The 72,089-nt window shown below is 36.1% G+C and overlaps 1 protein-coding gene and 1 non-coding gene across 3 annotated transcripts; both read left to right on the plus strand.

The window, feature by feature from the left end:
• Window positions 1-606: 606 nt before the first annotated feature.
• On the plus strand, window positions 607-57,376 carry KPNA4 (karyopherin subunit alpha 4). 2 transcript variants are annotated; one of them, XM_032407317.1, is made up of 18 exons: window positions 875-949; window positions 1,498-1,619; window positions 24,332-24,376; window positions 25,263-25,352; window positions 25,464-25,493; window positions 25,578-25,630; window positions 27,666-27,761; window positions 28,712-28,797; window positions 33,817-33,903; window positions 34,852-35,021; window positions 35,108-35,152; window positions 38,351-38,482; window positions 43,594-43,722; window positions 45,092-45,196; window positions 48,620-48,691; window positions 49,833-49,995; window positions 52,474-52,568; window positions 55,394-57,376. In XM_032407317.1, exons 2-18 carry the CDS (start codon window positions 1,608-1,610, stop codon window positions 55,490-55,492), a joined length of 1,509 nt encoding a protein of 502 aa, XP_032263208.1. In that variant the 5' UTR covers window positions 875-949; window positions 1,498-1,607; the 3' UTR covers window positions 55,493-57,376. The 2 variants fall into 2 exon arrangements, with proteins under 2 accessions (XP_032263207.1, XP_032263208.1); XM_032407316.1 differs by lacking the exon at window positions 1,498-1,619 and having other exon boundaries at window positions 607-949.
• LOC116634204 lies at window positions 43,938-44,269 on the plus strand. The gene has a single exon (XR_004299906.1).
• Window positions 57,377-72,089: the final 14,713 nt, after the last annotated feature.

Raw genomic sequence — 72,089 nt, forward strand, 5'->3', positions numbered from 1 at the left:
TGCTGCGACTCCCGAACGCACGTCACCCCTGCGGGTCCAAACCCCACGGCCCGGCCCTCAAACGGCGGGAACCCCCAGCCTGGGAATGGACCTTGGAGGGTGAGGGGGCGGGCGTGCCCGGACCCGGACTGAGCCAAGGTGCAGCTCCTACTTCCTGTAAAGCCAACGGAGCGCGCAAGCAATGCCCTAGAAGAGAAGGCGCGCTGGAGAAAAAAAAATACTTTAACTCCGCTTCCATCCTGGAACACAGAGGTCTGGGGCGGCGCGGCAACAAGAGCAAACCAACTCGTTCCCGGGCCTCTCCTTCCCCTTCCCCGCCTCCCCTCAAGTTGTCCAATTCTCTTTCGCTTCCTCCCGGTCGCTCGGCAGGCACGTGGTCGCTCCCCGCCCTGCCCCCGCCGCGCCCCTCCCAGCCTTCCAGTCCTCCGGCCCTTCCTCCCAACGCTGCTCTCTTCCCCTTTCCGTTTTCTCTTCCGCCCCCGCTCTCCATCGTCCTTTTTGATTGGTCGAGCGCACCGGAGCCTGGTTGGCCAATCGGAGAACTGGGCTGGCGGTGATGGGCGTGGTCGCGGCTCCGGGGCCCTCAGATCGAGGCTGCCTCCCCCTTCTCAGCCGGCAGCACATTCCGCCGCCGTTGCCGCCGCCCGGCCCCGCAGTTGTCTTCGCCCGAGCTGCGGTCGCGCTGGGGTTAGGGCGGGGGGGGCGGGCGGGGAGAGGAGGAGTAGGCCGCGGCGGAGGCAGGTGAGAGGAGGAAGGAAGCGGCGGCGCGGCGGGCATTGCAGCTCAGGCGGCGGCCCGGTTCCTGGGAGTGTCGGTGCGGCGTGGTGGTTGGGGCGGATCCCGCGGGGCCCGGGCGGGGGAAGGAGTCACCGGCCCGGCCATGGCGGACAACGAGAAACTGGACAACCAACGGCTCAAGAATTTCAAGAACAAAGGCCGCGACTTGGAGGTAAACTCGGGGGCGCCGGAGGGGTGGGGGCTGTGGGCCTCGGGCCGATCTCCGCCGGGACTCCCGAGTGTGGGGAGTAGGGGCGGGTGCCGCCGCCGGGCCGCGGGGGAATGGCGCTGGGGGCCGGCCCGTCCGTGACGCCTCTGCGAACGCGCCGGGAAGTTTGTGTCGGGCCTGGTCCACCTCCGCCCGGGAGCGAGGTACTGGGGTACGGCCGACGCGGCCTAGGCCTGCCCCGGGGAGCCGGCCCGGCGCGGGGGCGAGGGGCTGGGCCGCGCGGCGGGGAGGCCGGGCGCGGCGAGTGCGGAGGAGGCGTGCGTGTGCCGCGCTGCCCCGGCCGGGCTTCGGCGGCGATTCCGGCTTTCCACCGGGCCGCGACGTCTGGCGCCTCGAGGAGGGCGGTGGGAGGTGCGGGGACGAGTGTGTGGCGACCGAGTGGGGCTCGGAACTTCCCCTGCGGGGTCCGAGTCGTCTCCACTTAAAGGCATTTTTTCTGGTCTTCCCGACTCCCGCTTTACCCCTGCCTCCCCCCGATATCCAAACTACAGGAGTCAACTTCTCCGTTGAAAAAAACACCCCCGGCGTGAGAGGCCATCCTGGTGATGCTAACAGTGCCTTCCAGCGGCCTGTGTTTTACTCTGGATATAGCTGATTCAAGATGTGGCTCACGGTGTGCCCTCTTCCAGGCAAAGAATACCCCTTATTTCAGCTTGCACACAAATCTCTTTATCCCCTCCTGAGAGACCACCAGCTGCATTCTTATATATAAAGTCCACAGGGTTATACAAAGCTGTCATCCTCTAGTCTACAGTATCCTTTCCCTCCACCTGCTGGTGGTGGTAGTGGGGGATGGGGTGGGCTATGGAATGGCACCATCACGTTTTATTATTTTAAAAGGGTGAAAAAAAAAACCTTCAGTATCTTCGATACAGCTTTTCCCGAGGTTGTTAGGCTACATGAGGTGTGTGGGTAAAACACATACACACAAATCACAGAATTTTGATAGAAGACTTCTTCCTTTTAGTTTTAAGAGTCTAGGTAAATCGGGTTTGTTTGTTTGTTTTTTAAGTACTTGGATCCTGTATCTGAATCAGGAGTTTAGCTTTTAAAAGAGTAGTGGTCAAGTAGTATTTTTTATATTGTCCCTCTATCCTTTTTTATCCTAAAATCTTGAAATTCCCATCACCTGTTTCTGAACTTTGAGCATTTGCTTGACTGAGATAGTAACTATTTTTTGGGCTTTTCACAAAGCCATTCAATCTCTAAGGTAATTTGTGTTGTTTTTAGTGGGCTTCATAGTTTGAGGATCTATTAAATATCTGGGGCTGTGGTTCTTAATTCTGTGATTGTTTTAAGGTTAATGTGAAACATTACCCTGTGATCCTTTTTTTAATGAAAAAATTTTAACATTTTTACTGAGGTGATTCACATGCCATATTTCAAATCAAACAATGTTAGATCACTTTAAATGTACAATTTATGATTTTTTCATTAAATTTACCTAGTTGTGTAATGATGTGATGAAGAAAATTTTTTACTAATATCAATATTTAGAATGAAAAGAATTACAAAATTTAAAAACATAAATACCACAAATTACAAAATCCCCCAAAATAGCAGTTAGATGCTTGGAAAGTTCAAATCCTTTCCCCCCACCTACATTTCTGGCTGTATTTTTTTTTTTAAGACAGCTTCATTGAACTGTAATTCATATACCATACAATTCACTTATTTAAAGTGGCTTTTGGTGTTTTCACATAATTGTGCAACCATTAGCACAATCAATCTCGGAAAATTTTTTATCACTCCAAAAAGAAATCCTAACTCATGAGCAATCTCTGTTCCCCATTACTCTCTGTCTAGATTTGCCTACTCTGGATATTTCCTATAAATGGAGTTATACAATGTGTGATCTTTTTTGACTGACTGCTTTTAGGTAGCATAATGCTTTCAAGGTTCACACACGTAACAAAAATATAACAGTGCCTCATTCCTTTTTGTGGCTGAAAAATATGCTGAATAATATTCCAGCCTATGGATATACCACATTTTGTTTATCCATTTATCAGTTGATGGACATTTGCATTGTTTCCGCTCTTTAGCTATTATGCGTAATGCTTCTATGAACATTTATGTACACATTTTTGTGTGGACCTGTTTTCATTTCTCTTTGGTTATATACTGTGGAGTGGAATTCGTGGGTCATATGGTAACTTTATGTGTAACATTTTCTGGGACTGCCAAACTGTTCTAAAGGGGTCCCCCCCCCTTTTTTTTTTTTTTGGTAAATTGGTGTTTCCTCTTAGTGTGAATTTCTTATTAGTTTACTCAAGATTGTGATGACCCCATTAGAACAATATAATAAATGATTTTAAAAAATAACTATAAATACACATTAACCAGATTTTTTTTGAGACATTTATAGTGCCTATGGGCATCCTTTATGACTTTGGTAACCCTGGTGTACAAAAGGAATAGGGATATTTTCATTTAAGGAAATAACATGACTCTAATGGAAATTGTACTTTCTCCTCACTTATTCAAAGTCACATATACCTGTAATGAGATAGCAACTTCTTTCATCATCCTTGGAGAACACTAGAATGGCCTATTTTGTGTATTTATTAATTTCATATATGGCTGTGCCCCTCAGAATACTTAATATGCCCATAACCGTCCCCTCCAAATATGGTTACTATGTTTTGCTACAACAGAATCTAAGAAAATACTGCTTTTGGTTTAGGTCTTAATGATGACATCTGTTTCATTGGGAGGTTTTTGTAAAGAAGTATGGACCTGGGGCGCCTGGGTGGCTCAGTCGGTTTAGCGTCTGCCTTCAGCTCAGGTCATGATCCCAGGGTCCTGGGATGGAGCCCCGTGTCAGGCTCTCTGCTCAGTGGGGAGCCGCCTTCTCCCTCTCCTCCCCACAAGTTCTCTCTGTTGCTGTCTCTCTCTCTCAAATAAATAAATAAAATCTTTAAAAAAAAGGATGGACCATTGCTGTCCAGTGAATTTTATTTAATCCAGTACATCCAAAATACCAATATAACATCAGCAATGTAAAAAAAATTGGGTTATTTTATATTCTTTTCATATTAAGTCTTCAAAATCCAGTTTGTATTTTATGTTTAAAGCATATCTCAGTTTGGACTAGCTACGTTTCAGCTGCTTAATAGCCACATGAAGCTATTGGCTCTCTTATTGGACAGCACAGATAGAGAACAACATATAGAATGAGGTAATTGTACCATTTTTCAGTTTGATCTAACATTGTTTGATTTGAAATAGAGTACAAAGTCCTAGAGTTTAGTGTAATCTGGTGATCTCTAACTTTGTGACCTTGAGAGAGTCCCTCAGTCTTAACAATTCTTTAATCTGTTAAAGTAGAGGTACTTGACATCTGCTTCATGAGTGTTGTGAAAATTAATGGGTTAATGTTAGGAAGATGCCTAGCAGTTCTCTGAGCATTTTATCACTTTTAGCTTTTCTACTTGGGGGTTAGGGTCATTTAATAGGATTCATTGTAATTGATTCTTTTACTCCCTTGTTTGCAATTGGCTCTTTGTTTTTTCTCTGTGTCCATACAGAGCTTAAGTTACATTTAACTTATAATTGAAGGGGAAAGTTTTTAACGTAGAGCTCTGTAATTGCTCATTGAAGAGCAGTTTGACCACAGGGAACTGTTGACCCTTCTAAAGTCATAATTTCTAAGTGTTAGAAGTTGAAACTGATTCAGAGCTTTCAAAATGATAATCATTCTTACCTATCAGTCTGCCATTCTGGCTCTTCCAAAATGTGGTCATGCTAAGTTCTTGAAACACAAAAGCATTAAAGAAGGCATATGTCAGTATCCATTTAAAATAATTTATGGGAATTCTCAGATGATATTCAAGGCTTCGCTGCTTTCTTGCAGTGTGGTAGAGGATCATCATTATTACTTTGAGAAAAGTAACCATAGAAAGGGTACACTGAACGCAACACGGGAAATGGGTAGTGACCAAACTTCAAATAAAATATTTGTCAGAATAGAGCAAATAAAGCTCATCTAGTTTATGTTTTAAAAGTAAAGGGGGGATTCTTTTGTAGACTTTCCAATAATCTGTGTGATTTTTATAGAAGTTCTGAGAGTATCCAAGTTCTAATAGAGCATAAATTGTTGGAAAATAATTAGATGATATAAAAACACAACTTTAAGAAAAAGACTTACTCTAAAAATAAAAGAATAATAAAATATTAAATGACTGGAAACTTGTGATTGTCCACACAACATAAAAGTATGCAGTGAGCTTGAACTTTAGGAAAAAAACAGTTGCTTGGTTGGCAAGAGTTTGATAAATTGATCAGCTAATTTGTTGTTCTTAAATGGCTTTGGTAGTTTGTAACTATACAGAGTGAAAAGCATTGTTAAGCTATTAAGTCTTGTTAACTTTTAGACACTGACCTCTCTCATCACAAATCTTGGAACATATTTACTATACTTAAAATAACTACAGTCTAATTTTTCATATAATAGTCCAAGCATGTGACAATATGAAATACCTGATAGAAGTATAGTTAGGAATTAAATAATTGTTTTTGTGCTTTCCTGCCAGCTTTCTTGGTTTTACAAGGCAGTCAATTTCAGAATTGCTTCATTGATAATTTTCTTTGAGCTATCAAAATGTCTCCGTTTTTCATAGTCTCTAGTATGTCAAATGAATATATATACAAGATTGGGAAGAGTTGTAGGAGTGATTTAACTTTAAAAGAATGAAAGTACTTTAGAAAAATGTGTAGGTAGTTTTTAAGTATTGATCTCTAATATCTGATAGTTACTGTGGGTCCTCAAAATATTTTCAGATGTTTTCTGGAGCAGCATTCATCTACTTAAGGACTGTAATGCTGAAATGAGAGTTTGTTGTCCAGTCTAGTCTTGAATGATGATTTTGGTACTTGCTGGTTTAGTTTTGGACAAGAGAACTATCACTGAAACACATACTGTATGTGCTTTTAATTGAATTCTCATTTCTCTCAGTCTAATAATAGGAATTATTCATTTTATAGAAGAAAAATCCCTAGAGTTAAGTAACTTAATAGCATCACACTTAACGGAATGATTTTAATTCAGGTACGTGTCCAAAGTAAAGTCTGTATATTTATACCATACCATATTGCTTGTTTTTAACTTCTTTCAGCCTTGATACACAGGTCTCAAGTTGCTTAAAAGTTTATAGTGAAAGCATAGTCCATGGGGTATAATAGGTATTCAGTAAGTGTTTCCTTTTTCTCCCAGAGAAATTTTTGGAAACTGTGTATCTTTTGTGGACTTTAAACTCTAGAGAAACATTTATAGGCTTTCCATTTAGATTTAGTAAAAGACAGGGTTAGGGGAGACTCCCTTTTTTTTTTACAGTTAATGTGAGAACAATTTTTATATGGCACCTACTGAATAAGAACAATATATATGTGCTTCTAATGGCCTTAGTTCAGAAGTTTTCAAAGCTTTGGGGGCTGAAGACCTGTTTATGCTATTAAAAATTAGGGGCCCTCAAAGAGCATTGTTTGTGGGTTTCTATTAATATTTATCATTTCAGGGGTGCTTGGGTGGCTCAGTCATTAAGCTTCTGCCTTCGGCTCAGGTCATGATCCCAGGGTCCTGGGATGGAGCCCCACATCGGGCTCCCTGCTTGGTGGGAAGCCTGCTTCTCCAGAACTCCCCCACGCCCCCTGCTTGTGTTCCCTCTCTGGCTGTCTCTCTCTGTCAAATAAATAAAATCTTCTAAAAAAAGAATTTATCATTTCAAAAAAAAATTTATTTCAGAAATTAAAACTAAGAATTTAAAAAATATTAACTCAAAAAATAATAATGAAGCCATTTTATATAAACATAAATTTCTAATGAAAAATAAATTATTTTCTAAAACCCAAAAAACTTGGTGAAAAGAATGGCCGTGTTTAACATTTTTTTGAGGTCTCTTTTATGTTTGGCCAGAAAAGATAGTTGGATTGTCCTATCTATTTCTGAATTCAATCTTTTATGGTAATGCTGTTTTGGTTGAAGTATATGAAGAATATCCAACTTCACACAGGCAGTTGGAGAGGGAGGGTGTTAAATAGCCTCTTCAGATAAATATGGAAATTTTTGTTTGATACTATATCATAACTCCACAAAATAATAGTTTCTTAAAGTTTGGTTGTAATATGAACTCTTAAGCCACATCAGTGAGCCTTTCATACTCTGTTATGTTAAAATTTATAGGTCTGTCTTGCACTTGGAATATATCTTTTGCCATTGCCTGATTTTGTAACAGCATGTATTGGTCATTTGGAAAATATTAGTTCACAGAGTAATGCAGATCTTGCAAATGCTGACACATTTTTTTATACAGTGAAAATTCACAATTATTGGCAATTAGTGTCACCAAATAGTTCATCAGAAAAATCTTAAATATTGGAAATTTGTGAAGCTCACAGTGGTAAAAACAGGTTTTCCAAAATTCTTATTTTCACTTGAAAGCTTAAATTTTATCATTAGCAAGAAACACCGTAAGTTGTTTCCCTTGAAGCCATAAGCTCACTTTGCTCATTTTTTGAAAACATATGCCAGACACTGTCTGAATAGCCATAATTTGTCTGTCAGTCATTCTTTCAAGTAAAAATGGTGTTCCATGAAAAAATGGTATCTCAATTTGCAACTCAATCATAAGAAACTTTTTCCTTGAGACAGTCATCGTACTGCAGAAGTGGATATGCTGCAGAAGTAGTTTATATGTAATCCCCATTTTATCACAAAATTTTAGAAAGAAAAGGCAGGTTTTTAATAAAGGTAATTTTTTACTATTTCATCAAGTACATTAAGTGGAATGAACTGGCCTTTTGTTGTTGTTTTTTTTTTACCTGAAATACAGTGAGTACTCATACAGCCTGATGACATTGCTTTAATTCATGCTAAAGCACCAGTAGTTTACCCACTGCATTTCATTGCTGTACAAATATTAGCACCATAATAAATATTAGTAGTAATATGACAATAGTTTTGATCTGCAAACCCTCTGAAAAGGTTTCAGTATCCCCACAGGGATCTATTGATCACGCTTTGAGAACCACTGTCTTTGTTTATTAGTGTTTCTTCTGTAAGAGGTGACCGTCGCTTTGATAAAAGCTCTTTAAAGGCTTTATAGTATCACAGTTAAAAAACATGGACTGTTGAGTCACTTACACCTGGATTTGAACCCTGGTTCCTCCATTTAATAGTTATGGAAGTTAACTTAATCTCTCTAAACCATTTATTTTCTATTTTTATTTTTTAAATCTCTCTAAACCATTTAAATGTTTAATAGTGCCTGGCATATAGTATATACAGAGTGAATGGAGGCTCTTTTTATTTCTTCCAGCTTGCTTCATCGTTCACTATATCCAAATAACCCCTTGTGTTCCCTGTCAGAATAACATTTTGTTTGCTGTTCCTTTTGTACCACTGTGTACCATAATTCAGATCACATCACATGAATTGGGGAAGGCTTCCTTTTCCGTTCATTAGCACTCAAGTAAAAGCCTTTCTCCTATGTGCTTCAACCAAATTGTGGCAAAATTACTAGTTTCTGACTTCATTTCTGTAATTCTGGTTGTAAGTATTTTGTAACTGTTTTTCCACAAGATTGTAAATTTAACCAGAAAGTAGTTTTGATTCACACTGTTTAGTACCTGTGTTGAAAAATGAGTTAAGGTCATAGACATGCTGGTAATACAAGAGTGGCTTAACTACTTAAAACCTAAGCTTTTTCTATTACTGTTTATTTACTGTTAGACCAAAATTTGATTAGCTGTCACTTTTGCCCTAAATTTAATTTACATTAAACCTAACATATATGACATTTTCAATAATGTGTTCTGAAAAACCTGGAATTTTACTACATTTTTATTAACAAAAGTCAGAATCCTAAGATTTTGTGGGATTTCATAATTTGGTGGTAGACATATTTTTTAATATTAAAAAGCAAGTCATATTCTATCTCAGTTTCCTATTTTATAAAAACTTCAGTTGCTCAGTATCCACTCTTAATATTTGTTTTAGTTTTTATAGCATGTCTTTGTGATTCCTTAATGTAGGTATTACATAAATTTGTTTAGTTAATGGTAGTTGTATCCTGATAGCTTCTACAAGTAGCGTCTACTTGGTTGTATTAAATGACCCTGTCCTCTTTGCCACCCATCCTGCCTCTGTATGGTGGTCCTCTGTGGTCACTTTCAGCTGTTGCTGGTCCAGAAAAGCAAGCAAATACAGTCTTAATATTTTCAAATAATTGTTACATTATTCTTGGTTCTTTAGTAACTATGAAACCCAGTATGTTTTGGCTCTCTTTAGAACAGTGGCTTTAAGTATACCCTAAACTCTTCCTTCATCATGTTGATTATTAGTATTAAAAGTTAAGTCTGGGGCGCCTGGGTGGCTCAGTCGTTAAGCGTCTGCCTTCGGCTCAGGTCATGATCCCAGGGTCCTGGGATCAAGCCCCACATCGGGCTCCCTGCTCCGCGGGAAGCCTGCTTCTCCCTCTCCCACTCCCCCTGCTTGTGTTCCTGCTCTCGCTATCTCTCTCTCTGTCAAATAAAAAAAAAAAAGTTAAGTCTGATAACTTTAGGCTGAAAAAGCTGAATTTTATACTATGTAGTTATGTTTCAGGGAACAGAAACCCACCTCACATTAGTTTAAGCATTAGCTTTCATAACCCAGTAAGTCCAGGGCTACAACTGGTATTAATTGTGGTGAGAGTTCTCGTGAAAGTCTAGGGAAGATTGATCAAGATTTGATTGCATACTTACGCCTGAATTAATCACTTTGGGCAGAGGAATATGGTTCTGTGATTGGCCAGCACAAGCTGTGTGTGTGTTAGATAGAGAGGGATGTTGGTATTTTCACTTAACCCCCAGATTTGCCACAAGAATGAGGGGTATGACAGAGTAAGAAAAAAGGAAGAAAAAATTTACTAAAGACAAAATTATAAAGCAGCACCCTTCGCTATAGATGTGCAATGGTTCCTTACTTTGCCTTTGAATATTATGTGGGGAAGTTCATTATATTACAAGTATAGCTAGAATTGAGTTCACTGTTGATCAGCTGTTTACTCCAACTTCTTAGAGTGTTCACATTTTTTCTGTTAATGTTTTAAATAATTTTTCCCAATTTCCTTTTGTTCTCCAGCTTTAAAACAGTAACAGTATTATCCCCAAATGATGAAAAAGCTTAATTAGGACCAATAAATAAAAAATATCACCAACATTATTACTCATTAGGGAAATGCATATCAAAACCATAATGAGATACCACTTGAACCTAGTAGGATAGGTTTTTTAGTAATATGAAAACAAACGTAAGTAAACAAAAAGATAGTAACAAATGTTGGTGAGGATGTAGAGAAAGTGCAACCCTCCTACATGGCTGATGGGAATATAAAGTGGTGCATTCCATCTTGGATTGTAGTTTGGCAGTTCTCGAAGTTAGACAGAACATGTGACCCAGCAATCCCACCCCTAGGTATAAACCCAAGAGAATTAAAAATAAGGGTCTGCACAGAAGCTTGTACATGAACGTTTATAGTATTATCCATAATAGCCAAGCCAGACAACCCAAATGTCCATCAACTGATGATGGATAAACAAAATGTTGGCTATGCATACAATGGAATACTATTCTGCCATAAAAAGGAATGAAGTACTGCTGCATGCTACAACATGATGAACATTGAAAGTATTTTGCTGCCTGAAAGAAGCCAGTCAGAAGAGATCACATATTCTGTAATTTCAATTATGTGAAATATCCGGTATAGGCAAATTCATAGAGACAGAAAGTAGATTAGTAGTTGCCCAGGTCTTGGGGAATGACTGCTAATGGGTATGGACTTTTTATGGTGAAGACAATGATCTGGAATTAGATGGTGGTGATTTATGTGCAACTTTATACTAAAACCCACTGAATTGTATACTTCAAGTGGGTGAATTGTATGGTGTGTGAATTATATCTCAATAAAGCTTTATTTTTTTTAAAGAAGTTTAAGAGAAATAGGGACCGTGACAACTTTTCATTACCTAAGGTAATCGGTCACCTCTTGTTATCTCTTTTTTACTGACTTCTCCGTCTACCCTTCCCTTTATTGGATTCATTTGTTCAGCAAATACTCATTTTGTATGTCTGAGGTTCGGTTGTAAGCAGTGAGGATAGAACAATAAATAACACAGGCTGAATTCTCATGGAGTTTACATTCTAGCAAGTCCAGATCTCTCAGATCCCTGCTCTAAACTGACCCTGTGGGGATATTCAACCACTGTGAGCTAGTGTTGTGGTAGATTTCTTACCTTTCTTTTCTAAACTCAAATCTACAATGAATAATATACCTCAAACATGAAGGGAAAGGACATCCTAAATGTTTACTGTCCAGTAACTCTTCCTTTGAGATTCGTGGAAAAGCCTGATTTTTTAGAGTGGGAGCACCTAGGATTACATTTCATTTTTTTTTTTTTTAAGATTTTTATTTATTTATTTGACAGAGACCAAGCAAGAGAAGGAACACAAGCAGGGGGAGTGGGAGAGGGAGAAGCAGGCTTCCTGCTGAGCAGGGAACCTGATGTGGGGCTCGATCCCAGGACCCCGGGATCAGGACCTTAGCCAAAGGCAGACGCTTAACAACTGAGCCACCCAGGCACCCCTAGGATTACATTTCATTAGATATATGCCATTAGAAAAGCTTAATAATTTTTTGTAACCTCAATTTCTGTAAAATTAAAATCCTACCTAATGGGTACTTGCTTTGATTAAGCTTTTAAGAATGCAAGGAAAGAGAAGTTTCTTTTAGACAAGGTTGTAAGTATGACATTATTTAGTTAATGTCACTCCATTCTTTCTTTTCTGTTAACTTTCTACTCACTATTAAAATATGAGGCACATCATTATTACCCCATTATTAATCTCCATAGTGATTACCTTATTTCTGCTATTGCTCTTCTCCAATTCATAAAACAACTAGCATGGTTCTTTTAAAAAATGAAGTCATGCCCCTTCTCTGCTTTAGTAGCTTCCCACCACACTTAGCTTCCAAACTCTTTACTGAGACCTTCAAGGCCTTGCCAGCTCTGGTCCCTATCTATTTCTCCTGCCTCTGTCACTTTATTATCTCCCTTACTTATATTCTCATCTTCTTTTAATTGTTCTAACTCTTAACACTTCAGTAGCTCTCTTTTTAGGCCCTTCATATATGCTGTTCTGTCTGAATGCTTTCTCCACCCTCTTTTTTTTACCTTCATCCCTTTTCCTTCACTGCTTGGTTATTTCTCATCCTTTGAGTCCTCAATGTTACTTATTTAGAGATGCCATCCTCCCACCCCACCCCCCTTGTTGTTTTCATTAAGAACACCGCATAATTTGTTAGCGTATTTACTCAGTGTTAATTTCTCCCATCAGACTAGAAGCTCCCTGAGAATACAGACCTGGATCTATTTTGTATACCAGTCTTAATTCTCCTTACCGAGCCTGGCATATCAGTGGCAGGGGATTAAATGAAACTTTAAAAAATGTGTGTGTGCACTCTGATTAGAATTAGTGACTAAGGGGCACCTGGTGGCTCAGTCAGTTGGGCATCTGCCTTTGGCTTGGGTCATGATCTCGGGGTCCTGGGATCAGGCCCCACATCCAGCTCTGCTCGGCAGCAAGTCTGCTTCTCCCTCTCCCTCTGTGATCTTTCTCGCTTTTGCTCTTTCTCAAATAAATAAAATCCTTTTTTTTTTTTAAAGATTTTATTTATTTATTTGAGAGAGAGAATGAGATAGAGAGAGCATGAGAGGGGGGAGGGTCAGAGGGAGAAGCAGACTCCCTGCTGAGCAGGGAGCCCGATGTGGGACTCGATCCCGGGACTCCAGGATCATGACCTGAGCCGAAGGCAGTCGCTTAACTAACTGAGCCACCCAGACGCCCTAAATAAAATCTTTTAAAAAAATAGAATTAGTGACTAAATCAAATTTTTTAAATCAAGGTAATTTTTGTCCTTGAAATGGTAAGGGCATGGTAGTTGTAGAAATTTTTTAGAAAAATGGGAAAATAAAGTAATCCTCTATAATCATACTGCTATTAAATTTTTTAGAATGTTTACTTTTTCTTGTGTACTTTTTTCCAAATATATTTGAACTTAATTTGGGTTCTTAGGAGAATAACTCATAGTAGAATACAGCCAACTTTCTCCACCTTGACACTTTTGATACTGTGAGCCAGATAATTTTTTGTTGCGGGGAACCATCCTGTACATTGTAGAATGTTTTAGCAGCATCCCTTGTCTCTGCCATAAGATGCCAGTAGCAGGCTCCCTCCCAGTTGTAAAAGCCAAAATTGTCTCCAGAAATTGCCAAATGTTCCGAGTGGCAAAAATCACCCCAGACTGAGAACCATTGGAATTTAGTTCAGTAAACTTCCCAGAACACCATTATGTCAGTGGATTCCTGTTGTGTATAAAGTCAGTCAAAATTTTGGTATTTCAGGCTGTCAGTTGAGTTTAGCAGATATTTGAATGTTTGCTGTATAAATGCTAGGGAACAGGGGAACACTAAATATTGACCACATTAATTCTTACCTTTTTAGTTTATTCCCCTTTCTCTATAACTTCATCTTAGACTCCTCCCACTTCAGGCAGGTAAATCCACCTTAACTTTAACACTCAGTTTTGCTTTTCTTTCTTTGTTTTTATGGGTCCCTATTGGAAGCACCTTCTCGTCTTCCCTTTATCTTGCCATTTCTATTTCCAGGTTGAACTGAAGCCTCAGTTGAATTGGAGGCTTCAGTTCAATATGGACCTTATCTATTTTGTACACTATTCTTAATTCTCATCACAGAGCCTGGCATTCGAATTTTCCCTCATCAACAGTTTGTATCAATCATTCCTTTATTGAACTCTTAGAGTTGTTATTTATGTACCCATATTTTAGTGTTTCCTCATGTAAGATAAATGTTTTTACTTGTCATGTGTTTTGTAGAAAAGAGTATTGCAAAAGGATATGTATACACAAACAAATTGGATAACCTAGATGAAATGGATAAATTCCTAGAAACACACAACCTACCAAGACTGAATCCTGAAGAAACAAAATCTAAACAGATCTATAACTAGTAAAGAGACTGAATCAGTAATCAAAAATCTCCCAACAAAGAAAAGCTCAGGACCAGATGGCTTCACTGGTGAATTCTACCAAACATTTAAAGAATTCCCTTTAAACTCTTCTAGAAAACTGAAGACAAGGTCACATCCATTCTGTAAGGCTAGCATTACTCTGGTACCAAAGCCAAAGACACTACAAGAAAACTGCAGACCAATATCCTTGATGAACAATGTTGTAGAGATTTTCAAAATACTAGCAAACTGAATTCAACAGCATCTTAAAAGGAATATATACCCTGACCAAGTGGGATTTAATCCTGGAATGTAAGGAATGGTTCAATATATGAAAATCAGTGTACTGTACTAAATTAATGGAATGAAGCGCAAAACTACACACTGATGTCCATGGATGCAGAAAAAGCATTTGACAAAATTCAATGCCCTTTCATGATAAAAACACTCAACAAACTAAGAATAGAAGGAAACAACCTCAATATAATAAAGACCAAATATGAAGCCCCAGCAGATGACACTCAATGGTGAAAGATTGAAAGCTTTTCGTATAAGAGTAAGAAGAAAGAGAAGGATGTCCACTTTGACCAGTACTATTCAACATGGTACTAAAAGTCCTAGCCAGAGCAGTTAGGCAAGAAAAAGAAGTAAAAGGCATTCACATTGGAAAGGAGGAAGTAAAATTCTCTGTAGACGGTTTGATCTTATATGTAGAAAACCCTAATGATCCTCCTAAAAAAAAAAAATTAGAAGTAATAAATGATTTGGCAGAGTTATAGGATGTAAAATCAGCATTTGCTCATAAGGAACAATTTGAAAAGGAAATTAAGAAACATTGAGTTACAATATCATCAGAAGGTATAAAATACTTAGGAATAAACCTAACTAATGAGGTAAAAGACTTTCACACTGAAAACTGCAAAATGTTGCTAAAAGAAAGAGAGCAAAAATAAATGGAAAGGTATCCCATGTTCATGAGTTGGAAGACCTATTATTAAATGTTAGTACTACCTAAAGTGATCTACAGATTTAATGGGAAAGTCCATATGGAATCTCAGGGGACCCTGAATAACCAAAACAATCCTGAAAAAGAAGAGAAAGTTGGAGGTCTCACACTTCCTAATTTAAAACTTGAAAGTTACAGTAATCAAAGCAGTGTGGTATTGACATAAGCCAAACATTGACCTACAGAATAGAATAGGGAGTCTAGAAATAAACTCTTGCATATATGGTCAAAGATTTTTGACAAGAGTGCCAAGACCATTCAGTGGTAAAGGACAGTCTTTTCAAAAAATGGGGCTGGGAAAATTTGATGGCCACAAGCAAAAGAATGAAATTGGACCCTTACTTAACACCATATACTAAAAATTAACTCAAAATGGATCAAGGACCTAAATGTAAGACCTAAAACAAAACTCTTAGGAGAAGGAATAGGACAGAAACTTCATGACATTAGATTGGGCAGTGATTTCTTGGATATGACACTGAAGATGTGTGTGTATGTATATATATATGCACATACACATCTTGTACAAGACAGACAAATATAAAAAACTGGAAATTGAACTTTTTCTGTTCTTACATTTATTTTCTAACTTTTCCAAAGAGATATGTATAACTTCTGAATTTAATACATTTCTCTGTTGTTCAAATATTTGGTAGTGAAACTCCACTGTAATCCCATTCCTTGGAGTTAACAACTGTTTTTTTTTGCCTTAAGGTTTTATTTATTTATTTGAGAGAGAGAGCGTGCACACAGCAGGTGGAGGGGCAGAGGGAGAGGGAGAAGCAAACTCCCTACTGAGCAGGGGAGCCTGATGCAGGGCTCGATCCCAGGACCCTGAGATCATGACCTTAGCCAAAGGCGGACACAACCAACTGAACCACCCAGGTGCCCCTGGAGTTGACAGTTGTTAGCGATTTCTTATATTTTTTGTGATTTTTAAATTATATTTATGTACTAATTGTTTCAGTGCTTATAATTTAGATGAGGATCATTTTAAAGTGGTGTTTAGTAGAATTATTTTGAACTGTTCAGTAACTTGCCACGGTTGAATTTGGCCTCCTCCTGTTTAATTTACTTTCAGACTTACCTTATACTCTATCTTGAGTAATCTTTTTACTTGTGAGAGGTAAGAATTTGATTCTGCTTATGAAGACTTGCCCATCACTAGTAGTGCATATGGAACTTTACTACTACTATTAATAAATACCATCTTGAGAAATCATCAGTTTGAGTAAGCATTTAACATTAAGCATTTAAAATTTCCCTTTTATTGTCATAAATGGGAAATGTCATAAACAAAGTTGGAATTTATTTGCTAATCGCATACAGTTTGCCAGCATACATGTATTTGGCAAACACATGAATAAGCACTGTGATGGCTGCTTCAAGTGGAAATGAAAGGAGGGAAAAGTGGAAAGGAATGGGAAAACAGGCTTTTTTTTTTTTTTAAAGATTATTTACTTGAGAGAGAGAGTGAGCAAGCGTGCAAGTGGGGGGAGGGACAGAAGGAGAGGGAGAGAGAGAATCTCAAGCAGACTCCCCACGGGCACGGAGCCTGGACTCGGGGCTCAATTCCACGACCCTGAGATCGTGATCTGAGCCACCCAGACGCCCTAAAACAGACTTTTGTAGTTACACACTTTTAGCGTTTTTATTGGTTTACCATGTTTATTGGCTTGAACAATTATTGTACCTACCAGGTATGTTTAAAATGTGATGATCATTTGGGTTGAAAAACACCAGTAACTCAACTTTTCTCTGAACTGTTCTGTAGATTAGCTTTATATGATTGATTATGATCTGATTGATTGATATGGCTCCTTGCCTACCTTTCTATTCCTTCTGACCTTCAACGGATCCTGCATGCACCATCTTTTATAATCCCCTCTTTTTGTATATGCTACATTTTCTACTTGGAGTGCCTGTTTCTAGATGAGTTTTCATTTATTCTTAAAGATCCAGCTTATATTTCATTTTTACTTTAATCTTTCTACCGTCAAGAGGAGTATATACATGTTATAACACATTAGATGAGTAAAATCAAGTAATGTGTTATAAATGGTGTTTGGCACCAAATGTTTGCTAAATGTTAGGCTTTATTACTATCTTATTATATTTCTCTGTCATAAATACTACCTCCTCAAAGCCACGGATATGCTATGTCTGGTCCACCTTTGTATTTCTAGTGTTTGACAAATAGGTGATTAATATTTGATTGAGTAAATGCTTCCCAGCCAGCTCTAAATAACAATACAGTAGTAAACCATGTTGTGGGGAGGGGAAGGTTATGTATGTTTCTGTATATATATAACTGTTTAAAAATTATTTTCTTGAGATACAATTTATCTTGCATAAAACCCTCTTAAAGTGTACAATTCAATGATTTTTAGTAAATTTTCAGAGTTTGCAACCATTGCCACAATCCAGTTTTAGAATATATCCCATCATCCCACAGAATATCTCATGCCTGATTAGTCTTTTAAAGTTTTTTTTCTTTTTTCTTTTTCCTTTTTTTTTTTTTTGGTGCTGTTACCTAAATATTAACATTCCTAGGGGATGGAGATAGGCTGTATGAAATAAAATCAAAGTATTACATTCCTTATCTTCTGTATGACTAACTTTTGAAATTTTCTCTAGTGAGATTGAGTCAGCCAAACCCTCATATTTTACTCAAAAAATTTTTAAATATTTAAATTTCATACAGTATGTTATTACATCATCATAACTTAAACTAGTAGTTTTTAGAGTTATAGAGAAAAGCTATACATTGGTAAAAAGTGATTTAGAAATTAAGTAGCCACTAGTTAGAAAATAAGTGGCCATAAATTGGAAAAGGAAGGACTGAACCCTGTCCTCAGTAAAGAGTTTAATCCCTAGAATTTAGGATAGTGATAGACACAGTAATTATTTGTTAAATTAAAAAACTGTATTGTGTTCTCTAAGATTCACTTGTTTGAGTTTTTTGATAATTTCTTGTCCCCTTTTGGCTGAATTTAGGATTTTGTATCTGTATTTATTATAAGCAAAGAAATAGAAAAATACTGGATGATCTGCCTAAACTCTACCCCTTACTCAGTCTCTTTCTCTGCCTCTCTCCCCATCCCCCCATTTACAGCCTTTGTCCTTTAGATAGCTCTTTGGCCTATAAATAAGTCTTTGGCCAGTTTGGCAGCCTTTTGGAATTCTAATTGACAGCTCACTGCATCAGTGTAAGTCATGTGAATTCACAACTATTATATTTGCATGTAGTATATAAAAACTCTGCTCTTTAAGATGAGTAAAAACTTAGAAAAATAAGCCTTATATACCCCTTTCATGGGTCCCCAGAGAAATAAAAGTCCTCTATTTGAGTTGGACTTGTGACTTGGTAAATGTCTAAATATCTAATACCACTTTTAAGACTTGCTTTTTTGCAATAAAAAACATGGGTAAATGCTGCCAGGCTGGTGCAGAGGATGTCTTTCTGCTAGTTCATTCAGTCTTCTCTTTACCTTGAAGGTAATAGCTTTTCCTCAAGAGAAGAAAATTCTTTACTTGCTTTCTTGCTCTGTAATTAAGAGATTGTCAAATCTCTTACTTTGCAAATAAATTTCTGTGGGTAGGAATAGCCCAAGGCTTATGTTACTACTACAATGTTAAATTGGTTTGGTAAATCCTTTATTAATAGTTCCAGATTATCAGAAACTCCAATACTGTAATGGGAAAAAATTCTTTGGGTGTAAATAAAATATTTATGTAAATGTACATATTTAATATTTAATATTTTATTTATGTAACATTTTACTTTATTTAAAAGAAGTTAAAACCCATTATAACTTAATTCCGCTTCTTTAGGTGGAATAGTTACTAATAAAAACTTTTTTTTGACTACAGATACCTGTCCCTGAGAAGTCTACCTTTTATTGAACAATCTTTTAAGTAGTACATTTTACAAGTTGTATTTTCTGTGTGTGAGACATAGGACCCAGTTTTTTGTTGTTGGCTACTAAAGTTGTTTAGTGTTTTTGTATTGTGATACAGTGCAAAACCCACTGTCTTGATAATAGTACTTTTTCTTTAGTATGAACCATAGGCTATAAGATTGGCTTGAACTTTTAAGACTTGGGGGAGATAATATGGCTTACTGGTTAATTGGCTTTGTAGACCATCTGAATTCTGATCCTCGCTCTCCCACTTCTAGCACTGTGGTCTTGGCCAGATAATTTAACTTCTCTAGTCCTCAGTTTCCTTATTTATAAAAAAAAGAAACTTTTTTTTTTAACCTTTTAAGGCTATAATAGTTAAAGGATAGTGAATGTTGAAACTTTTATTATAGTACTTGGCTAAGTATTTTTATTCATTTTGCAGCCTGTCTTATTTGTATTTTTTTATTGAGTCTTCTTTTTTTTTTAAGGGCAAAAGATTCAAAAAGACTTTATGAAAGAAAATGTAAGAGAAAAATACATGAGGGGCATCTGGGTGGCTCAGTAGGTTGAGTGCCCAACTCTTGATCTTGGCTTGGGTTTTGATCTCAGGGTTGTGGGTTCAAGCCCTGCGTTTGGCTCCATGCCCAAGCCTACTTAAAATAAATAAATAATGAAAAAAACACATGAAAAGTTGTTCAATATCATTAATCATTAGAGAAATGAAAAATCACTACATATCTATTAAAATGGCTACATGAAAAAGATTGACCATTTCAAATGTTGATAAGAATGTGAAGGACTAGAACTCTCGTGTACTGTTATTGGGATGGACAATTATACAACCAATTTGGAAAACAGTTTGCAGGGGTTTTGGGTTTTGTTTATTTTTTTTATTCAGATACAATTAACATACAATGTTTTATTAGCTTCAAGTGTACAATATAATGATTCAACAATTCTATACACTTTTCAGTGCTCATCATGGTAAGTGTACTCTTAACCCCTTCACCTGTTTTGCCCATCCCTCACCCAACTCCCTCTGGCCGCCAACAGTTCGTTTTCTATATTTTTTTGTTTGTCTCTTTGTTCTTTTGTTTCTTAAATTCCACATATGCGTGAAATCATGGTATTTGTCTTTCTCTGACTTACTTCATTTAGCATTATACTCTCTAGCTTCATCCATGTCATTGCAAATAGCAAGATTTCATTCTTTTTTTATGGCCTAATAATATTTCATTGTGTGTTGTGTGTGTACGTATGTATATATACATATATGTATATACACACACCACATCTTCTTTATTCATTTACTGATGGGCGCTTGGGAAGTTTTCATAATTTGGCTGTTGGAAAGTAATGCTCCAGTAAACATAGGGGTGCCTGGATCCCTTTGAATTAGTGTTTTGTATTTTGGGGGGTAATTATCCAGTAGTGGAATTCCTGGGTTGTATGATATTGCCATCTTTAGGTTTTCGAGGAACCTCCATACTGTTTTCCGCAGTGGCTGCACCAGTTTGCATGTCTACCAACAGTACACATGGGTCCCCTTCTTCCACATCCTCACCAACACTTCTTATTTCTTGTGGTTTCAATTTTAGCCATTCTGACAGGTGTAAAGTGATATCTCATTGTGGTTTTAATTTTCATTTCCTTGATGATTAGTGATGTTGAGCATCTTTTTGTGTGTCTGTTGGCCATCTGGATGTCTTTGGAAAAATGTTCTTCAGTTCCCCTGCCCATTTTTTAATTGGATTATTTGTTCTTTTTTGGTGTGGAGTTGTAGATTATGTTTTTTATATATTTTGGATATTAACCCCTTATTGGATATGTCATTTTATCTTCTCCTGTTCAGTAGGTTGCCTTTTTGTTTTGTTGATGATTGCCTTTGCTGCAAAAACTTTTTATTTTGGTGTAGTCCCAATAGTTTAATTTTGCTTTTGCTTCCCATGCCTGAGGGGACACATCTAGTAAAATGTTTCTATGGTTGATGTCAAAGAAATTACTGCCTATGTTTTCTTTCTGGAGTTTTATGGTTTCAGATCTCACATTTAGGTCTTTAACCCATTTTGAGTTTATTTTTGTTTATGGTGTAAGAAAGTGAGCCAGTTTCATTCTTTGGGTATTTTTAAAATATATATCTACCAAAACTCAAATGATCATCAAAAGTTCACTTAAACAGAGATTGAATAAATTGGTTTGGTCAAAAATTGAGGTAAAGACATATGGACATTCTGGACATATGAGATTACCCAGTACGTTTTAGTTTTAAGAAGGAATAATATTTATTATGTTATTCCTTATATATTGAATATATGTTCTAGTGGGGAGAGGGTAACAATAAAGTTTTATATAGCATATTAGCATGTGATAAGTGGTATGGAGAAAAATAAGGCAGAGAAGAGGAGTAGAGCGTACCCTGTGGGAGAGTTTCTAGATGGTTAGGAAGGAAAAGACCTTACCATGGAGATGACATTTGAAAGATGAGAGTGAGCACTGCAGATAGTGAGGGAAGAGCATTACAACCTGAGGAATTAGCAGTAGCAGTAATAATAATAGCTAACACATATACTGTTATGTGCCAGGAGCTATTTAACTCCTTTACATATATTAACTTACTTAATCTTTATAGTATCCTACGAAATAGGTATTTTTACTGTCCTCATTTTATAGATGACAAAACTGAGGCATTGAGAGCTAGTAAGTAGTATGCCTGAAAATTGAACCCAAGCAGTTTGGCTCTGGAGTCCGTCCTTAGGAGTTGCTGTATAGTGTATTAGTGAAGGCCTTGAAGAGAGAGAATTTCCAGTGTGTTAGAGGAATAGCAAAGTTAGTGCAGATACAGCAGAGTGAATCGAGAATGATAGGAGCTGAGGTCTGAACCGTGGTAATTGGAGAAGGGATAACGTAGGAAGATTTGAGTGGACTTAAACCACTTTAATGACTGGGCTTTACTCCAAAGTGGAGAGCCTTTGATGGTTTTGAACAGGCGAGTAACATGATCTGACGGACTTCTTAAAAAGGGGTTCTTTACTGAGTCCTTCCTCAGAGTCTGGGTAGAATTCAAGAGGACCTGGAGAATTAGAAAAAAATTACATCTTTATTTTCACTAACTTCTAACAGTGTTTCCTTCATTTAATAATGTAGCCAATAAACTTCAGTAGTTATTAAAGTTACCTGTGACTTTTTGTCACCACCAGTAGAACATTATTGTTGCAGGATATCTTGAAATATCATTTAAGGTCAACATTACTTTGAAATTATGGTAGTTATTAGACTCACTCACTGTTAGATCCCACTTAATGTGATAATGAAGCACATATATTATAGTTTGTTTTTTCATATATATATATTTTTGACAACTATAGATCAGTGTAATTGTTTTTCTTTGTAATCTTAATGTATTTCTTATCTCTATTTAAAAACTATATGGGGGCGCCTGGGTGGCTCAGTTGGTTTAAGCGACTGACTCTTGATTTCAGATATGTTGTGGGATTGAGCCCTCTGTTGGGCTCTGCGCTCAGCGTGGAGTCTTCTGGAGATTCTTTCTCTCCCTCCGCCCCTCCTTCTATTCATGCTCTCTCTCAATAAATAAATAAATTTAAAAAAAAATAAAAACACTATGTGGAAGGTGTTCATTGATTTCACCAGATTGCCAAAAGAGACTATAGCACTCAAAAAATAAGATTCCCTGTGAGGATTGCTTTGGTTATTGTGATAAGAACGAACTACAGAGAAGGAGGGCAAGAGCAGAAAGAGGGGCAAGTTTAAGAGCCTTTTGCAGTAATCTAGGTGAGAGTTAACGGTGAGTTGGACCAGAGTAGTGACAGAGAAGGTAGTGATATGTAGTTGGATTTCAGATAAGTTTTGAAGGTTGAACCAGAAGGAGGATTTGGTACGATCGAATGTGTAAGGTGAGAGAAAAAGAAGAATCAAGGATGGCTCTAAAGTTTTTGGTCTGTGCCTAGGATAGAGCTGCCATTTGCTGAAAATCCCTTTGAAATTATCAGTAGATCTATAATGCTGGATATGTCATAAATTTTTTGTGTGTGTTTTTTTTAAAGATTTATTTACTGGGGTGCCTGGGTGGCTCAGTCGTTAAGCATCCTGCCTTCGGCTCAGGTCATGATCCCAGGGTCCTGGGATCGAGCCCCGCATCGGGCTCCCTGCTCGGCGGGAAGCCTGCTTCTCCCTCTCCCTCTCCCCCTGCTTGTGTTCCCTCCCTCGCTGTCTCTCTCTCTCTGTCAAATAAATAAAAAAAAAAATCTTTAAAAAAAATAAAGATTTATTTATTTAAGAGAGCACACGAGCTGGGGGAGAGGGAGAGAATCTCAAGTAGACTCCCCACTGAGTGCAGAGCCTATCACAGGGCTTGATCTCATGACCTTGAGATCAAGAGTCCAGACACTTAACTGACTAAGCCACCCAAGTGCCCATCATAAATTTTTTAAACAGTAACATAAGGCTTATAAAAATAAAGATACAAAGAATAAAAGAACTCCTGGTCTCACCTCCCATAGGAATCATGCGAGATGAGATAGAGTTATGTATGTTTGTTAAAAATTAAAAGTTTGGTTTTGGATATAAGTTTGAGATCTTTAGTTAGACATATGAGTATTACTTTGTGACTTGCTATTTCTACATATGCCCAGGCATATGCAGTCACTAGAAAGAATGAGGTGAACTTACACATAGAGCTTAAACTTGTATTGTTTCTGAAATTTTGAATGTTTTACAGTAAGCATGTATCCATGTGTTAGGTAAGTTTAAAATGAGAAAAACACATGTTAAAAAATAAGAGAATGGTTACAGGATGTGATAGGAAAATTTTGTGGTCATTAGAAATAATGAAAAAGATCTACTGTATTATACCACCATGGAAGGGCTTTAAAAATCTATAAAGTAAGTAAACAAAAATAAGGTAAAGACAGAATAAGTAGATAACTGTGTCAGAAACACAGTAAAATCTAACAGTGTGTATTTAGAGAAAGAGACTGGATGGATAGGATGAATGGATGGGAAGACACCTTCCCCTCCTTTTAAGCAGTTGAATTTACTAGCCTTGTACATGTATTCGTTAAGTGTCAAGATTCATATGGGAGGTGAGCTTATGAGTTGGTTCTTTTATTCTTTGTATTTTGTATTCTTATAAATGTTACAGTTTTAAAAATTTTATCTAATGTAGAAAATCATGTCTATAATATGATCTTTATTATGAGTAAAATATGACTATTTACATATGACTAGAAGAAAAGATTATGGGATATACATTAAAATGTTAATAGTCGTTTTCTTGGGTGTTGGAAATTGAGGTGATTTTTTAAAAATATTTTTCTTTAATTTCTTGTAGACTATGAGAAGACAACGAAATGAAGTTGTAGTTGAATTAAGGAAGGTGAGTCTGCGTAATATTGAGTACTTGCAAGCATAATTCTAACAGCATTACAGCATATATAGAAGATACTAAATGTATATTAATCCCAAGTGCCTACCATTTCTTTTTCTTTTGAAAACTGAAGGTTTTTGACTAAACTTAAGCGGGCTATTGAAGTTGGCAAGATACAACTTGACCACTCTCCAGAAATGGAGATAAATGAGTTATATGGTGTTTTTCTTCTTTAATAATTTATATAAAGTGAAAGTCTTCTCTATACAGTTATACTAAATAGTTCTGCTATTTACAGGTGTAGTTATACCCTGAAAAGAACTTGTTCTACTTATAAATTTCATCAACTTTTCAAGTATTAAAATTGGTTATCTTTCATGTGTGTAAAAAAAAATAAAGTTATAGTTGGGATTATATCTTTAAATTTGTTCCATACATTTTAAGTGAAATTTAAGTGACCATTGATTTTTGTAAGGCATTGTTGATTTTTGTCTGATTTTGAATTGCCCAACTTCTGCTTTGACTTTGTTTTTAGGTGATAAAGAGAAGCTCCCAGATGATGTATAAAATGGTTTAGTACTTTTAAACAAATATATATGTTTGGTTCTGGCTTAAACTGTACACTGTCTTTTTTAATCAAAAAAATTTTTTTTTTTTTAGTTTGCTTTTACATAGTTCACGGTTCATTAAAAATGTAATATTTGGGGCTTGGGGCTCAAATTAGTGTTGCTTAAGTGTTTGAATCACAATTTGGTTTAATTTTCTGCATTTGCATTTTACTTTTAAAAGGCACTTCCCATTTCAGTTTGTAGGCACAGGATTGCCTATCCTTTGTATGAAAGTATTTAGCTTTTTTTAACTAAAGTTCTTTTTTTGATATATATATTTTTTTAAGAATAAAAGAGATGAGCATCTCTTAAAGAGAAGGAATGTACCACATGAAGATATCTGTGAAGATTCTGATATAGATGGCGATTATAGAGTGGTAAGTTATTGTTATTCTTTTAACTTAAAAACTACCAGTGAAAAATTTTACATAAATATAGAATTTTAAAGTGACTTTTTAACTTAGTTTTCTCTTTAATTTTTTTCACAGCAAAATACCTCTCTAGAAGCTATTGTTCAAGTAAGTTGAGTTCTTTTGCCCCCTCTTCATTTGTATTTCTAATTATTATGTATCTATATCAAAAATTGTTTTAATTTTTTATAGAATGCTTCAAGTGATAACCAAGGAATTCAATTAAGTGCAGTTCAAGCTGCTAGGTAAGTTAAATTTTGAGGACATATTTAAATTTTATAACTTACCCAGGAGTTCTGTTTGAGTTTTCACTGTATAGTAGTACTGTCACTCATATTAACTTTGATGACAAACAATAAAGAACAGTCCATAGACCATCTACGTTTACTTCAAAATTTTTTCTCTGATCTAGAGTATTAAAATTGGTAGCAGTTTTCTAAACTCACAAATAAATAAACTCAAGTTTCAGCTTGCATAGCACGTACAGATGCTAGGGAAGAGTTGTTTTGACAGGTTATTGCTATCAACTAATAGAAAAACATTATTTATAAAACTTCACTTTTTATTAACAGGTTTAATTTTATAAAAAGATTTTTTTATCTCCTTCCCAGGTAGCTAATTCTTTTCACAATCTCTATTTTAATTAAATCATAAATTGATTTATAAGCTTACTGTCACGGTGTACAGGCAAGTAGACATTAAGATTTAGGGCTATAAAGTTTCCCAGTGTACTTTCAGGTAGGAATATTAAGTTATTTTGCATATTTCTGCTGTGAAATCTATGTTCTCAAGGTGTATGCTCCTATATTTTAAGGGGGGAACCAGAGAAACTTCTGAGACCTTTGTATTAAGGCATGGTTGTCTCATAGTATAATACAGTCTTTGCTTTCTATATTTATAAATATAAGAATAATGCTCTGTGTTATTAGTAGGACAGAGACACTTAAGTAATTGATCCTATTCATAGAATTTCATAGTGGGAGAAGATTACACTGGTCCATCCAATATCTTAGCTAGTATACGAATCTTTTATAAAAAAAATGTATTAGAGTTTTCCTACTTTCTGTATTCATTTTAAGTAACCTAGAACAGATAGGAAAATTACAGAATTAGCAGTGTTGCCTACTATAGGTAAAAGAACTTCTTAGAGAGGACTTGGTTATGTAGAAAGAAAATCACAGAAGTATTCATATCTTAAAATGGCAAATTAATGTTTATAGATAGAATGATTAAGAAATTGATACATTATGCTCACCATTTTCAGAGTTGATTATTTGAGTTTTGGAGCAGCTTTTCTCAACAGTTCTAAATAAAGCCTTAAGGCCCCTAAGGCCGATATTCTCGAATTACGGTCTTTGGATCTCTAGGAGATCCTGAGACAACTTTATGGGTGTACAAGATCAAACCCATTTTCACAATAATACCAAGACTTTGTTTGCCTTTTTCTAATGTGTTAACAATTTACACTGATGTTGGAAAAGCAACTGTGACTAAAACTTGATGGTACCTTAGCGCAAATCAGTTAGACAGTGGCACCAAACTGGTTCTATATTATATTTTGTAGATATATGCACCATTGTGCACTCAGAAGAAAGGAGGCCATTTCTAAATCTTTAAGAATGTCCTCAATGTAGTAGAAAAAAGTTCTTTTATTAAGTCTGGAACCTAGATTAAGAAAGACTGGGCTGTTTCCTACTTTGTGCTAAGAATTGTGGCATGTGCTATGGAAAATACTGTGAAAAAGTATGTGGTATAATTCTTGCTATGTAAGAACTTTAGAACCTAATTGAGAAGGCAAAGGTATATTAAAAATAGGGTGATAACAGCAAATGTAAGCATATGCTGTGGAAATGTTCTTGGAATTCAGAGAGGATATTGTGAAAATTTACAAACTGAAATGGACTTTGAATAGATAGAGCTTGAATAGACAGAAAACAGGGTATTCCAAGTGTGGGGAATAGGATGTGAAGAGCCTGGAAATGAGATTGAAATGGTAAGACAGACAACTGATCTATTGTTGAATTACAGAGAGTAAGATTAGTTAGTTAGGTAAGATGGAGCCAACCTGTGGAGAACAAGGAGGTTACGTTCATTGGGTAGTAAATATGCAGCCATTCCTTGGTTTATATAGGGGAATGATCTGATTAAGCTTTCATAAACATTGCTGTGCAGGGTATTCAAATGGGTGAGGACTTGTGTAAGCTGTATGTCAAATACGAATTTGAATTTAATTATAATATATATCATTAAATTTCACAAGAATATGTATATCTCTTATAGGAAGCTTTTGTCCAGTGATCGAAATCCACCAATTGATGACTTAATAAAATCTGGAATATTGCCTATTTTAGTTCACTGTCTTGAAAGAGATGACAAGTAAGTACATTATTTTAAGAGGTAATTTAGAATGTATCCTTTGCAGAAGACAAGATTTTGTAGTAGTTTGGTCTTTAAAGAAAAAAGGAAAGGGCTATAAGATAGAGTTGAAAAGCCAGTGATAAACATTGCAGGGTGTGTTTACACCAAGAGGTGAACATAAAGGCCAAACAGGAACTTGAGAATGATACATTGAACTTTTTTTTAAAAGATTTTATTTATTTATTTGACAGAGAGAGACACAGCCAGAGAGGGAACACAAGCAGGGGGAGTGGGAGAGGGATAAGCAGGCTTCCCGCTGAGCAGGGAGCCCAATGTGGGGCTCGATCCCAGGACCCTGGGATCATGACCTGAGCCGAAGGCAGACGCTTAATGACTGAGCCACCCACGCACCCCAAGAATGATACATTGAACTTTGAAGCTTTGAAAATTGGCAAAAACTAGTTTGGCTGATAAGTACTTGAGAAAACTATTTGGGTAGTCATATGCAGGTATCTAAATAAAGAGTTTTTGGGGCGCCTGGATGGCTCAGTTGGTTAAGCGTCTGCCTTCAGCTCAGGTCATGATCCCTGGGTCCTGGGATCAAGCTCCCTGCTTAGCAGGGAGCCTACTTCTCCCTCTCCTTCTGCCCCTCCTCCTCACCCCCGTCCTGTTCATGTTCTTGTGCGCGCGCTCTCTATCTCTCAGATGAAGAAATAAAATCTTAATTAAAAAAAAAAAAGTTTTTACTAAAAATAGGTGGGACACCTGAGGAAATTGTATGCTTTTTATACTGAGGATCTGTAAATAGTCACTGGAGGTTTAAAAAAAGTGCTGGATGCATAGATAGATACCTTTGAAACAAAATATTTAATACTTTAAAAAATGCTTGAGGGGAGAAATGGTTGGTAGATAATAGATTTGGGCCAATGTAAAAATCCTTACTGTTTAACATTATTTGTTCTCTGTAGTCCTTCTTTACAGTTTGAAGCTGCATGGGCTCTGACAAACATTGCATCTGGAACCTCGGAACAGACTCAAGCAGTAGTTCAGTCCAGTAAGTTGGTGATTTAACAGATAAAAAAAGTTAGTAAAAAAAAAAAAAAAATAGTGATTCTCTTAAAAGAATAAAGCTATTTATATTATAAAATAATAGCTACCCAATTACAGGGTAGTTGAAATAGGCCAACTTAAGTATGTTATTTTGATCATGTTGTTCCAATGACTGACATTTTCTATTTTCAAAAATTCATTTGATGCTAAATCTGAGAACATTTCCTAATTATAGTAGCAGATTACTTTATTGTAGTTACACTTTATTTATAGGATATCATAGAAATAAAGGTGTTTTTGCCATTGCCATACTACTTCCTGGCTTCTCTTAATGAGATTTTCATCATACGCTTTAGAGAAATCTTTTATAAAGTAGTCCTGTTGAAAAATGGCTTGAAATTTTTTCATTGTTGTTATAATAGGATTGTTTTTCTTTTATGTTTGAAGAGATGTAAGTGAGAAATTATTATTGGAAGTAATAACCTGTGTATTGTTTTCATGAATACTGTTTAATTCTTCTATCAAAGAAATTAATAATTTTAAAGAAGGTACTTTTAAAGTGCTCTTCACACACGTATAAGCAGTATACTTGTGTAAGCTTGTTAAAATCTTAAGCATTAATTTCTATATGATTTTAAAGGGGAACAAAGGTGTTATCCAAGTAAACATTTAATTATGTAGACATTTCTGTTGTAATATTACATAGAATATTAATGCTACCTTAAGTCATGATAAAACTGGCTTAATTTGGGGTTTAAATGGGTTTTGTTTTTGGCTTTTTGATTTTATTTTGTATAATTGATTATTTAGTAAATTTTATAATCTCAAGACAATGTTTTAAGGTCTCACTCTTTTTCCTTTCTGTTTTATGTGGCTTTTTCAAGAGTAGAAGGAGCCTTAGAATTTGTTTTAACACTGCCAATCTGTCTTGTTTTTGAGTAAAGCATGATTGATCTACATGTACTTAAATAGCATTTTTCAAAGTAATATCAGAAGAAAGAAAAAATAGAAGAATCATTTGTTCAGTGTAGTAGTATTCTGTTCAGATATGGACCTTTCTCTGTGTTTCCCATCCTTGTTATAAAGCAAGGGTGTTTTAAAGCAACAGAACCACTTTCTGATTTCACTGGCCTGACTAACGACCCATGTGATGTTAAATTTTTTTAATTGAGGTGTAACTGACATATATAGCATTAAATTAGTTTTAGACATATGACATAATGACTTGAAGTGTATACACCAAGACATGATCACAGTAAGTCTAGTTTCTCCTATCATCATATCAAATTACATAATATGCAGTACAGTATTACTGACTACAGTCACCATGCTATACATTTCATTCCCATGACTTGTTTTATGATTGGATGTTTGTACATCATGACCCCCTTCTATTTCACCCACCTCGCAAAAGCCCTCCCATCTGTCAACCATGAATCTGTTCTCTGCATCTATGAATTTTTGTTTTGTTTGTTCATTTGTTTTGTTTTTTAGATTCCACTTATTAGTGAAATCATACATTATTTGTCTTTCTCTTTTCTGACTTATTTCACTTAGTACCTCAAGGTCCATTGATGTCCTAATTACAAGTATTTCATTTTTTGGTAATGAATGAGAAGTATTCCATTGTGTCTGTGTACGTATGTACACCCATCCATCCATCCATCATTGGACACTTTGGTTGTTTCTATATATTGGCTATTGTTAATAATCTGGTAATGAACATAGGGGTGCATATATCTTCAAAGGTTCTAAGTGGTTTCACCATAAGCATATTTGCTGAAAGCATTTTTCCTCACATAACTAATTGGCCATAAGGCAATTTTGCCATAAAAGTTATAAGAATAACTGGTTGACAGTTTGATTTGATGGTTTCTTGGTTTCATCAGCTAGCTGACAGTTTGCTTTCATGTCTGCATTGACACAGTACTCCCATTTTTATATTAAATAAATCTTAGCCCTTGTAATAGTCTGTACAGTGGCATAGAGTTTTGAACCCACATTTCTCATAGAACTTTGGAACATCTGTCAATAGACATGTGGTAATATGCTGAGAACAGAGAACAGTGTAGAAGACTTTCACAGTGCAATACAAAGCTGTTACAAATATGCATCCTTGTATTTAGAAACTGATAATCTCTCTTAAAGAAGAAAGAAATTTTAGCAAAAAATGAAAACATGTGATGCCAGATGAAGAGATGAATCAACAAGCAAAAAATTATATATATATAATGTTATAAAAGGAAAACTTTGAGGACAAGTGCTTAGGTACAGTCTGCAAAATAAAAATCAATTATTTGCATAGAATTGCATGAATCTACATACATTTTAAATGTATTCAGATGTTTTATATTTTGCAGTAGTCTTGTTAATTTTGTTAATGCATTTTTCATGTTTCATTATGTCCTTTTTAATGGATGTCTCTCTTTTATTTTTGTGATTTTATCTTTTATGGCATAATTGCCATACGGCAAATTAGGTATAGGGTGAAAATGTTTGTGGCAAAGATGCTTATGGTGAAAATACTGGGAACTATTCTTAAATTTGTTTTCATTTGCTTCAGATAAATACCCAGAAGTGGAATTGCTGGATCCTATATTTTTAGTTTCTGTATTAGTTTCTTCTATTTTTAGTTTTTTTTATTAGCCTCTATACTATTTTCCATAGTGCCTGCACCAATTTATATGTCCACTGGCGGTGCACGAGGGTACCCTTTTTTCCACATCCTGTCCAACACTTGTTATTTCTTGTCTTTTTGATTCTAGCCATCCTGACTGGTGTGAGGTGGTATCTCATTATGGTTTTGATTTGCATTTCCCTGATGATTAGTGATGTTGAGCATCTTTTCATATGTCTGTTGGTCATCTGTATGCCAGTGCTTTCAGCACTTTGAATATATCATACCATTCCTTTCTGGCCTGCAAACTTTATTCTGAAAAATCTCTGATAGTCTTATGGGGCTTTTCTTGTACGCAACAAGTTGTTGTTCTATTGCCACTTTTAAGATACTCTCTTTATCTTTAACTCTTGAAATTTTAATTACAATATGTCTTGGTGTGGCTCTTTTTGGGTTCATTGTATTTGGAACTTTCCTGGCTTCCCAGATCTGGGTATCTCTTTCCTTCCCCAAGTTGAGATAGTTTTTAGCCATTATTTCTTCAGACAAGTTTTCTGTATCTTTCTCTAGACTCTCTTCTCCTTCTGGGACCCCATTATGGGAACGTTGTTCCACTTGATGTTGTCCTGGAGATCCCTTAAGCTATCTTCACTTTTTAAAATTCTTCTTTGTTTTGCTGCTCTGTTTAGGTGAGTTCCACTGCCCTGTCTTCCAGGTCACTGATCCTTTCTTCTGCTTTATCCTTATCTGTTGTTGAATGCCTCTACTGTATCTTTCAGTTCAGTTATTGTGTTCTTCAGCTCTGTGACTTTTGTTTGGTACTTTCTTATATTTTCTATCTGTTGAAATTTTTTCTGTGTTCATCCATTTTCTCCCGAGATTGGGGAGCATCTTTATGACCATTTTTTTGAACTCCTTATCAGGTAAATTAGCTCCATTTCAGTAAAGTTTTTTTCTGGGGTTTTATTTTGTTCTGTTCTTCAGTTTACTTATTTAACTTGACTTTCTGTGTTTGTTTTTATGTATTAGGTGAAACAGCTACCTCTCCCAGTCTTGAAGGAATGATCACAGGAAGACAGCATGTGTTTCAGTCAGCTGTCTGTGCTATACTTTGGGGGTGGTAGCCTGCCACAGATTGTTTCACTCCTATGGAGCCCAGAAATGCAAAAGACCCCCCTGCCCCCAGCTACCAGTGCCAAGCATTCAAGGGGTGTCCTTTATGTGGACTTTGTGCTCCTGCCAGTTTTGGCAGGACCACAGGGGCCTGCCAGGCCAGGATGAGCCATCCCACTGGGTTTGGTGGGGTGGAGCTGTAGCAGTGCTCTGCACTGGAGAGTGCAGGGGTGGTACAAGTATCGTTAGCAAGGTAGAGTGTGTAAAAAATGGCACCTGCCAGCACCTCCATCCCTGGAGAAAGTTCCAGCAGACCCTCATCCCTTAGGCAGTTGCTTTAAACTTAGCCAGTGAACCTCCTTTGCATATGCTCTAGGCACTTTTCAGCCCACTGCTTTTGTGCTGAATCCTGGGGCATGTGGGCAAGTAATCTCATAAGAGCGTAGTCCTGGTTTCCTACAGCCCTTTGGGTCTCTTGGATATTAGCCCTGTTGGTTTTCAAAGCCAGACATTTGGGGAGTTTGTCTCTGGTGTAGGTCCCAAGGGTTCAGGTGCCTGATTTGGGGCTCTAACCCCTTGCTCTTCAGGGATATGCTCCATATTTATGAAATCCCTCCTGCTTGTGGGTCACTGCTAGGTTATAGGGCATGGCTTTGTTAGGACCATAGTCTCTGCCTCTCCTGTCCATCTCAGTGTGACCTTTTTATTCTTTGTTGTGGAGGAGCTGTTCAGCTAGTTCTATAGGAAGCATTATTGTATATGTAGCTATAGATTTGGTGTGTCCATGGTAGAAGGTGAGGTCAGGCACCATCTTGAACTGCACCCTCCTGTTATTTTAAATTTCTGTATTCAAAACTTACTTCAATAGTTGGGAGTCCCTTTTTTTTTTCTAAGTTTGAGAATAATGCTTGAATCTATAAGGAATGAATTATTTATTTTTAAGAATTGATTTTTAATTTGGAATTTTATTCAGGTTTAATTATGAATGAAAATTTACTAGCTCAATTTGGTATTTATATGTTAAAACTGAGATTTTGATGCTGAATAAGTGGCTTGCTGATCACAAATTTTCCACTACTGTTACTGTATTGAAAATCATTTAATAAATATATATTTTAAATGTATTTTTGATAGGGTCCTTTCTTCTTAGATTTCAGCCAAAAAAAAGATTGATTTTTGGTTTAGAGTATAATATCTTCAATCCTTTTTTTTTTTTTTCAATATTATTGAGATGTAATTGGCCTCTAAGACTGTCTTTAAACTTAAATGTTAATTTATGTTTTCATCCTTCAGATGCCGTGCCACTTTTCCTGAGGCTTCTACATTCACCTCATCAAAACGTCTGTGAGCAAGCAGTGTGGGCTCTGGGAAATATTATAGGTTTGTATAAAACTTGTAATACTAGTTCTACAATTGTTGTTGTCATATACTGTGTAATAAAAATGACTACTAGTAGTCGAAAAAGAAAAACAGTTTGTCTTTTTCAGGACTGGATCTTGTGAAATAATTTATAGAAATTATAGCTGTTTTAAGTATAAACCTATAATAAAGAGGATGAACGTTTTTGTTGCTTATCTTTTTGTATATAGTCCACTCTTTTTTTTAGTATATAGTCAACTCTTAATTATTTGAATAATTAGGAAATATGTATGTGATAATAGATCTCCTCTCCCTCCTTTATTATGTTGATGGATTCATTTTATTCCCTAACTTCCCACAGAAGTTGTTTAACAGATCTGGATAGGGCCAAAAATTACTGTGGGAACCACTGCTCTAGGGATATTGGTTCATCCCCTCCCTTTTTTGACATGGTTTTTTATTTTTTAATTTTATTTTGGACATAGTTTTTTAAATGTGTAGAGTAATTTATAGTTAATACTTTTGGTACTCTGATATTGGATCATAAGTGTAAATTCTACAAATATTTTTTTCTAGTATTATTTTGATATATATACATATATATATTTTTTTAATTACATGAAAGTTTGTTAGTACCATTGAGAGAGAAAATAAAAGCAGCAGTTCTCTGCTCACAAAGTACTCTAAAGGATCCTTAGGCTTCTAATTTTGAATGGCATAAAAACATAGGTGAACAATTTATAAACCAGAATATGTGAATAACATGCAAAAAATATCTTAACTACTTTATGTTGCTTCTCTTGGCTCAGAGACCTAAAATGAGAACTTGGTTATTGTCTAAAACTTCTATATAAAACTAAATAGTGTATCTACTTAAAATACAGAAAGCAGCATATTGAACCAGTGTTTTATGTTTTCTGAATTGCTTATTGTCAGTGTATTTTATTGAATTAATCACTCCTCCTACAGGTGATGGGCCACAGTGTAGAGATTATGTCATAAGTCTTGGAGTTGTGAAACCTTTACTTTCCTTCATAAGTCCATCTATTCCTATAACATTCTTAAGAAATGTTACTTGGGTAATGGTCAACTTATGTCGCCACAAAGATCCACCACCCCCAATGGAAACCATTCAGGAGGTAAACAAGTGTTTTGTTTTTTGTTGTTCAACTAAACTAGATACCATTATGTATATGTTTTTAAGTCTATATATTTCTCTCTTCAGATTCTTCCAGCTCTTTGTGTCTTAATTCATCACACAGACGTAAATGTGAGTATTTTTCATGTGTATAATATGTATGTCTAGGGTTGCCCTTCTGACATAGAGAAGAAAATGTTATACTGGACATAATGTTCGTGTACTCGATTAGATTTTTCCATTTCAAGAGTTGTAATAGCATAGCTTGCTATTATTATATTTACTTTGTGTTTACCTATATCACAAAATATAATTTACAGTGAAGAAATCAAGCCTAACTATATTTTGGTATGGGCAATAGCATATGTGGAGAGTTGGGGGGAGTAAAAACTCGTTTTGGAAGTTCTTAAAAGTTGCCAGTTAGTGATCTCTCTCACTAAAATTATATCTTTTGATTGGTCAAGAGCTTTTTATGGAAGCTCATTTTGACGGCCTAGCCAGTGTTTGAGAGAATACATAGGCCTAATAGTATTTCATTTTTTGAAAGATAAAAAAGAGAAATATTTGTGCCTTTATGCATGGGTTTGTATTCATATGCAGACACCAATCCAAGAACATCAGTTGCTCTTTATTTTTACTATATTTTTCCATCTACAATGACTTTGATAGTAGTTTCACATGTTAAAGAGAGAACTCGTAAAATACCCAAACGAGAAAAAAAATAGTGCAGACTAGATTTTAAGCATAATAAATATACCTTATTCATTCTCACCAACACAGATGGCAAAGGAAAAAGTGCCTCAGGAAGTATAAATGAGGTGGGAAACTGACTGCTTATAAAACCAGCTTCGCCATCGGGTTAGAAAAGCTAGGAGTATGACGGGTAAAGGAAATCACAGGAATACAGTGCATAACAACATTCAGGAACTTTGGTTCCTTAAAAACAGCTTGGTGTGATGACCAGTGTTTGATAAGCTGCTTCATTACTTTTCAGTTTCTAGGGTAATACCATTTTTCCAGGATCTCTCTAAAGCATATGGAACAAATTAAAGTTAGAATTATACTACATCAAGCAGTGACATGATGTATAAAATTCATTAGATGAACATGATCCTTGCTCTAAAGATACTTTTTTTTAGATCCTGATAATCTAGAATCCTTAAAATATATATATGTATATATATAAGCCATTTTGGGGTTTGGCTCCTTAGTGCCAAGTGTTTTTATTAAATTACAAATTTCAATATTTTACTTTTAATTAAGTTCCAAGGAAGATTAATCTCAAACTTTATACCTCTACCAAAAAACCAGACATCTTGGTTGACCTTATTCAGAGATTGTATTGTGTTCTTTCCACCTGTTTACCCCAATCCAGTTGAGATTGTACCTCGATTTTCTTGCTTTTAATGTATCTTGAATTTTTCAAGCCAGTCTCATTGTTTTTTAGTAGCACGTTTACTAAGTAGTTTACTATATAATAATGTTTACTAAAAATACAGTCTTCTTAGGTAAACGCTTAGCAGCAAATTCTTAAACCAGACCATAAAAGAAGTAAAAAATAAATAAAACTGCTTCCACAAATCATAGTGAAACACTGAAATTACACTGTGGTAGTTATAATTAGTAAATTTACCATAGAATATTAACTTTGATACAAGAAGTGTATGTGAGGTCAAGTCTGTTTAAATTGTGATTTTGATGTGAGCATATTCATGATGTTTAGTGTTAGGCCTTTAAAAAATTGTATCTGGATTTTATGTACAGTCATGGAGAAGTATCTTGAAATATATTGCCTATATCAACAAATTTTGGCTATGTTGGGACTCTGGAAAAAAGATTTACATTTGTAAATAGAAATTTAGTTCTTTCACATATTTTGATACCACTTTATGTGTGTGAATTCTTTCATTTGGTGTCTTCTTTTTAGATTAAAAATAGCCGAAGAACTTTCTTGAGTTTTTGAAAGGAAAAATGGCACAGTGTTGTTTTCTCCTTCTAGGAGATTCTCAGATGTTTTAAACATAACATTGGTTTAGAATTTAAAAGGTTTCAAACCTTTCTGACTTGTCTTTTGATACGTAATTCATATTCCAGAAAGGCTCCAGAAGTAAAGTCAGGCACAATTATTATTCCTGTGTCTTTGTCAATAACTGTGCTATTTATGCAACAGTTTAACAGTTGTCATACTTCCTCTTGGATATAACTTCTAATTATGATTTAATGCAAAAGAAAGATGAAACACAGTGGCCTGCTGAACTTCACAATAAGGTTCATTAAAAATTATAACATTTCGGGGCACCTGGGTGGCTCAGTCGTCAAGCATCTGCCTTCGGCTCAGGTCATGATCCCAAGGTCCTGGGATCGAGCCCCGCATTGGGCTCCCTGCTTGGCGGGAAACCTTCTCCCTCTCCCACTCCCCCTGCTTGTGTTCCATCTCTCACTGTCTCTCTCTCTCTCTGTCAAATAAATAAATAAAATCTTTTTAAAAATTATAATATTTCATTTGATGTTAATAAAAATTATAACATTTAAAGTGATAGTTTAATTTTTAGTATAATTTAATTGCAGAGGGGTTTTTTTATAAATAGTTTTGACAGATGCTGTAAATTATGCATTTTGGTTTTTTTACTAGAACGTTTTTTATTATGGATCATACAGATTGACCCATGGTTGCTTTTAATGTCTTGATCTGCAGCTGTGGGATGCTTCCACTATGAGAAGTTGCCTCCAGTTTTATAAGGCAAAGCAAACTGGTTGGAAAAGATGAAACTACTATACTTCTAATACTGAAATATTGGCTTTAGACATACCTACATGATACCAGTGATACTAGAAAACAACTTGAATGTATACATCTAGCCCCAATGTTTTGAATCACTGTGTATGTTGAATACATTCAGTATTTACAACTATATGTACTTACTACATGTCTTTGGACCTATTACGCCTCAGTGTGAGCATTTGAGAAAGGCAATGTCTTTTTCTCCTATTTCATGTACAGTGTAGTGTATATCTTAGTGAATTAAGACTGGATACTAAAAAAAAAAAAAGACTGGATACTAACCTGTGGTTGGGATCATAATTAACTGAAGCATCCTAAATATGGCTAAAAGATGCACATACTTGATACAGACATTCAGAGAGAGATGATGATGTTTAGTACTATAGAGCAGATTAAGATTTCAGTGAATTGAGGTGAGACAAGAAAGGAAGAAAGAAGGTCGTGAAACAATCTTAGATTAGTTAACTATAACTAAGTTAACTATAGTTAAGAATTATTAAAGTGACAAAATATTCAAAGGCTGTTTGAATTTTCATTTTATCCATTAGATATTGGTAGATACAGTCTGGGCCCTCTCTTACCTTACTGATGCTGGCAATGAACAGATACAGATGGTAATAGACTCTGGAATAGTCCCTCACTTGGTTCCTCTGCTCAGCCACCAGGAAGTTAAAGTTCAGGTGAGTTTGTTGTTGATAATGATATAAGGTGTTTTGTTTACCACTAATTTGCTTTAAGCATGGCATTCAAAAATAGACCATTTCATTAGTTCAAAGTATATTTCTAGCCTAATAACACATCTTTTTTTAAATCTTTTCTTCTTTATTGAAGTATAGTTGACACACAATGTTACATTAGTTTCAGGTATAGAACATAGTGATCCAGCTTCTCTATAAGTTATGCTGTGCTCATCACAAGTGTAGCTACCATCTGTCACAATATAATGCTGTTACAATACCACTGACTGTATTCCCTATGCTATACTGTGATCCCTTGACTTAATCATCAAATTACTGGAAGCCTCTATCTCCCAGTCACCTTCACCCATTTTGCCTATCCCCCCACCTCCCTCCTGTCTGGCAAACATCAATTTGTTCTCTGTATTTATGGGTCTGTTTCTGCTTTTTGTTTGTTCATTTTGTTTTTTAGATTCCACATATAAGTGAAATCATATGGTATTTTTCTTTCTCTGATTTACTTAGCATAATACTCTATAGGTCCATCCATGTGGTTGTACATGGTAAGGTCTCATTCTCTTTATGGTTAATATTCCATTGGTGTGTGTGTATGTATATATATACACACACACACACGCACACATACCACGTTTTTATCCATTCATTTATCGATGGATACTGGGTTGCTTTCATATCTTGGCTATTGTAAGTAATGCCACAGTAAACATAGGGGTGCATATATCTTTTTGAAATAAAATAAGAACATATTTTTGAAAAGAGTGAGGTATTAAATCCACATTTTAAAGATGGAGAAAATGAGGTAAGATTAACAAGAACCTTCCCCCCTCCCCTTCCCTTTCCCTACACCCCACCAAAAACCCCACCCCAGGGCATCTCCTTTATAGATTACTGATTTCTAACGTAGACCTAGGAAATTCGTATGTTAACTTGGGTGGCATTTGAAACAAGTACTGATACTTTTTTTTTTTCTATTTTTAATTTTTCTTCATTTTTCCTACTCTTTTCCTTTTCTCCCCTCTTTTTTTTAACTCTCCATACTGTACTGGGCAAGCTTGGTTAATGCCTAGTTTCATTGGCACTGTGATAAAGGCTTTATACTGAAATATGCTGCTTAGGGGCTTCCTAAATTGTTTCCTTTTAGTTACTTAAAATCTTTTTTTAACAGGGCACCTGGGTGGCTCAGTTGGTTAAGCATCTGACTTCATCTCAGGTCATGATCTCTGGGTGCTGGGTCCTGGACCAAACCGCCAGGCAGTTCTTTGCTCAGTGGGGAGTCTGCTTGTCCCTTTCCTGCCCCTTCTAACCCTCCCCCCCAATAAATAAATAAAATCCTTTTTAACTTTGTTTTATCCTTTTATTATTTTTAAATCCTTCCATATAAATATTCCAAACCTGCATCTAGAAAGAGCCAAAAAAGAGAGGGTGAGAAGTTCACACAAATATTATAAGTAGTTTACTGTCAAACTGCAGTGGTAAAGGGAGATAGAGCAAGCTTTCGTATCCTTCCGAGGTAAATAGTATGCTTTAATCATATGATGACTTACAGTCTGTTAGCAATAGCATAAGGAAAACCGTTAACCTAATTAACTATTTCTCAACCCTGGGTGGACATTAAAATCAACTGTGAAGCTTGAAGAAAAAAAAAATTTTATTTCCCTTGCTTGACCCCTAGAGATTCTGTTTTAATAAATCTGGGATATTTCCTAGAGACCTGGGCTTTAAAAAGCTCTTCAGATGATACTCATGGACAATTGGAATGGAGAACACAAACCTTAAAAATTTAAAGCTGTTTAAGGAACGAGGGAAGACTTAGCTGAATTCAGGAATAGAATAAATAGTTTGCCATTTAGGGGTATTTGTAGCTCATTTAAAATATTTTAATAGAGGGGCGCCTGGGTGGCTCAGTCGTTAAGCATCTGCCTTCGGCTCAGGTCATGATCCCAGGGTCCTGGGATCGAGCCCCACATCAGGCTCCCTGCTCCGTGGGGAGCCTGCTTCTCCCTCTCCCACTCCCCCTGCTTGTGTTCCCTCTCTCTCTGTGTCTCTGTCAAATAAATAAATAAAATCTTTTTTAAAATTAAATAAATAAATAAATAAAATAAAATATTTTAATAGAGGCACCTAACTGGCTTAGTCAGAGGAGCATGCGACTCTTGATCTCAGGGTAGTAAGTTTAAGCCCCATGTTAGGTATAGAGATTACTTAAAAATAAATAAATAAACTTTAAAAAAGAGTTAATAAAATACTCATACTAGATATTAAGTTTGCATTTCTTAAGCGTGGTACTTATGTCTTGGTATGGGTATTTGTTTTTCGTTTTTTTTCAGAATGCATCGTTAGTTTTAAATTGGATTTCATTCAGAAATAAGGTTGGAATTTTTCTTTAGCAGCTGTCAGTGTTCTGTACTTTACATGATATCTAGTAGAGGTTTTTAAAATTTTTTTCAACTTTAACTCCATAATTTAGGAAAAGAGAATAATTGTAATGAACCTCCATGTAGATTTTCTCTATAACCTTGCTCACTCCCTCCCCCCCAAATTATTTTGACACATCCCAGATAGTATATAATTTCATCCAGCTTCTCTTAAAAAATAAGGCTATGGGGGCACCTGGGTGGCTCAGTCGTTAAGCGTCTGCCTTCAGCTCAGGTCATGATCCCAGGGTCCTGGGATCGAGCCCCACATCAGGCTCCCTGCTCTGTGGGAAGCCTGCTTCTCCCTCTCCCACTCCCCCTGCTTGTGTTCCCTCTCTCGCTGTGTCTCTCTGTGTCAAATAAATAAATTAAAAAAATAAATAAGGCTATGTGTTTTTACATAATCACAGTACTGTTAGAGTATTTTTTTAATTTTAATATTAAAACCCAATCAGTATCCAAATTTTACTGATTGCTTCATATTTTTTCACAGTTTGACCAAATCGGTCTCCAATTGACACATTGCATTTGGTAGCTTTGTCTTTGTTTCTTTATGTTACAATTTTATTTTTCTTTCCCCTTTTAAATTTATTTGTTAAAGAAGCTGGGTCACTACAAAACATTTTTAAAAAATTAAAGAAGACCTAAATAAATGCAAAGACATCCATGTTCATAGATTAGAAGACAGTGTTGTTAGGTTGGCAGTGCTCCTCAAATTTACCTACAGGTTAAATGCGATTCCTGTTGGGGCACCTGGGTGGCTCAGTCAGTTAAGCATCTGCCTTCAGCTCAGGTCATGATCCCAGGGTCCTGGGATGGAGCCCTGTACTGTGTCAGGCTCCCTGCTCAGCGGGGAATCTGCTTCTCCTCCTTTTGCCCCTCTCCCCGCTCGTTCTCTCTCTCAAATAAATAAAATAAAATAAAATAAAATAAAATAAAAAGACTCCAGATATAAACCCATATATTTATGATCAATTGATTTTCAACAAAGATGCCAAGAAAATTCAATTAGCAAAGAATAGTCTTTTGAACAAATGGATCTGAGACTACTGAGTATCTACATGTAAACAAATGAAATTAGACGACCCCTATATATAAAAATTAGCTCAGAATAGATCAAACACCTAAATATAAGAGCTAAAAGTGCAAATCTCTTAGAAGAAAACATAAGCATAAATTTTCATGACCTTGGATTAGGTAGCAATTTTTTAGATAAGATACAACAAGCACAAGCAACTAAGGAGAAAAATAAATTGGACTACACCAAAATTAGAAACTTGTGCTTCTCAGGAGACCATCAAGGAAGTGAAAAGACAACCCACAGAATGGAAGGGAGTATTTGCAAATCATGTATCTGAAAAGGGACTTGGATCCAAAATACATAAAGAATTCTTACAACTCAACAATAAAAAGACAAATCCCATTAAAAATTGGCAAAACATTTGAATACAGTTATCCAGAGAAAACATACAAATCGTCAGTAAGCACATGGGAAGATATTCAACATTATTAGTCATGAAGGAAATGCAGACCAAAGCTGCAATGAAATACCGCTTCATACACACCGGGATGGTGTAATCAAAGAGACATTAACAAGTTTTGACAAGCGAGGGTGGAATCCTTATACACCTGTAGAAATGTAAAATGGTACATCGTCTTTGGAATACAGTGTGATGGTACCTCAAAAAGTTAGATACAGAGTTACCGTATAACCCAGCATTTTCCACTGCCAGGTATATATAAACCCAAGAGAACTAAAAGCACATGTTCACCCAAAAACTGGCACACAAATGTTTATGGCACTATTATTCATAATAGCCAGTGAAAACCAAATGTTTATCCACTAATGAATAGTTAAAAAAAATATATTCCACTTACATATAACTGGAATATTATTTGGCCATGAAAAGGAATGAAGTATCTATACATGCTACAACATGAATGGACCTTGAAAGCATTATGTTGAGTGAAGGAAGCCAGACAAAAAAGGCCACCTACTGTCTGATTCCAATTATATGAAATGTCTGGAATAGGCAAATTCAGAGACGTCTCAGGCATAGTAGCTGTCAACCCCCCTCCCCAGGGTGAGGGGGAATGGGAGTGACTGCTAATGGTTACAGATACCCCTTTTTGATGTGATAAAAATGTTCTGGAATTACCTATTATGGTTGCACAATTTTGAATATATAAGAACCACTGAATTTTACACTTTGAAAGGGTAAATTTTTTGTTATATAAATTATATCTGAATTGAGGGGGGAAACTGAGTCATTTGTCTTGTAAATGTTAAAATTAGCCCCCCAAAAAGCTTTAACTTGACAGAAAAAGACCTAATACAACTATAAAATAATTGATAATTCAAATTCATACGATAGTGAAATCTCATACTAAACAGGTTCTTGCTCTCCTTCAGAAGAGCACTGTGTTTTTGTTTGTAATTTATTGAAACAGTGAATCAGAAATCTAAAGTACTTACTGTCTTTATGGCCCTAATTACTATCAAAAATTATCCTTGTTTGTTTCTTGACTCTCTTCTACAATAATGTAAGCTCCATAACCCTGTCCTATTCACTCCTCTGTTCCTAAATCGGTATCAGACACAACTTGCTCAAAAACAGGTTGGCATGAATGAAAGTGTATCTTTCATAATAGAACATCTTATTAAATCTTTTGTTTCAGACTGCAGCACTTCGAGCTGTGGGCAACATTGTTACTGGAACCGATGAGCAAACACAAGTAGTTTTGAACTGTGATGCTCTTTCACACTTCCCAGCACTTCTGACACATCCCAAAGAGAAAATTAATAAAGTAAGTATTTTTAAATACTATTTAATAAGTAACACACAAAATATTCAGCAGTTTTCATTTGTAAAATTAGGGATTCAGAAGTATTTATAATGATTATTAATAAAAACCGTCATTTAGACATCAAGAGAAGATAGAATATTTTATTCTTTATAACATGGATTTCTGTGATTTTCTGTATATAAAACCAGTTGTAAACAATGCAAATTTGGCTCTCTTGGAAATGATGAAATAGAGATAATTGGGTGTTGAATGTTGTGTGATTGGAAAATTTTAATGTGTGAGTTAAGTAAACTTAATATTTATAGATAATAGAGTGTCTGTGTGTGTGTGTGTGTGTATGTGTGTGTCCTTGCTCATGGAGGCTATTGAAAGGGAGCACTGATTGGTGATGCTGATATTGGAGTGCATCTGAGGCTGTTGTAGAAATACACGGGCTGTTGATTACAACATTGCCGATGATTATAACCCAAGAACAGCTCACCTAAGTAGCCTAGCACCCTACAATCTCTAACAGGTTCATTAAACATGGTCCTGTGATCTGATCCAAAAGAGCCTACTTCACATTAGGTAATACTAATAGTTTCAGGAATAAAATTTGTTTACTAATTTTTTTTTAAATAGAGAATGTTTCCCTTTACATTGATTAATGTAATAAGTTTATTATGTCTGGTAAATGACAGTAATATACTACATAGGATATGAGGTTGATATTTTGTCTTATTTCATGCTAACTGGTCTCAGTGTGCATTTATTGTCTATGAAACTCGTGAAACACTTGACTACCATCATCTTGGCAAAAGCAGTAAGCACCACTAAAGTGTAAAGGGTAGCATAAAAAGATCCTTAAGGTAGACCAATGAAGCAATCAAACATCTGGTTCCACTTTAGCTCTTGAGAGAAATGATGCAGTGAATGACTTACAAATAAGTATACTAAAACAATCCACTATTTAGATTTACCAACTATGGCTAGCATTCTTGATCACAATAGAATAGAGAATAAAGCACATTATGTGAGGGGGATGCTGAATCTCATTTACAGTAGTTTTGGGATTTGTATCTATATTACAGCTCATGGATTCCTTAGTATTTGTTCACACAAGCTTCTTTTGAATCTTACGTTTGGGAACATTGCTTTCAAGAATTTTTCAGAAGGGTTAGTTCATCATGACTTGGATTAGGGCCATTAACAATTTGTTCAAAGAAAATACAGAATGTGGGGGGATAGAGGAGTTGAGATTCCTGAAATTTTTATTATGGAACTCATTCCATAATAAAATCATTTGAACATTGTAACAAATGTAGTGAATTTAGTTCAGATGCAGATTTTAATTTTTAATGAGAAATATTGAAGGGGTCTTGTTCTGCAGGAAGCAGTGTGGTTCCTCTCTAACATCACTGCAGGAAATCAGCAGCAGGTTCAAGCAGTAATTGATGCCAATCTTGTACCAATGATAATACACCTTTTGGATAAGGTAAGAAAATCATCTTGTATATAATCTGAGTAAGAGGAAAAGGATTTAAATTTAACAAATTATGTGATTATATACTTCTGTTTAATTAGAACCTATACAGCGGCACGAATACTACAGTAAAGTAGTAGTAATGTGAAAACTTTGAACCTAGCAGTTTTTACATATAAAAAACACATTTTTTTTTAGAACCCCTGACCCTTCTTCTGTATCATTCCTTTACCAATATTACCATTATCCTGGGATTTATTAAAAATACATTATTACTATTTTAAAAAACACATTACTGATGATAATACTCAAAATCATAATTATTACTGATTATAAATGCTTATGTGTTGTTCTCATCACTCCACATGTATTATTTCATATAACTCTGCAACTCCATGAGCTTAAGAATTATCCCCTTTTGACAGATGAAGAAACTATGGTATAGACAAATAAATTGTCCAAAATCAAACAGCAAGTAAGTGTGCTATTTAATCGTATGCTGTATCATCACTCATGCTTACATTAACGTTTGGGAAAGAGACAATTTAAAATGTCACAGCACGGCATGGGTTTTTTCTAAACATTGATCTGTAATTAGAGAGACGATAACTCTATCTTCTTTCCCTCCATGTTTTCTACAAATTGGTAGTAAAGGCTTAGTTTCCTATAAACTGGTAGAGCCAGTTCAGTTTTTTAGGCAAGGCTTAATGCACTACTCTGTATTTCCTAATGATTTGCATCAGAAGACATATACTGTTTGTCCCATATCTCCAGATGTCCTACATCTGTCCTCTTCAGATTGATGAGTGAGCTCAGGTGTTATGAGCCTACTCCAATTGATTGTTATAAACCTAGCCATCAGTCTTTCACTAGTGGTTTTCAGGTAGTCATTAATGATCATTGTGTGGATCCCTTATTTTACTAGGAACTGCAAAATGCTGACTTTCTAATTCTGTCGTTGTTTATGTATTAACTTCGATTTTTCAATAAAAAGCTTTTTTCATGGCGCCTGGATGGCTCAGTCGGTTAAGCATCTGCCTTCGGCTCAGGTCATGATCGCGGGGTCCTGGAATCGAGCCCCGTGTCAGGATCCCTGTTCGGCGGGAGCCTGCTTCTCTCTCTCCTCCCTGCTTATGCTCTCTCTCCCTATCTCTGTCACTGTCTCTCTCTAAATAAATAAAATCTTTAAAAAAGAAAAAAACTTTTTCCTTTATCAGCTATTGGTTTACTCTGAAATATGTTTCATATAAGAAAGGCAAGATGAATTCTCATTATCACTTAGTTTTTGTTTTGTTTTGGGGGAGGTGTGTGTGTGTGTTTAAGTAGGCTCCGTTCAGGGCTTGAACTCATGACCCTGAGATCAAGACCGGAGCTGAGATGAAAAATCATATGCCTAACCGACTGAGCCACCCAGGCATCCCATTATTCACTTAGTTTTTAGAATAACATGGTTCCCTAACAACCTCAAAAGGATACTAGGGTGGAGTTTTTAGTGTCATTAGGAAATTATGAATTTTTATATATATTTTGTAAGTTTTATTCCATTGTAGTTATTTTTTCTAGCACATTGTCCCGAACCAATGGGAATCTCTTAAATTTAGCACCTGTGTCTTTTTTACATCACCCCAGTAGTTTTTGAGATGAGAGCTTCCTATCTTTTGAATATGACACAGTTCTCAAGCTTATTTTATGTATTCTCTGACCTAGACTTTCCAGGGTGTCCTTTTAGGTAGCAGATAGTATATAAGTATCATAGTTTAGGTCCTAAGGATGATAATTGCTACAAGGTTGTCATTGTTTCTAGTGAACAAAATGGGTGATAATGTGTTTGATTTTGTTTGGTTTTGTTTTTAGAAAATAGAAAATAGGGATGCCTGACTGGCTCAGTCAGTAGGGCATGCGACTCTTGATCCTGAGGATCATGAGTTCAAGCCCTACTTCGGGCATGGAGCCTACTTAAAAAAAAAAAGTAGAAAATATATAGTAATTTTGTGAACATGAGAACTAAAAAGATGACAGTATATATTGAGATATATAAAATTTATCAAAATAACAAGATCATATTGCCACTAACAACCTGACTACTCCACTTTTAAGATTTCCTTGAGCGGTATTGTTTTTAGGATGTATTCCATCAGCGATGTACTTAAAAATGATCTGTCACTTGAAATAATTTTTGTATGTGTGATTAGGTCACCAACTTGATATATATAGTTACGTTACTTATTTCTGTTTTTTATTTGGGGAAATTAGTATTTTTGTTTGTTTAGGTTTTTGGTTGTTTTTTTTTTAAGATTTTTATTTATTTGCCAGAGAGAGACACAGCGAGAGAGGGAACACAAGCAGGGGGAGTGGGAGAGGGAGAAGCAGGCTTCCCGCTGAGCAGGGAGCCCAGTGCAGGGCTTGATCCCAGGACCCCGGGATCATGACCCGAGCCGAAGGCAGACACTTAACGACTGAGCCACCCAGGCGCCCCTGTTTATTAGGGTTTTTTGGCATATGTGTAAATTTTGCTGTATAATGTCATCCCCGCTCTGTAAGCATTGTACCATTTTACAATCCTACCAGCCTCACTGATATTTACATTTTATCAGTCTGATATATAAAAAGATAGCCCACTACAATATTAATTTTTATTCCTCATATTTATGTAGGTTTTTTCCTTAATTGTAAGCATTTTTCCAGGTTGCTAGTCTTCTTTATATTTAACAACAGGTTATTATTCCATTCAGCAGATTTATTGTAATTAGTCATTTATTCCACTGTTGTTGAGAATTCTGGTTCCTTTTACTTTCTGACTAGTATGTGCTACTAAGATGATATCTAGAAAGATACATAATATTTGTTTTAAATTATTTTCTTGGTAAGTTCTCAGAGATTCTCACCTTTGAGAACCTCATATAATTATTAAATGTATTACTAAGTATATTACTAAGTCATATATATGACTTTTTAAATGATTTTTAAGTATATTTTTTTCAATCTAGATTTGAAAGGTAATGTAGGAGGGTGCTATTTTTATATCATAGTCTCATTAGTGGTGGACATTATCATTTTTAAAACCTTGTTTTATGTTTAAAAGGATACTGGACATTTCTTTGATTAAAGTGAAATGTACGTTTTCCTTTTTTTTTTTTTTTTTGACTGCTTTTATTTTATCACTGACTTCATTTAATCTGATTTCATTGAACAGTAATACCAAGTCAGTTTGTTTCCAGGAGAGTTTGCAAAAGGCAGTCTGCATTTGTTTAGGGTAAATTGTTGTTTTGTTTTGTTTAGGGTAAATTGAATTCAAAATCTTTTCTTAAGTAAAAATTATGTATGCACATAGAAAGGCTAGAAAAAACCTGGGGAAATAAGCAGTTGAAAATCATTTCAGATAACACTTTTCCCCAATTTGAACTATGTTGCAATTTGTATCCTTTGCTTTTACAGGGGGATTTTGGCACTCAGAAAGAAGCTGCTTGGGCCATAAGTAACTTAACAATTAGTGGGAGGAAAGATCAAGTAAGTTCAGCTCTTATTTATTTCTCAAAACTGGTAAAATAACAGTACAGATAATTCTAAGATTTAGATTTCAGTTAAATCATAACTTAAAATAATAGCAAGATAACAGGCATTCTGTGATTTTTTTTTTCCCCCCATATAAAAGTGTCACCTTGACTTCCTTTAGTTATATTTCATAGATGAGAAGTGTTACACCATCTTGGCCTACAAAAATTTTCTAATCCATGGTAAGATCAAAACATACGTAGTCAGGGGTTTATTTACTTATTTTTTTAACAGTATTAAGAAAAAACAGGACTTTTTAGCATAATAGGGCAGAATGAAACAACATCACAGATTCTCGTAACAAATGAACACCAACAAAAAGAAGAACACAAACAGCAACAAAAATTTACCAGCAGCAAAGCAAGGAACTAATGTAAACCAAAAGACTGGGTCTAGGAATTAGGGAAAGGGATGTAAGGAGCCTAGGGTGTAAAGTTTAAAGAGGCATTGTCACAGATAAGCTATAGACTGGTGGTGAGCAATGAATCCACTTACATATGAATACAGAGCAGAATATACACATAGTACATGGAAATGACAATATAACAAAATATAAAAATGATAGAAAAATACTATGAAAATATTATATAACCAATTGAACAGTGAATTGAAGGTGGCCAGGTATTTGAGGATTCTAAATGTTATAGCACTCTCACATTGAATACTATAACATTGAACAGTTGTAGCTTTAAAAAAAATCATCCATCCTCTTTACAGATTTCATAATTTTTTAATCTTAAAGGGGAGGAAGGGGCCTTTGAAGAAAGTACTCCTTACAGCAAATGTTTCATATGAAGTTGAGTGATTCCTTCATTTTCACTTGTTTTTTCCTAAGGTAAAGAAAAGTAAACCCTACATTAAAAGGAGAAGGAATCTCATAGTAAAATAATCTTAACAATAAAATAATAAAATAATCTAATGTGGTCTAACATAACGTGAAAGGTGAGGTCATGTTTCCATACTCAAACTTTTGAAGTCAAAATTATTTCAGTGAAATCATATGGTACACAAACAAAATTCTCTTATGTTTATTTTTCTTCTTAAGGTGGCCTATCTAATCCAACAAAATGTTTTTCATGGTGTTTTTCTTCTTAAGGTGGCCTATCTAATCCAACAAAATGTTATTCCGCCTTTTTGCAACTTGCTGACTGTAAAAGATGCACAAGTTGTGCAAGTAGTACTTGATGGACTAAGTAATATATTAAAAATGGCTGAAGATGAGGCAGAAACCATAGCCAATCTTATAGAAGAATGTGGAGGTAAGTTTATTATAAGCTATTATTTCACATTTTAATGTTCTTTTTATAACTGCCTTTATTTTCTGACTAATGTAGCACTTCTGTATTTTTCTGTCTTAGATTATCAAGTAACAAAATAAAGTAAATACCATATTCTATATGTACAGTTCTGCTCAGCTTCTTGCATATGCTTAGGTAACTGAATTGCTGCCATGTATTGAACAGGCACTGTGCTAAGGTACTGGGAAAACAGTGGTAAACAAGACACAGTCCTTGCCCTCAAGGCATGTAGTTTAGTCATGGAGATAAATATGAACTGATTTAATGTGCTAATTACCCTAATAGAAATGTACAACAAAATGAAATACCTGGAAGAAGCAGGAAGTGACACCTGAGCTGGATTTTGAGAGATGAATAAGGATTAATAAAGTAAAAAGGGATGAGAGGTGTTCCAGGCAGAGATAACACCATGAGCAAAGTCTGAGGTGAGACCTAGCATTCAGCAAATTATAAGTAGTTCAGTGTTGCTGAATCACGAAGTATGGGGTAGAAACTGCCTAAACATGAGGCTGGAGATAGCGCCACCAACCAGGCCCCTGCGGTCTTATAAGCTTGATAGCACAGCAGATTCTTTATTGTGTCACGCAGTTTCCAAATCTGATTCTGTGCCAGAGTCACACAGAGTATAAACAGCATGGCTTCGCTTTCAGCTCTTAGAATTACCATGTAGATAGAACATGGAAGACTCAGTTGTAGCTCTGGAACAAAATGTAAATGTTACCAACCCAGATAAGCACAAAAGGAAGGGTATTTCTGACAGATGTGGAGAAGTAAATGAAAGGAGAAGTAACTATAAGAGTGAGAGAACCATATCTTCAATTTGCTTAGTGAAGAGTTCGGAGGCTTGAAAGAAAGAAGTATTTTTAAAGTTACTAAAGTGACAGAGCAACAGAAAACGCAAAGCTATCAAGTTAGGAACAGGAGATAGAGAATAGGGAACCTAATTGGGAAGTTGAGTACCAGAAAAATTAAAAACAAGTATAGTTTAAAATTTTTACTACTTTTTTTCCCCACATAAACATTTTAATTATTAAAAATTTTATTTTTATATATTAAAATCCATATCTGAGCCTTGCCCTCATCACTGGAGGTAAGGCTAGGAATCTGTATCTTACAAGCTTCCCCAGTGAATTCTGCCCCAGGGTGTTACAAAGCCATTGAAAGATTTTACCTAAGGGATTGGTATGTTTAAATGGAGCATGGATATCAGGGAAATGGGACCGTTGGAGACAAGAGGCAGGAAACCAGTTAAGACAGTATATAGCGGTTGGGCCAAAATAAATGATGACAGGATTCAAGAAATAGACTATGAGGTTTTTGAGATTTGATGATAGAGTATTGAGGGAAAGGGGAACTTACTAGGCTTTCTCTCCAATTTCAAGTTGTTTATTATCACAAAGTAAGAATACATTAGAACGAATAGTTTAATTGAGGAAAGGCAAATAACAAATTGTGTTTGGACATTTTGAGTTTTAAGTACCCATGAAACATCTGGTGAAATTATCACACAGGCATTTTAATTTTATGTTTCTGAAGCCCAGAAAAGAACAAGTCCTCACCCTATCATAGTGGCTAAATTCTTTTTTCTTTTAAGATTTTCTTTTTAAGCAATCCCCACACCCAACGTGGGGCTCAAACAACCCCAAGATCAAGAATTGCGTGCTCCACTGACCAAGCTAGCCAGGCGTACCTAGCTAAATTCTTTTTTACTTAAGGCAGGCCCACTAAGTAGAGTGTAGAGTGAAAAATGAGCCCCAAACAACTTCTCCCATGTAAGGAATAGAGATAAAGAAGAACACTCATGAAAGGGCAATTTCACTTTACTTCAGAAGCCTTAAAATTATTACTCCTATAAAGCAAAACAAGATGCAATTTGCATATCAGTTAAGTTTATATATTCTTTTTAATGTTTCTGCCTATGATTTAATAAGCTCAATGTTTATAGGGAAAATTCCCCTTTCTCCTGAAACACTGTGATTGATCTTGATCATTTTCCATAATACTTAACAGATGTCTTAACATTCATATTTATTAATCACCAGTATTTTCATTGTTTTTATACATGCTTATTAGAAAAACTTGGCAGAGGCTAGAAAGTAGAAAGAATCTGCTTTTAACTTGTAACAAACAAAAGTAATCCATGTTATTATTCCTTATAAACATTGGTTATATAGTGCTCTGCTGAATAGAGAGGGGTCTGTTGCTTGCTTAAAACATTTATATGCATTTAAACACTCAGGTTGTTAACTTTTTAAGATAAATATGCTGTATTTGTGCATAAAACCTTTTTATCTTTAAGATTCACCTTTAGAATAGAGTCCCAAAAATCATAGATTTGCAGTCCAAAAATTGGGATTATGTGGTCCCAAGATTATTGTAAATATTTTGTTCTTACATTTTAAATATTACCATTGTTTCACTTCATAAAATTTCTTGCAGGACTGGAGAAAATTGAACAACTTCAAAATCATGAAAATGAAGACATCTACAAATTGGCCTATGAGATCATTGATCAGTTCTTCTCTTCAGATGATGTATTTAATAATTTTACAGTTTTTTTAGTTTTATGTATAAACATAAGTCTAGAAATAATATAAGCTAGGACATACATTTTTTGGAATGGAATTAAAATAATGTCACTTTCAGAAACAAATATTTTAATATTTTAAAGTCTGTCAGGGCATTTTAAAAAGTAGTTACTGTTTCTAAAGGCAAAAAAAGACAAGGATTTTTTTTTTCTTTTTTACAGATTTATTGCCATTAATAGTTAAAAATAGAATGAGGACTTTTTATTTTACAGGAATGCTGAAAGGTTTACTTGTAAAATAGCTTTTTTTTTTTAATCTTGTAACTGGAAGTTTGTACTTTTTAACCAGCTTCCTCCACTTTTCTCTTCCCCCACCCTCTACCCATGGTAACCACAAGTTTGATCTTTCCTATGAGTTTTTTTGGTCTTTTTTAAGATTCCACATATAAGTTAGATCATACAGTATTTGTCTTTCTCTGTCTGACTTATTTAACTTAGCATTAAATGCCCTCAGTGTTTATACATGTTGTTGCAAATGGCAGGATTTCCTTTTAGTCTTTATAATATTCTACTGTGTATATATACCACATTTTCTTTATCCATTCATCTTTTGGTGGACATTTAGGTTATTTCCATGCCTTGGCTATTGTAAATAATGCTGCTGTGAGCATAGGGATGGAGATGTCTTTTCGAGTTAGTGTTTTCATTTCCTTTGAATGTATTCCTACAAGTGGAATTGTTAAATAATCATATGATAGTTATATTTTTAATTTTTTTGAGGATCCTCCATACTGTTTTCCATAGTGGGTATACTAATTTAAAGTCCCACTAACAATGCACAAGATTTCCCCTTTCTCCATATCCACACCAGCATTTGTTAACTCTTGTCTTTTTAATGATGGCCTACAGGTGTGAGGTAATACCTCATTGTGGTTTTAATTTGCATTGCCCTAATTCCTAGTGATATTGAGTATCTTTTCATGTACCTGTTCACCTTTGTATATCTTTTGGAGAAATATCTGTTCAGGTCTTTTGCCCTTTTTTTTTTTTTTTTTTTAAGATTTTATTTATTTATTTGACAGAGAGCGAGACAGCAAGAAAGGGAACACAAGCAATGGGAGTGGGAGAGGGAGAAGCAGGCTTCCTGCTTAGCAGGGAGCCTGATGCGGGGCTCAATCCCAGGACCCTGGGATCATGACCTGAGCCGGAGGCAGATGCTTAATGGTTGAGCCACCCAGGTGCCCCTGCCCATTTTTTAATTGGGTTGTTTTTTTTGCTTTTGAGTTATGATAAGAATTTTTTTGACACTGGACAAGTCAGGGTTTATTTTCACTTGATGTCTTTATAGTTCTCAAATTGTATATCATTAATAGCATATTTATAAACAAAACAGTGATAATCCTTTATGACAATAGTTCATCCATATTTGAAGATATTGTCACTGTTACTTTTAGTAGGTGACCAAAAATAAATTTGAAGGTACATAAAATGGAAACAGTAAATCATGAAGAAAGATAAGTTATCATATAATGTAAGGTGTAGTATACAAAAGTATCTTCATAGTATATGGTAGTTGAAATTAAAGTATTAACTTATTTTTAATGTTGCTTCTTTGGAAAAGTAAATCTAAAAGCAGTTATTCCTTAGAAAATTATGATTAGATACAGCCACCGGTGGATTTTTTGATAATTCTCAACTTTTCAAAAAATAATTCATATACCCCAAACTTTTCCACATTATCAAAAAAGAATGGAATGTTATTAAATATTTTCTTAAGTGTATATGATTTGAACATTAACCTGGGAAGGACAATACTGGCAAAGAAAATTTGTGGACTATTTACTTACAGATGATCAAGCTAAGTCCTATTTAGAATATAATGCTAGTTAAATCAATCAGAAATAAAATCCAGAAAGACATCCTCTCTTAAGGATAGCTTTTATCACATGTTCTAAAGTTGGATTTTTGGAAGTCCTAATTTGCAACTGTAGATATACACAAGACCTTATGATTTCTAATACCTTAACATGAAGTTCTCTGTTAATCTCTTACATTGTGAAAAGAATAATTCAGATGATATGCATATTTATAGGAACTGTACTATATAGGTCAGTGATTTTTGTGGTATTTCAAAAAAGAACCCCTAGATATAAAATATAAAGAACATTGTTCATTATATCACAGCTATTATTTTACCATTTTAAGCCCAAATGTCATTTATCTCCAGTTGCTAGTAAAAAAATTAAAGATTACATTTACTCTCCAAAAGTGACAGCATTGTTTTTTAATGTCATCAACTTTTATCTATTTGCCCAAGTAAAAGGGATATTATAGTGAGTATCCTCTCAGTTTGAGATGTGGGACAATCTCCAATTTGTTACTTATGTCACTCTTGGAAGATACCTATCTTGCATATTCTCTTAAGTTTCCTCTCATTTTGGTGCCTTTAAGAAAAAGCCTTGGGGCGCCTGGGTGGCTCAGCCTTTGAGCGTCTGCCTTCGGCCCAGGTCATGATCCCAGAGTCCTGGGATCGAGCCCCGCATCGGGCTCCCTGCTCTGCGGGAAGCCTGCTTCTCCCTCTCCCACTCCCTCTGCTTGTGTTCCCTCTCTCGCTGTGTCTCTCTCTGTCAAATAAATAAAATCTTAAAAAAGAAAAAAAAAAGAAAAGAAAAAGCCTTTACGAAATGTTTCAGCTTTCTAAAGAGATGGTAGGACAATGTTGGCTTTCATCATCTCTCTTGTACTTTTTTTATGGAAATGAGAATATTTCTATAATGTTATTTATGTAACCTTTAAAACTAATTATCACTTACTTTTTCTTTTTTCCTTTAGATTGATGAAGATCCTAGCCTTGTTCCAGAGGCAATACAAGGTGGAACATTTGGTTTCAATTCATCTGCCAACGTACCAACAGAAGGGTTCCAGTTTTAGAAAGATGTTGTGGAAGTTAGGTACAATGCAGCACTGAGATATATATATATATATACATATATATAAAAAGGTTTGATCCATCAAGCTTGGCTCATGGGATCTGCTGCTGCATTAAATCGGGAAAGAAAATGTGAAGATTTCATTTGGAATCACAGAAAATGCCCAAATGAGGTCAAGATGGCGAGTGGGTGCGAGTGAGAATGAGTGGCAAAATGTAACGAAAACTTTACATGAATGCTTATTTAGGTTGTTCAAAGTAAAAAGGGCTACAGGTCACAGATCTTCAGTGCCTGAGAAGGAACATTGACTTACTCTGTATCAATTGAGGGGAAAGTGCAGTACTGTCATCTTCAAGCCTTGTAAGCATAAAAGAGGATACGATGCCCATATAAGTCAAAGGAAAACGAGCCCAGGCCTTGCTATGAAGCAATGTGTGAGTGGACAATGATGAATGAATGTCTGGCTCAGTGATAGGGAGTCAGGTTCATCTTTCAAATCTAGGGCTCTTCACTCATGAAGCAGACTCCTAGTCCTGGAGTGACTGTGTACGAGAGTATGGTTGTGGTGCTGTATGTGAACGCATGCAAGCTTGATTCGCCTTCAGGGGGCTGATAACAAACCTAGTAAATCATCAAAGTGAGATCATAAGTGTTAATGTACACTGGACATGAAAACAAAGACCGGTTTAGCAGCAGACATTGGTTTACTCTGCAGCCTGTGTTTTCTATTCCCCGTCTTCCCTTTACCCACCCCCCCTCCTTTTTTTTTCTTTTTAGTTTTTATTTACTTTACCTAGTATGGCTTTTTAGTTGCTTCTCAAGTCAGAAAACTTTTCAGGAAGGTTTCCCTGTGCATTTGCACCAGATGAATGTTTGATGCTATGAAAAGCTTTCCATATCATCAGAACTAATTTGTGTAGATTTTTGCATGAAAAAAATCATAAATTTCCCTCAAAATAGACTGTGTTGCAGTACACAAGTTGCCATAATAGTATAAAACAGTAAAATGTGCTTTAAAAAGCCATCCTTTTCATTTTCAGAGATAACATAAAGATCTTTGCATGAGGTAAATCTACAGCATAGTTCATTTTTAGATTTTGTTGAGTCCTGTAAAGAAGAAGAAGAAAAAAGTTTCAGTTGTGGTAGAATACCGTGCTGTGTTTAAATGTTACTTGTTTTCAAACTTTGTTTTCTATGAAAATGATATGGAAACTTCTAAAATGGAATTTGGTGCATATGTACTGCTGAATAAAGACCGATGAAGAGGTTTGAGTAGATGTACAAATCAAGTAATGGTTTGAACACCTTTAATAATATGCCTAATCTGTTCAATTGTTTTAGAATCTTTTTATCTTAGATGTAGGCAGCCATGAACAATCTATTTTGAGCCACTTTAGGGAGAAAACTTTGTATTTTTAAAACTTGCATAAAAGTTATGCAAGTGGTTTTTATAAATTGGAATAATACCTCAGTTTTGAGGTTATGCACACTAAATTAAATGTGACATAAATTAATTTGTACAAAAAGAACTCTTTATAAGGTGGCTCATTGTAGGAAATCCTGTGCCTTCCCCTTTGAGCACAAGTGTTGCATGAACAACAGTTTGCTATAAGAAACATACCAGATTAGCCACCATTAGCATCTATATCTACTTTGTGTTTAAAATCAACTGGTAATTCTGAAACACTGTAGAATGGATAAAAATTATTTTGTGATCATAACTCTTTGTTGAACTAGAGTATTTTTGCAGCATTCCTTGTCATCAGAAACATGGTTAAAGTTAAAACTAGAAGCAGCAGAAAACTAGCTTGTAAAATTTATCCAAGTAGAATGCAGGCTAGGCTGTCTTGGGGAAATAAACATTAAAACTTAAAGCAATGTTTTACATGGGGTGTGTGTGTGTGCTGTTTGGATTTTAATATATAAATATAAACATAAAGTTAGAGTATGAATCAATGGCTTATTTTAGATTGTCCTTAAGCTTTTGACCTAGAACCAATGTAACAGAAGAAATTTCTTAAATTCTGTACTTTTAATATAGACATATTAATATTCTAACCCACTGGGTCTGTTCAGGTGACACTGTCTTTGCTTCTGCTTTCTCCCTGTCCAGCCCAAGATTTTGACCTTCCTTTATTCTTCTAGCAAAATGGACTGAGAGAGACTAAGAGACTACTTGAACTATATTTTACATATTACTATAACTTCAGCACATGGCTACAAGTGGCAGATTACATACAAAGCTTGTTTTTTTACAGAAGGCTTAAATTAACAGAAGTTGACCATAAGAGTATTTTGTATAATCCATGTTTCTTAGTAAGCAGATCTAGCTCAAAGTAAGGTTATAATAGGCCAAGTGATTTTATAAAATAGTTAACCCTATAATACATCCTAGTTGTGGATGATAGCAACATCTGTGAATACAAGGGCTGCCTGATGGTCTAAATATTTCATTTCTACCTATGGTCTCATACAGGACATTGATTTTGTAATAGAATGCTTGGAGGGATCTTTCATTGTCTGAAATTTGTTTCAGCACAGTTAACAGTTCACCATACTTAGCAGATTTAAACACAACTCTTTGTTTTATTCTCCACTGATTAAGAAACTTCATTTTTAACACAGAGCATTATTTGTGAGGAGGGGAAAAATGGAATAGTAAGCCTTTAATAAGCTTAATGTTCTTGGCTTTTCATGTCTTAAACTGCTTTTTTGGAGCATTGAGCTCTTCTCAAGTTGTATAAAAATAAGAATGTTCTATTACAAATGTGTGAGTAGCCCTAGTCTAAAATATATCTTTAAAGATATTTTTTTCTATTTTGTGTCATGATGGAATTAGTACTTTCCACATTACTTTGGACCAAAACCAGAACATTCCTATAATTAAAACTATTGACTAATCATTAAAAATAGATCTGGAAGACTTTTTAACTTTTAGTTTAGGCTTACCTGGTGACTGCATTTCATAGGTTTTTTTGTTTCTTTGAAGGTATCATTGCATTGCAAAGTGATGGGCTTTATTGTAACATTAATATACTTTGTGGAGCACCCTATTTGGATTCTCCATCACCTCAGTTCCCTCGAGAAAAAGGAGAAATTAAGCTAAGCTTTGTAATTTAAGAAGTGATATGTCTTCTGTTGCTGTATAACAAATTACCACAAACTTATGGCTTAAACCAACATATATTTATTATTTCACAGTTTCCAGAGGCCAGGAGCCCAGGTACAGCTTAGCTAGATCCAGTGCTCAGGACCTCACAAGGCTGCAGTCAAGGTTTCAGCCAGAGCCACAGCCTCAGAAGCTCGAGGTCCCCTTCCATGCTCATATGGCAGAATCTGTTTCTTGGCAGCTGTAGAATTCAAGGCAGCTTGCCACTTCAAGGCCTGCAGGAGAATCTGATTTTAGAAAAGGCCCTAAACCACCTCTTTTTGAGGGCTCACCTGATCATACTCACCTAGGATAATCTCCGTTTTGATGACCTCAAAGCCAAACTGATTAGTACCGTAATTACACCTGCAAAATCCCTTCCCCTTTGTCCTATACTGTAACCTATAATATCTATCATATTCACAGATCCTGCCGACACTTGAGGGAAGGGGATTATAAAGGGCATGTGCATCAGGGAATCTTGGGAGCCATCTTAGAGTTCTGCCTACCACAAAAAAGGAGTATCGGTCTTTAGACCCTAGAGCAATTTAGAAGTGATCCCCTAATATACTGCAAGTTTGTTTTTGGACCACTTATAAGAATTTAATGAAAGCTCTGGACCAGCTTCCTCCCCAAATGCATAAGCATAACAGCTTGAGGGAATTAGGAGTCCGTGAATTTCCAAGTATAAATGAACCAGTATAAATAGGCCAGGTAAGACCTAGATCTCAACTCCCATACCATTGGAAGCTGTGCTTCAGCTATTGTTCTAGAGTCGTTCATTTAAATTCGTGAATCAGTTCATAAAGTGTTGATACAACTTTTTCTAACTATTTTGAGGAATGGCCAACACTTTGTAAAAGCTTGCCTGAGAGTTTTGAAATTACTTGATTTCTTTTGGGTTTTCAAAATGGAATCTTTCGTTGTAGATATTAAGGTGGTGAGCTATAAACAGGCCAGTTTAGCTTCAATCAAAGGCAGTTACCAGTTGTTAACTTCTGAGGTTTGGTGAATTATTTACTTCTTAAGTATAAAAGTTCAGTTAGGATCCCAAGTATAAAGGTTCAGTAGTTGACTGTTTTGAAGGTCAGGGTATCTGGTAAATTTTTGTACCTTTTTACTTCTTGATTATTTTACTCCTTGGCAAAATTCATTAAATGTCAGCTAGTAATTTAATATGACTAGGAAAGAAAAATGTGCCCAGACATTTGTTCCCATATTCCTGAAATATCAAATCCATGCCTAACAAACTTGACATTTTGAACATTTGAAGGAGAAAATTATTTTCTTCTTAATAGAAGGATAATAACTTTATCTTTAGTAACTGGGTTGCCTGTCTGGCTTAGTTGGTGGAGCATATGACTCTTAAACTTGGGGTCATGAGTTCAAGCCCCACATCGGGAGTGGAGATTACTTAAAAAATGAGGGATGCCTGGGTGGCTCAGTCGGTTGGGCCTCTGCCTTTGGTTCAGGTCATGATCCCGGAGTCCTGGGATCGAGTCCTGCATTGGGCTCCTTGCCTCTCCCCCTGCTTGTGTGCTCTCTCTCTGACAAATAGATAAAATCCTTTTAAAATAAACAACCCATACTTTAAAAAATTAAAAGGTTATCTACAAACCTCTAAAATAAGCACACTAAATATGTTTTTAAAAATAGAAGTAGGGTAATAAAAGTTATACTTCGATCCCTTTAAGCAAAATCAAGGTGCACATTCACAGCCTTATTATAATCCAAATTCCTAAATTGAAGGAAGACTTTAAAAATGAAGATTTGTCAAGTCTGTATTCCAGTGTGACCAGAAGCAACTGGACTGACTGTAGTATCAAATTACATATTAACTAGCACAGCAACAATGTACAAGGAAGATTTAGTATTTTTCCCTAAGATTTAACCTAACAGTTCCATTAATTTTTAATATTCCCTTTAAATTCAGGCCCCTTAGGTGACAAATTTGGTTCAGAATATCCATGTTGTACTGTTTATAAAAATGACAGTAACTTGTGAATAAGGACAGCTGAAAGATTCTTTCTGATCTACCTCTTACCAGAACACTGCACTACTCTCCATCATTGCTTATATTTTTGCATCAGTTTCTGCCTTCTCCAAAATTTTGTATGTTACAGCTCTAAATATGCTGCCTACTTCAGATTACTTAGCTTTTCCAGACCATCAGTTCTTCCAGTTTTATTAATGAAGAAATTTTTTACAATCTTTTCCACTTTCGTTTTTCTGTTAACTCTAGAAGGCGTGAATCCTATTTTCCCTGCCCAGATCGTACTTCTGTTTTGTATAGCTGAAGGATTCCTTGTTACTCTAACTTTACCTGAGATTTCCTCACCTATTTTTACTCCAAACAACAGTTACAAATGTCTAATCAAAAAAAGTATATTTAATAATCTGCTTACATCTATATCCTTTTTATGATGCTCTCAATCTCCAGTTACCTCCCTTCCGGATAATTCATTCAGCATCCTGTCTTCATTCCTCTGTCTTTGGAGCCTTGTGAGCCACCTTTCCCCCATCCTTTGTACACATAAACCTTTTCACTCTCTTACACATACTAATCAATGCTATTTCCAGCTCTTGGACTCAGCTTAGGAGGGTATTTTTCTTATCTCAAAAAAACCCTCCCCATTTTGGCTCATAATTGTGGGATTGGGAAGGAATCAACATAGGCTTATTTTCTTCTGCCATACCATACTTTGTTTTTGTTTTTTACAAGTTGTCCCCTTGTTCAGCTCATTAAGGTAAAACTTACCTATTATGGGTATTTTCTACTTCCAACCAGTTCCCTTTGTACTGCCACTGTGCTCTCTCCATAAAAGTTAACATTCTGCCTCAAATCTGTTAGCTCCCAGTGCAGTCTTCAGGGTGTCCCACTTTTGTAACTACATAACTGGTTCATAGAAACTGGTTGTTACTTCCTTTTCGCCTCCTTTGAACCCATTTAGGATGGTTATAGGACAGCTGTTAAGGTACTTAAGTTTAGTAACCTTGTCGCAGTCCGAGTCAACTAGTGCTCAGAGGTGCTAAAGAGAACTGAAAAGTTGTTTCCTGTTCTCTCTATCCTCAGGTTCTTCATGTATCCCCATGTTTTGCAGTTCTGCCCAGCTGCGAAGAGGCAGTAGTTAGGGAGTGTCTTTTTTGCATTCCTGGTTTTCTCAACTCCACTGTTCGTACCTTGAATTTTCCAGATCTTTGTCTCCTTCAGGAAGCTGGATTTATCCAGTACTTTATACTACCCTTGCCATCCCCATTAACTTATTTTGTAATATGTGTCTTAACATTTTTGGTTATTTTTCAGTCTGTGGAGTCTGTCAGTCATTGCTCTTATCACATCCACGTTTCTCCATCTTTCCAGTGGATTGTAAGCTTCTTAGGGCGAGATCTGCATATAAACAAAGCTCCATAAACCCCATGAAGGTGCCTGGAGTTCTGTAAAGGTTTGCAATAATAATCATGCATCCTCTCTGACAAACTGATGGTAGGGACTACTTCTAAAAATCATCCTTCTTTTTGGAATTTAAAAATTTGCCTCATTGCACTTGAGGTATAGAATGCTTCCTATCGGAAAGATATTTCATCCCTTGTCAATGAATGGTAATTTCTTTTCTTCATTTTTGATGTTTTACCCAATATCAGATCTGGATATCTGACACACATAAGATCTTGAAATGGATCTTGGGGTTTTCAAAATACCAGTTTTCCATACTATGAAGCAGAGGCAACCTCCTATCTTAATATTGATGTCATTTTTTTAAACATGTACTTTATTGAAGTAACTTTGCATCATATTCAGTAGGTGTTTTTACAAAGAAACTATCCAAATCATAAAGGTAAGTGGTTGCTGTTTTAGTCTATATGTAGTACAGAATTGTTAGAATGCTATTTTGGTTATTGATGTTGCAGTATTCATTGATTGAAATAATTGCATAAGATTTCTTCTGCCTGAATAGCAATTATACAAATTTTAGTTGCTAGAAATAATTAGGAACAAGCACAAGGAACTCCCTCAATTTTGTCTAGTCCCAGTCTAAACAATTCTGATAATCACCGTGGTGTTTATCCATTCTTTTCCTGCTATTGCAGAGGCCTTCAGTACAAATTCAGACCTTGGCCCATTTGGTAATCTGGCTTCAAATCCCAGCTCTGCCTTTTAATTCTTGTGGGACCTTGTAAAGTTATTTTATCTCTATGTGCTTCTGTTCCTTCATCTGAAAAATGGAAAATAATCATAATGCCTACCTCAGTGGGTTATTTTACAGCTTAAAAGACTTAGTTCATGTAAACCAGGGGCACCTGGGTGGCTCCATTAAGCATGTGCCTTCCAGCTCAGGTCGTGATCCGGGGTCCTGGGACCAGGCACCACATCAGGCTCCCTGCTCAGCGGGGAGCCTGCTTCTTCCTCTCCCTCTGCCCCTCCCCCCTGCTCATGCTCGCTCGCTCTCAAATGAATAAATAAAACATCTTTTTTATTTTTTATTTTATTTTTTAAAGATTTTATTTATTTGACAGAGAGAACAAGTAGGCAGAGAGGCAGGCAGAGGGAGAGGGAGAAGCAGGCTCCCCGCTAAGCAGGGAGCCCAATGCGGGGCTCGATCCCAGGACCCTGGGATCATGACCTGAGCTGACAGCAGCCGCTTAACCGACTGAGCCACCCAGGCGCCCCTAAAACATCATTTTTAAAAGATTCATGTAAAACACTTCAAATGTCCTAGGTAAATAATAAGCACTTACAGGAGCTAGGGGAAATTTCCTTTAACTTTTACTGCAAATAAACACAGAAGCTTTTATTCATCTTTACATTTGACAAATAGCTGAGAACTGTTTGGATTAGGCATTAAATCAGTAGCTTGGGATTCAAAGCCAATTAAAATGTAGCACTTGCTCTCAATTTTTTACAGGGATAGACACGTCATAAGTGGATAAATAAAAAGCAGTAAATACAATGATAGATGTATGTGATACCTTTGTTAGACGCCCCTGTTTGGGGACTGTATCACAGCATTTGATGGAGCACACAAAAAATTTAGATTTAGTATCTCAGGATTCACTTATCTCCAACTTCAGACTCTTCATCTATTCACATTTAATTTTTTTCAAACCCTTGACCCCTCTTCCCCCTCATTCTTAGTAGATAGCCTTTCCTATCTGGGGGGCCAGAGGCGTCAAAGAGAACTATATGGGAGGAACTCCTCAGCTCACTTCCACATTAGAAATCCACATATAGGTGCGCCTGGGTGGCTCAGTCAGGGTCATGGGATCAAGCGCCATGTAAGGCTCCATGCTGCACGTGGAGTCCGGCTCGGGAGTCTCTCCTCTCCCTCTGCCCCTCCCCCTGCTCACATGTGCTCTCTCTCAAATAAATAAAATCTTTAAAAAAAAAAAATCTACATATATAACTCATCCATTCCTCATAACTAGGGCAGTCCCATTGTCTTAAATTCTATTTCTTGCTATTTCTCAGGAATCTCACACTATGAATTATAGCTTTTCTTTCTATCCAACTATTCTTTTTTTTTTTTTTTAAGATTTTATTTATTTATTTGACAGAGAGACACAGTGAGAAAGGGAACACAAGCAGGGGGAGTGGGAGAGGGAGAAGCAGGCTTCCTGCTGAGCAGGGAGCCTGATGTGGGGCTCGATCCCAGGACCCTGGGATCATGACCTGAGCCGAAGGCAGATGCTTAACGACTGAGCCACCCAGGTGCCCCTCTATCCAACTATTCTTCAGTGTGATTCTTCCTATCAACATTTAAACAGGCTCAGTTATTTCCTATCTTAAAACAGAAGTGCAGCACTCCCTTTCCAGCTACTACACCATCCTCCCTTTACTGTCAAAGCCAAAGTTCTCTTGAGAAGTTTGCTTGCTCCCTCCAGTTGCTCAAGTCCTGTTCACTTCTTAACCCATTACAATCTCATTTGCCCCATCATTCTATAAAGCCCTTGAAAAATCACCAATGCCTACATTTCATTAAATTAAATGGGCAATTTTTCTCTCTTATCTTGACTCAGAAATATTAGATACTTGACCACTAGATTTTCACAATACCTCATTGTTTTTCCTCTTTGATCATTGCTACCTCCTCTCGTGCCATCCCAGACTCCTAGCCAGCATTTTATCTCCTTTCTAGCACATCTTTCTGGTCATTAAATGCTTAAAGAGTTTAATTCTCAACCCAGATTCTTCTCTCACAGTAAATCCCCTTTAACCTATGCAGGCAACAGTAGTCACACTTAAATGATCATCTATGACATGCCCACTGATCCTCAATTTAGTGTCCACTTTCTCTGAAATCACCATACTGCCTCCTAGTTCCATTGTATATTCTTGCCTCCTTTGCTGAAGATTAATTGACCATATAATTGTAGGTTCATTTTGGGTTTTCTATTCTGTTCTATTGATCTATGTATCTATTTTTGTGCCAGTACCATACTGTTTTGATTGCTGCAGCTTTGTAATACAGCTTGAAATCTGGAATTGTGATACCTCCAGTTTTGTTTTTCGTTTTCAAAATTGCTTTGGCCTTTTGGGGCCTTTTTTGGTTCCATACAAATTTCAGGATTGTTTGTTCTAGTTCTGTGAAAAATACTGTTTGTATTTTAGGGCACAGGTGATTCAAGAATAAATATTCACAGAAGGCTACCAAGGGTAGAACTGGACCTTTAAATTTTCAAGGGAGAATCATGTGAGGACAGATGATTGATACAGGGCCTTCTTGGCCAAGGGAATTCCAAACACGCATACAAACTTGCATATGGGATAAACGTGGTGCGTCCTGACCAGGGCCTGCTTAGTGAGCGTATGACCTATGCCGCCAGAGTCCATGCTCAGCAGGGCCCTGTGCTTGGCCCAAAACAGTGCTGTCACCACCTGACATTTTCGCTTTTTTTTTCTTTTTGTAATTTGTAATCAACATATAATGTATTATTTGTTTCAGGGGTACAGGTCTGTGATTCATCAGTCTTACACAATTCACAGGGCTCACCATAGCACATACCCTCCCCAATGTCTATCACCCAGCCACCCCATCCCCCCACCCTCCTCCCCTCCAGCAACCCTCAGTTTGTTTCCTGAGATGAAGAGTCTCTTATGGTTGACAAACTGTTGGCATTTTGATAGGGATTGCACTAAATCTGCAGATTGCTTTGGGTAGTATAGCCATTTTAACAATATTTGTTCTTCCAATCCATGAGCATGGAATGTCTTCATTTCTTTGCATCCTCTTGAATTCCTTTGTTATCAATATTTTATAGTTTTCAGAGTACAGGTCTTTCACCTCTTTGGTTAAGTTTATTCCTAGATGGTTTTGGTGCAATTGTAAATGGGATTGTTTTCTTAATTTCAGTTTCTGCTCCTTCATTATTAGTGTGTAGGAATGCAACAGATTTCTGTACATTGATTTTGTATCCTGCAACTTTACTGAATTCATTTTTCAGTTCTAGTAATTTTGGGGTGGAGTCTATAGGGTTTTCTATATATAGTATCATGTCTTCTGCAAACAGTGAAAGTTTTACTTCTTCCTTACCAATTTGGATGCCTTTTATATCTTTTTCTTGTCTGATTGCTGTGGCTAGGACTTCTAGTACTATGTTGAATAAATTTGAGAGTACACATCCTTTTCTTGTTCCTGAACTTAGGGGAAAAGCTGCTTTTCCCCATTGAGTATGATGTTTGCTGTGGGTTTTTCATATATGGCCTTTATTATATTGAGTTATGTTCCCTCTAGACCTCCTTTGTTGTAGGTTTTTATTATGAATGGATGTTTACTTTGTCAAATACTTTTTCTGCATCTATTGAAATGATCATATGGTTTTTATCCTTTGTCGTATTGATGTGATGCATCACGCTGATTGATTCATGAATATAGAACAACCCTTGCAAAAAAACAAATACTCTTGCATCCTGGGAATAAATCTCACCTGATCATGATGAATGTTTCTTTTCATGTATTGTTGGATCGGTTTGCTAGTATTTTGTTGAGGAATTTTGCATCTGTATTCATCAGAGATATTGCCTGTAGTTCTCTTTTTTGGTGGTGTCTTTGTCTGGTTTTGGTATCAGGATGATACTGGCCTCATAGAATGAATTTAGAAGTTTTCCTTCCTCTTCTATGTTTTGGAACAGTCTGAGAATAGATACTAACTCTTCTTTAAATGTTTGGTAGAATTTGCCTGTGAAGCTGTCTGGTCCTAGACTTTTGTTTATTGGGAGTTCTTTTTTTTTTTTAAAAGACTTTATTTATTTATTTGTCAGAGAGAGAGACAGCACAAGCAGGGGGAGAGGCAGGCAGAAGGAGAAGCAAGCTCCCCACTGAGCAAGGAGCCTGATGTGGGACTCGATCCCAGGACCCTGGGATCATGACCTGAGCCAAAGGCAGCCGCTTAACCGACTGAGCCACCCAGGCGTCCCAGGAGTTCTTTAATTATTGATTCAATTTCACTGCTGGTATTTGGTCTGTTCAAATTCCCTATTTCTTCCTGCTTCAGTTTTGGTAGGTTATATGTTTCTAGGAATTTATCCATTTCTTCTAGGTTGTCCAATTTGTTGGCATATAATTTTTCATAAATATTCTTGTACAAAGTCCTTGCACCAGTCAAGGTATAAATGTAAAGGAAAAGTTCTTGAAGGAAATTAAAAGTGCTACTCCAGTGAACACACAAAATGATAAGAAAGCAAAACAGCCTTATTGCTGAGATGGAGGAAGTTAGTGGTCTGGATAGAAGATCAAACCAGCTACAACATTCCCTTAAGTCAGAGCCTAATCTGGAGAAAGATCATAACTCCCTTCAGTTCTATGAAGGCTGAGAGAGGTAAGGAAGCTGTAGAAGAAAAGTTTATGCTAACAGAGGTTGGCTCATGAGTGTTAAAGAAGCATCTCCATAACATAAAAGTACAAGATGAAGCAGCAAGTTCTGATATAGAAGCTGCGGCATATCATCCAGAAGAGCTAGCTAAGATAAGTAATAAAAGTGACTACACTGAACAACAGATTTTCAATATAGATGAAATAGCCTTCTATTGGAAAAAGATGCCATCGAGGACTTTCATTGCTAGAGAGGAGAAGTCAGTGCCTGGCTTCAAAGCTTCAAAGGACAGGCTGACTCTCTTGTTAGGGCCAAGTGAAACTGGTGACTTTAAGTTGAAGCCAATGCATATTGGCCATTCTGAAAACCCTAGGGCCCTTAAGAAATATGCTAAATCTACCCTGCCTGTGTTCTATAAATGGAACAACAAAACTTGGATGATAGCACATCTGTTTACAACATGGTTTACTGAATATTTTAAGCCCACTATTGAGACCTACTGCTCAAGGGGCGGGGGGGGGGGGGGGGGGAAGAAAAGATTCCTTTCAAAATATAACTGCCCATTGACAGAGCACCCAAAGGCTCTGATGGAGATGTACAATGATATTAATGTTGTTTTCATGCCTGTGAACACAACATCAGTTCTGTAGTCCACAGATCAAGGAGTAATTTCAACTTTTATTATTTAAAAATTACATTTTGTAAGGCCATAGAGAGTGATTCTTCTGACGGATCTGGGCAAAGTAAATTGAAAACCTTCTGGAGAGGATTCACCATTCTAGATGCCATTAAGACCATTAGTGATATATGGGAAGAAGTCAAAATAGCAACATGAAGAGGAGTTTGGAAGAAGTTGAATCTAACGCTTACGAGTGACTGAGGAATTCAAGACTTCTGTGGAGAAAATAACTGCAGATGTGGTGGAAATAGCAAAAGAACAAGAATTAGAAGTGGAGCCTGAAGATGTGGCTGAATGGCTTCAATCTCGTGATAAAACTTGAATGGATGAGGAGTTGCTTCTTATGGATGAACAAAGAAAGTGCTGGGGTGCCTGGGTGGCTCAGTCAGTTAAGCATCCGACTTTTGGTTTGGGCTTAGGTCATGATCTCAGGGTCGTGAGACTGAGCCCTGTGCCACGCTCCGTGCTCAGTGCGCAGTCTGCTTGAGATTGTCTCCTCCTCCCTCTGCCCCTCCCCCTGCTCTCTCTCTCTCTCTAAAATAAAATCTTTAGGGCTCCCTGCTTAGCGGGGAGCCTGCTTCTCTGTCTCCCTCTGCCCCTCCACTCCTGCTCTCACTTGTACTCGCTCTCTCAAATAAAATCTTTTAAAAAATAAATCTTTTTTAAAAAGTGCTTTCTTGAGCTGGAATCTACTTCTGGTGAAGATATTGTAAAAATTGTTGAAATGACGACAAGGGATTTAGAATCTTACATAAACTTAGTTGATAAAGCAGCAGCAGGGTTTGAGAGGATTGACTCCAATTTTGAAAGTTCTTTGGGTAAAATGCAGTCAAACAGCATTGCATGTCACAGAGAAATCATTTGTTAAAGGAAGAGTCAGTTGATGCAGCAAACTTTAGTATTGTCTTATTTTAAAAAATTGCCACAGCCACTCCAGCCTTCAGCGACCACCACCCTGAGCAGTCAGCAGCCATCAACATTAAGGCAAGAGCCTCCACCAGCAAAAACATTAGGATTAACTGAAACTCAGATAATGGTTAGTATTTTTTAGCTACATAGTATTTTTAAATTAAGTTATGTACATTCTAGACATAATGCTATTGCACACTTACTAGAATACAGAATAGTATAAACATAACTTTCATATGCACTGGGAAACCAAAAAATTCATTCGACTCACTTCATTGTGATAATTCACTTAATTGAGTTGGTCTGGAACTAAACCTGCGATATCTTCAAGGTGTGCATGTAATCATTTTTATTCTAAAAGTTCACATCAGGGAGTGGTGGGGAAGGGACCAGAACAAGCAATACATAATATGCTTTATTTAGGGAGAGGGAGTTCGGGATTTTAAGTGGGTGGGAGAGGGTCCTTTTCAAATTTTTAAATAAATCACTCTGTCACCTTTGTTGAACATGGATTTCAGGAAGATAAGAATAGAGCCAGGAAGACTAATTAGGAAACTTTTAGAGCAATTGAGCATGAGATAAGTGGGTGCTGAATAGGGCAGTACATAGTAGAAATAGAAAAGAAGGATGGCCTAAAAACTATTTAGAGGCATATCTATTATCCGTTCTCCCTTATCTCCAGATCCTCTGTTCTTTGCCCTACTCTGTGACACTGGAGCTAGACCATGTAAACATTTTTCCATTACCAACTGGCACAATATTAGGCTTTGTCGATAGCACTGGAGTGACATCACAAAACTATTGTGGGAGGAAGACACTTCTGGATGCCATGTGTCCATTTTTATTATGACCACTTGAGCCTAGTGACCTTCAGAGACCAGTTCCTGCTGTGCCCTCACGTGAATAATATAAACAAAAATATAATTTTTACATTAAGTTTCACTTTTGCTGCCACCAGGGGGCAGTGTTAAAGGCTTTGTGGAACACAATACTGAAATTCATCTCAGGACAGAAATTTTTTCATTTGCTTGTAATTTTCAAGGATACAATTGGGGATTGAAAATATATATAATGTATTTTCATACAAGATAGCATATTTGGAGAGCTATGCGTATATTTTCCCTTTGTTTCCCTAATTTTATAATTATAGTCTATTTTGTTTTCTTTTTGCTTTAATTAAAGCACTATTGGCTTGTGGTTAAAAACAAAACAGATAGTACAAAAGTACTTTTAATGAAACATCAGTCTTCTTCTCCGTCCCAATTCCATTCCCCAGAGGGAACTACCTTTTACTGATACTGGGGTTACATCCAACACTTGAAATAATATGCGTCTATCTCTAGTTTTTATTTTATTTTATTTATCTATTATTTTAGCTCATAACACCTTCCAAGTTCATTCTTCTCTTTCTTTTCCCAATTTTGATAAATTATTTTTGAATTCTTCTAATGTTTATCTTTATACTTTGTTCATTGAACCTCTATTTCTTATTCTATCAGTTTTCAGCATTATCTCTTAAGCCCCTGGTATGTAAGATAATAGTATTATCGCTTCAACTCTTCTCTTCACCCCTGTGCCCCTCTCCCACCTCCCAACTTTTGTTGGCTTTGCTTTAAAAAAAAATCTTGATTGAGATATAATTCATATGCCATAAAGTCCATGCATTTAAAGTGTACAATTCAATGGTTTTAATGCACAGCAGAGTTGTGCAGCCATCACCATAATCTAATTTTAGAACATGTTCATTACTCCAAAAAGACATCCCATTCCCATTAGCAGCTACTTCCCTCTTCCCCACAACTCCTCCAGACCTACACAACCACTACTCTGCTTTTTGTCTTTATAGATTTAACAGTTCTAGGCACTTCAGATAAAGATACAATATATGGTCTTTTGTGACTTTCTTAATTTGGCATAATGTTTTTGAGGGTCACCCATGTTTTGGCATGTATCAGTATTTCATTCCTTTTTATTGCTGAACAATATTCCATTGTGTGGATGTACCACACTTTCTTGGTCTCTCTCAGTTAATGGACATTTTGGTTGTTTCCACTTTTTTTGTTATTACGAATAATGTTGCTGTATACTGTTCGATTTATTTTTCATTTTATTCTGTAACCATAATTGTCTTATCTGTCTTGACTATGGATTGATTCTAAAAATTGAAAAATAATGAATAAGGTTACATTATTAAGCACATGTTGCTCACTGCAGAGCAAAATAGTGTGGTAGGATTATATTTACTTCTCTACAAAACTAACATCACAATCTCCTTCTTACCCCCCGAGGCATCCCTTCCAGAGCCTTCCACTCTGTGTTACAATGTGGACTCACTGCAAGTGGTAAGCCAGGAATTGATCAATTCCTTTGTGGATACCATTTCTTTCTCTTTCTTGTTTATTCCTTTTGTCTTATAGATATTCATCTTCAAGTAACTTCCTCAGAAGTGGCTCATAGAGGTAAATTTTTGAAGTCGTTGCATATTTGAAAATATCTTTATTTTACCTTCACCAAAATTTGACAAGGTATACAATTCTGCATTCAAATCTAGAATTCTCAGAATGCTGAAGAAGTTATTTCATTGTCTTCTGGCACCTATTATTACCGTTGATAATTTTATGACATTTGGATTCTCATTCCTTTATTGGTAGTCTGTTTATCCCCCTTTCCCCTCTGAGTCTTTTAATGATCTCTTTATATTTTGTGTTCTGAAACTTCATGATGATATATCTAGCACGGATCTTGCTTAGTTTATCATATTTGGCAGAGTTATGTCTTTCTTCAGATCTTGGAAATGTTTTGTACTTTTTTTGATAATTTCTTCTCCATTTCTCTCTTCTCTTTTTTTGGAACTTAAATGCTGAAACCTGCTTTTCATCCCTTTGTCTTTTTTTGTTTAACATTCTAAGAGGTTTTTTTTGTTTGTTTGTTTGTTTTTTTACTTTATCTACCAGTCCTTCTATTAATTTCTTTTTTTACCTTGGCAATCATTTGTTTCTTTCATTTTCAGTAGCTTCATTTGTGTTCCTTAAAGTTCCTTCTTCTTTGCATTCT

The sequence above is a fragment of the Phoca vitulina genome, unplaced genomic scaffold, assembly GCF_004348235.1.
Source record: "Phoca vitulina isolate PV1807 unplaced genomic scaffold, GSC_HSeal_1.0 scaffold8, whole genome shotgun sequence".
Lineage (NCBI taxonomy): Eukaryota > Metazoa > Chordata > Mammalia > Carnivora > Phocidae > Phoca > Phoca vitulina.

Bases quoted from the DNA above. Each gene is read 5' to 3' on its own strand.
- KPNA4 (XM_032407316.1), top strand. From the start codon at position 881: ATGGCGGACAACGAGAAACTGGACAACCAACGGCTCAAGAATTTCAAG. The intron at 43,723-45,091 runs GTAAGTATTTTT...CTTGTTCTGCAG, and splicing joins CCAAAGAGAAAATTAATAAA to GAAGCAGTGTGGTTCCTCTC. The intron at 49,996-52,473 runs GTAAGTTTATTA...AATTTCTTGCAG, and splicing joins TCTTATAGAAGAATGTGGAG to GACTGGAGAAAATTGAACAA.